The sequence below is a fragment of the Triticum urartu genome, chromosome 2A (genome assembly GCF_056163025.1).
Source record: "Triticum urartu cultivar PI428250 chromosome 2A, HENAU_Tu73, whole genome shotgun sequence".
NCBI classification, from domain to species: Eukaryota; Viridiplantae; Streptophyta; class Magnoliopsida; order Poales; family Poaceae; genus Triticum; species Triticum urartu.
The window spans coordinates 726572915-726645003 of NC_141874.1; the positions used below are offsets into that span (position 1 = coordinate 726572915).

At 43.7% G+C, this 72089-nt stretch overlaps 3 protein-coding genes across 3 annotated transcripts; all 3 read right to left on the reverse strand.

Moving 5' to 3' along the window:
• Positions 1-9881: 9881 nt before the first annotated feature.
• Positions 9882-19660, reverse strand: LOC125540120 (beta-glucosidase 12). Its single transcript, XM_048703710.2, has 13 exons — positions 19495-19660; positions 17549-17618; positions 16727-16785; positions 16233-16308; positions 16022-16099; positions 15806-15893; positions 13919-14174; positions 13719-13834; positions 13408-13625; positions 13204-13235; positions 13009-13111; positions 10418-10526; positions 9882-10348 (listed from the first exon to the last, which is right to left on the reverse strand). The coding sequence occupies exons 1-13, from the start codon at positions 19645-19647 to the stop codon at positions 10006-10008; spliced, it is 1701 nt and encodes a 566-aa protein (XP_048559667.2). The 5' UTR covers positions 19648-19660; the 3' UTR covers positions 9882-10005.
• A 7305-nt stretch (positions 19661-26965) lies between these two features.
• On the reverse strand, positions 26966-40674 carry LOC125540121 (beta-glucosidase 12-like). The gene is made up of 13 exons (XM_087545186.1): positions 40488-40674; positions 39805-39874; positions 38958-39016; positions 38467-38542; positions 38254-38331; positions 29432-29519; positions 28470-28632; positions 28269-28384; positions 27957-28174; positions 27753-27784; positions 27561-27663; positions 27370-27478; positions 26966-27291 (listed from the first exon to the last, which is right to left on the reverse strand). Exons 1-13 carry the CDS (start codon positions 40638-40640, stop codon positions 27090-27092), a joined length of 1467 nt encoding a protein of 488 aa, XP_087401312.1. The 5' UTR covers positions 40641-40674; the 3' UTR covers positions 26966-27089.
• Positions 40675-46033: 5359 nt separating this feature from the next.
• Positions 46034-50112, reverse strand: LOC147987228 (uncharacterized). The gene is made up of 5 exons (XM_087545184.1): positions 49704-50112; positions 48656-48817; positions 48149-48192; positions 48009-48040; positions 46034-46229 (listed from the first exon to the last, which is right to left on the reverse strand). Exons 1-5 carry the CDS (start codon positions 50110-50112, stop codon positions 46034-46036), a joined length of 843 nt encoding a protein of 280 aa, XP_087401310.1.
• Positions 50113-72089: the final 21977 nt, after the last annotated feature.

A 72089-nucleotide genomic window follows, 5' to 3' on the forward strand; every position in this document is an offset into this window, starting at 1 on the left:
CAAGTGACGTGGGCGTTGAAGCCCACGGCACTTGTGGGATGTGGGTGTAGTGTCCGACACCGACGGTACATGTATCTCACACTGACGATACTTTCTATTTAGGGTTTCTCCTCTACCGCTCCTCGACCTCTCGACAACCCTCGTTCCCGATAAAATAAAGAGGAAGAAGAAGAAGAAAAAAGAAGAAAAGAAAGAATAGAGGAGAAGACTTCCTCTTCTTCCTCTCCTCTTCTTCTCCCTCTTCTTCCCCTTCTTCCTCGCCTCTCTCATGAATGTCCGACGTTCTCGACCCCCCCCATGTGTCGAAGAAAAAAAAGAAGAAAAAAAAGAAAAGAAGAAGAAAGGAATAGAGGAGAAAAGAGAAAATAGAATATATATTCTAATTTTCTCTTCTTCTCCTCTATTCCTTTCTTCTTCTCCTCTTCCTTTTCTTCCTCTCCTCGTCTTCTCCTTCTTCTTCTCCTTCTTTCTCTACTTATTTTCCTTTTCCTTATTTTACTTTTTCCTCTCCACTAACATCATCATATATATGAAAAAATGCATATATGAAAAAAAAAAACATCATCATATATATCATCTATCATCTATGAACAAAAATATTCCTAGATACATAAAAAATTTCTACAAATGAAAATAACCTAAAAAAATCATATGATCATCTATGAACAAAAAAAACATCATTTGATCATCTATCATCTATGAACAAAAAAATCATCATTTGATCATCTATCATCTATGAACAAAAATATTCATCATTTGATCATCTATCATCTATAAACAAAAATATTCCTAGATACATAAAAAATTCTACAAATGAAAATAACCTAAAAAAAATCATATGATCATCTATGAACAAAAAAAACATCATTTGATCATCTATCATGCATCTATGAACAAAAAAATCATCATTTGATCTCTATCATCTATGAATAAAAATTTGCGAAGGGATGGCGCCGGCGGCCGGACCAAGCTAAGGAGAGGTCGGCGGCGAGGATGGCGTCGGGGCAGGGGCGCGGGCGACGGCGACGGCGGGCCGGGGCGGCGCGCGGGCGACGGCGACGGGGGCGGGCCGGGGCGGCCGCGTCGGGGCAGGGGCGGGCCGGGGCAGGGGCCCGGGCGACGGCGAGGGCGCGGGCGACGACGGGCACGGGCGAGGCGACGGCGACGGCGGGGCAGCCTGGCGGCGTCGGCGTCGGGGCGGCAACTGCGAGAGACGGGAGTGAAAATTTCCAAAGTCTGAACTTATATAGCAAAGCCTTTAGTCCCGGTTCGTGGCACAACCCGGGACTAAAGGTGGGCATTAGTCCCGGTTGGTGCCACCAACTGAGACCAAAGGCCAATTTTTGGCAGCCCAAAGGGCAGGAAGCAGCGGCCTTTAGTCCAAATGCTACCTGCAAAAAATTAGGTGAAAAGCTTAGAACATTTTGGCCTTCACAAAAGGAAAATAAGTTGAACGCCAAACGTTACCTCCAAATGTTACACCAAACTTTGTTTTTTTCATCGACAAAACACTGCTACTTCGTTTCACATGAAAATTGTCAAGCATACTTGCGACACTAACATGAACATCTACAAAAAAATTAGATCTTTTAAAATGTATTTACTATTTGTTTTAAATTTACTGTTCTTTAGAGGGCAAGTGCACCAGGGAGCCAAAACAACCCTCCCATTAAGAGACCCAATATTGCTTGCTTAATAGCTAGTACAACATATCTTCTAACAAAAGGATTCATCATATATCTGCTAAAAATTCCTGGAAATATATGTAGATAAAAATATATTATTATATATTTCCTCCATTCTAAATTAATTGAAGTTCTATTTTTTTCCTAAGTTAAATATTTTAAATTTGACAAGGACCAGAAAGAAATGCAGGGAGTATATATTTGAATTCAGGCAAATTTAATATGCATTCATAGGTGAGATGGGCCTCCATAGCCCACTTATATTAGGGTTTCGTCTGCAAGTAACAGAGATCCGAATGCCTCAAAAACAGATATTTAGATCTCTGTTTTTAAGGCATTCAGATCTTTTTTTTTCACCTAAAAAAAGATCCGAATGCCTTAAAAACAGAGATCTAAATATCTTCAATTCCTAAATACCTATAACACACTACATATTATTTCCTAGACATGCAACCAGACCACATAAGCAAGTCATGCATGCAAGTCATAATTTTTTTTCCATTACTCTATGCATTCAGTATTGCCACATTAGTGTTCATCCTTACATTTGGTTAGGAACGATATTCTATTAACTGCAACTCATTTTTTTCCTATTTTTCTACGCTTCATATGTTTTTTAAACTTGCATTTGCTTTTCATTAGTTTTAGTTGTTTTATAGCAATTATTTACGTATTTTTTAGCAAGGTTCCACAACAACGCACGGGGCATCGTCTAGTTCTATTAACAAACAGAAATCCAATTCGACTCTTAGGAGCACATGGTCCTGCGTGTGAAAAATGCTTTTTTAAATGTAAAAAAATCAAATAAATAGACGTGTTCATAGTCACATCCAAATGCTAACTGCAAAATTTTAGGTGAAAAGCTTAAAACATTTTAGCCTTCACAAAAAAAAAGTTGAACGCCAAACGTTACCTCCAAATGTTACACCCAACTTTGTTTTTCTCATTGACAAAACACCGCTACTTCGTTTCACATGAAAATTGTCAAGCATGCTTGCGACACTAACATGAACATCTACAAAAAGAATCATAATTTTTAAAATTTATTTACTATTTATTTTAAATTTACTGTTCACTAGAACAAATGCACCCAAGAGCCAAAACTGGCCTACGAGACCCAATATTGCTTGCTTAATAGCTAGTACAACATATCTTCTAACAAAAAGCTACATCATAATATCTGCTAAAAATTCCCGGAAAAATATGTAGATAAAAATATTTCATTATATACTTTCTCCATTCTAAATTAATTGAAGTTCTATACTTTTCGTAAATTCAATATTTTAATGTTTGACAAGGTCTACAGAAATATAAGTTAAACATCGACGATACCAAATATATGCTCCCTCTGTTTCTTTTTAGTCCGCACATAAAATTTGTCTGTATTCAAATTTCGTAAAGTTTGACTAACTTCATATGAAAAAAACATCAATATTCATAGTACATAATTAATATCATTAGATGCATGATGAAATTAATTTTCATACTATATAACTTTAGTATGATAGATGTTGATATTTTTTAATATAAACTTTGGTCAAACTTTGCGTAATTTGACTTCAAACAAATTTTATATGCGGAGTAAAAGGTAACAAAGGGTGTATAATATGTAAATATATTTATGACTAGTGTGATGAAACTAGTTTGGTTTTGTAGATGTTGATCTATTTTTCTACGGTCGTCAAAGTTATTGAAGTTGGAAGAATATCGCATGAAAACCAACATTTGGTGGAAACCATGCAGAAAAGATGATTTGAAATTTTGAAAAAAAAGACCCGGAATAAAGCTAGAACGTCAAATAATTTAAAATTTTCAGAAATAAGTACAAATCTTCCCTATCAGAACATTTCACCACTAACAAAAGGTCCATACCTGCATGCACATTCATATTTACCGAACTACTATTGGTATGTACTTAGGCACAAACACAATATAAGTGATTGCAGCAAACAAAGCGACGCACCCCCAACATTTGCACCCCAGCCGCTCAAATGTTGGCACATCTTCCGGATACAGTGCTGCCATCTATCCATTGAGTCAGCTAAAGGACCGTGCCGTGCCGTGCCGGTGAGGAGGTTGGCAGCACGCCCCGCTGCCAGCAATCCCGCACCACGTCACCAAAACCAGGGTGTTCGAGCCACTGAAGCTCGAAATAGAACCTCGCCCGCCTCTTGGCGCGAGCCTCCTCGGAATCTAAAACCAGCGGACAATGATCCGACCCCAGGCGAGTCATTGCCGCAAGTGAGCAAGATGGGAATGTGTGCTCCCACTCTGGAGACACAAAGACCCGATCTAAGACACATTGGGTCGGGTCCGTTTGTTTATTGGGACTGCCTAGAACTCATTTAGATGAGATATAATTTGGTCTTATTCATCTTGAAAATAAAAACAGATACAACCCACGTCAGCACACACGTATCTTATAGCATCACATCCAATGGCTATAAAAGGTGAATGAGACCAAATTATATCTCATCTAAATGAGTTCTAAAAAAACTTTTGTTTATTCATCCATGTGTAGCTGGCACCGACCTGGTCTAATTCTAGCAGTTCCAGATCCGTGATCCAATTGTTAAACGTGTCAAGCAGTTGAAGGTTAACTAGGTGCGAGTTCTTGTTTTTGTCATCCATGGTTCTCACCAGATTGAAGTCACCGCCGACAACAACCGGATTTTATCGCGAAGTTCAGCCAAAAACCCAACAGATTTAGAGTGGTCTGCTGGGCCGTAGACCATTATAAGTTCCCACTGAAATTGGATGTTCCGTTGGGTTAGTTCTGCACTAACAAAGTATTGGCCAACAGCTAATCTAGAGACCTCAAAAGTGTCCTTTCTGACCCCTAACAGAATTCCTCACTACTCTGTATCGTTCTGTATCGTTCGGCCATGTAACTTGATTGTGTTGCTTTATATATAAAACGGGGCGAAAGCTTGTTTTAAGATATTGGCTCTATCAATAGAGGATTTGGGATTCAACTAATAACAACTAGTGGATCCAATCACAAGGTCTGACGAACTAATTCTTCTATTTGCAGCACATTACTGCTGCAGCCAAAGAAAGGCGCTTGTAATGGGGATATAAGTAAGCTTTGACACAATGACACTCCTGTTTTACACTTCCAGACACACTCTTGTAGATATTGTCAATACATCCAGATTGGGGTAGCTGACTGAAATTCTTCAATATATATGGTTCCAAGTGGAGTGCTAAGGAGTCCGAAGAAAAGATCAATGAAATCTTGTCCAGCTTCAGCATATAGCACTGAATCAGCCTTTGCATGAACAAGGGAAGTGCTGTTCTGAGCTCGGTCTCATATGTGCTCGTTATCTGAATCGCCCGTTGGCATCTAGATCCCCATCAGCCCACCGTATGTGTCAGGGTATTCCATATGGTATATGCGCACAAATTCAAGGCCATGGTCCACCCATCTATCGCAATCAATGCGACAGTTGCCGTCTAACGCAAGAAGGCTCAGGCGCGGGACACCGTTCTGGGCCACGGCTTAAATGTAATAACGGACGCCGTGTACACCGGCCCCTTTATTTTTCTCCATCCCCTCTCCCCCCACCATTTTTCCACAACACCGCTACCCTAGATCTGAATAACCAGAGCATTCAACAGAACGAACCAAACTTCAAGAATAAGCAAAATCACCCCAAGCCAAGGATTCAACACTACAAACTGCAAGAATCAGTAACATCAAGCATGCAACTATGACTACAGCCATCATCGCACCATGGGCAATTAATTAACTGAAACAACGCCAGATTTTTTAACTACAGCTCAGCCCGCCAACGAGTGCAACACCAAATCAGAAATAGTCCACGACAACACAACATCACAGGTTACAAATAACCAGGAACAGCCCCTTAGACCTAGCACTACACTCGAGCATCACACATTTTCTAACCTCATCTCCATTGCCTTGGTGCAGGTGTTCCTCTTATGGCCTTCATACCCACAATTCTCACACCTTGCAGGCTTCCGGGGTTGCTTCGGGGACATCACCCCTGCCCAGCCATGTTCTTTTATGCAATTCTTCGTTCGATTCTAGTCTGCAATCATGACATAAGCAAGTTAATCAGTTCATCCTAGAAGAACCATAAGGTGATGATCGTACATCATCAAACAAGCCATATTACCAATGAGTATTGTCTTCGGCACCACGCCTCTCATCATCCGTACAAAGTCTGGAAAAACACACTCAAAACTCTCGCCAGTCTAGTGGCATACCAGTACACCAGGCAGTATAATACTCTGAAAATTGTTGTTAACCCCAACAAAAAGTCTGAATATGTGTCGTAAAGGTTCGTCTGGTACGTTGCACCAAACGTCACTACGTCGCCAAAGAAACTGTATTGCAGACTGCTGCTGCCATTCGCTCACAACACGTTTTTTATCCGACCTTCTTTGTCTGCCTGCACATGGTATGTAAAGTGTAGATCCTTTGCCCCCAATTCAGCAAACACTTCCATTTGTCTTCCTCACATCGTCATCCGCCTGCTCCTTGCTATCTTTCCACGCAGATTTTTCATAGACTTCTTCATAAACGGCACACTCACACCGGCAGGACCTAGACCTAGTGTTCTCCACGCCGGCCTTTCCCCTGCAAAAAAATATCACAGCATGTGCATAAATTACCCACAAGCAAAAAATAGAAAATAATTTATATTGTCTGCCGACGGCACATACCAAGCACCCGCACATGACCTCCTGCATGCCCTTCATCCTCTCGACATTCACTCTACTCTTCTTGTACCTTGTTCCAAATCCCCTCTCCCAGGAATAAAAGTTGTAGAAATCATAAGCTTCTCCGAGCGAATCGAAGCTTGAGCCCAGCATCAGCACAATGACGTTCTCTGAAGGGTTCTCTGCATACCCCCTTACAACTTTCTCAAATGCAGTTACACACGACGGGCATGGTTTCCTGCAATGAGTGCCTGTGCCTATCCTTACCCTGCAATTGCAGTGACCATGCCTTAGGAGTTGTGCTACACTTTCAAACCCAACATCCTCATGAAACAGGGATTAAATCTAAGAGATGCAGACATTTCCCAACCCAACAGCCTCATCAACATAGCTATTAAAATTTAAATCTAACAACTGGCCACATTTTCCGAACCAAACAACCACAACGAACAGCAATTACACTCAGCTCATCTCGGGAAACATGAAAAGAACTAAAACCGTCCCACAACAATGAGCTTTCATATGCATTTTCTGCCGCTCACAAGCACCAACAATGGAATGCTTCGATGTTCATTGTCTTGTACCTGGAAACCCATGAAAACCACACCCAAAGTGGGCTGACTGTGCCTCTAGAATTTCCATTTTAACTGTCCATTCATGCCCAGAGCACACACTAATCCAGTTTTTCTAATCCTACATCACTTTGATGCCACCCCCATCTAATCCAGTGTCACACTCTGCTTGCAATTGTAAACTTTCCAACTATATCAATTTCCAAAGTGCAGTAAATGGAAAACTACAAAAGGGATTCGAGCTGACGGACCTCTTAGCCCATCCAGGTGGCTGCGGGGTCATCTTCCCCATGGACATTTCTGACGCCTGCGATGACGACTCGTGTCAATCCTCCCCTCCCCTTCCCTCCTCGCAGATCTGTGTGTCCGCACTCATGGTCGGCGCCGGCGCTGCCAGCCCCCTTGCGTGTCGCTGTCACTTGGACGGTGCCCGGTAACGAAACCAGCAACCGGAGCCGCCGGATCCACTGGAACTGCGCTCTCATCCACCTCCTCAACAAATGAGAACCTGCGTGCAGCAATGGCCATAAGAAAAAGAGATGAGTCAACAAATTGGAGACTAGATCAGCACCTTGGATTCACCATCTACCACGGCCAAGATAGATATACCTGCAAAATACGAATGCACTATACACACTACATGTGTCCATGATCATGGTTAACTTCTCTCTAAAAAAATTAAATGCTGCATCCATACCAGTTTAGACTATGGATTTACATCTGACAATCCATTGCTAATTATCATCACACTATAATTCCACAGGCCATGTACACAGAATTCTAGCCACATATATTAAAACTTGCTAACGTAAGTCATTCAGGGAGAGCAGTATTTAGAATCAGCTGCACGCAGTTTTTATCCAGCACTTCCGAATTTTGCACACTCTCCATATGCTCTAGACCTTTTTCATGACAACATAGAACCATACAACCCGGTGCCGGAAATCATCTGAATTTTGCACACTCTCCATATGCTCTAGACCTTTTTCATGACAACATAGAACCACATACAACCCGGTGCCGGCAATCATCCATTTGAAACCACTTTGCATTGTTTCTCATTTATGCTATATTTTTCCATCACCTTCTGCACTCACTTCATTCATCTTGTATGCAACAGGACGGAACATAGACCAAACTAAATAGCATCTACAACATTTTCCATTTGCAACTGCAGATTCCACATTTTGCACCATCTTAGATGAATGTTTAATTAACACCCTGACGACTGCTGTCATGGATCTACAAAGTTTTATTATGTAGATAGTAATACTTAATGTGCTCTCAAAATCCATATAAATGGCTCCACTGCTCAGTACTAGAGCTTAGTACGACCTCCCCAAGCTGTATTATAATTGCAATGATGTGTCTACCAATCTTAAATCGACAAGATGCATCGGCTATCTACTGTCACAAAAAATTCAATCAACACAGCACAACCATACACGGCTGAAAAAATACGTTAATGAAATTATTCATAGCACTGCTCAATTAAATTTCGGTGCGATTACAAATGATTGTGTCAACCAATTTGATCCACTGACAACCAAATTGCAATTGAAATTACATAGCTGATAGATTAAATTAACCGTTGAAAACAACAAGCTTTAACACTAGTTCATATCACACCATGGATTACAGTCGCAAAAAAAATTCAATCAACACTGCACGACTATACACAGCTTGAAAATACATTGCTGAAATTCTTCAAATCACTGCTCAATTTAAATTCAGTTTCCCTCACCTCTTATTCCAACCAAGAGCCTGGGGATTCATCTTCTCCATCGATTGCCGCCGCGCTACAGACGCCCGCAGATCCGCCGCGAACACCCGTGGTCTCCTGCAGCGCCACCTCCACGGACGTCCCCCTGGTACCATCCGCCGACGAACCTTCCAACACCATACTCTCCCCGGCCTCCTCAATCAGAGTGGATCTGTGGCGGAGAAAGCATAGAAAACCTAGCCGCCTGAGCTCCACTCTTCAAATCGCACGCTACGGTGGACAAAAAAAATGCATCGGACCGACATACCTCTTGCTACATGAGGAGCTCCGTTTGCGCGTCGAGCCCCTGTTCTCCCTCTCACTTCCTCTCATGGCGGCCGAGTTGGGGAAGAAGAGACTAGTCTTTTTTTTTTTAGGCAAAGGAAGAGACTAGTCGACTTATCGGAGCCACGGATCAGATAGACGTAGGCAAAACTGGGCCAGGGCTCAGCCCGTTACCGGTTGACGGCCGTTCCTGAACTGGCCCACTTCCCAGGTCTGGCATACACGTATTCTCACACAATGCCCATTTACCTGCAATTCTTAGCCCACCGTATAAAGAATTGGCCCAGATCCCCTTGCAGCAGCGAACGCATAGGATATCGAGCACATCTGTGCTCGTGATCAATTACTCCACGTCCCATGAACAAGCCTTACCTTGATGGCTTTGAACTAGGGATCGTCCCCAAGTGCCAGGTTTACCAACATATTTTCAGGGAGCACACAAATGTCTGTAGCGTTGGGCAGGATAGCAACATCAAAATAAAGTCCAGTTAAGACTTGCTGGAGCACCTTGGCAAAACTAAGCTGGAGCACCTTCTCCTGGATATAAGCAGAAGTGATTCTCCTTTTCCGGTATCCCATATTTTACAATCAACGGAAACAGAATCCTTGTGGAAGCAGGAGCAACTTGGAGACCATCAGTTACGATAAACTTGGGGACAGTGGTGACAAAAACTCCACACCCCTTACTATCACAAACAACACAAGCAGGACAATTTTTGATAATTCTCCTCGTGAATGTCAGGCACATGTGGTGGTTGACTCGGACACCATATTTACAAAATTTGTGATAATTCTCTTAGACCATGAGAAAAATCGATCCTACTCAATTTTACTACAAAATGACTGGTACCTTTTTCCAATATATTGAAAGATATGTAAAATATAATATAATGCAACAAATATTTATTTATTCCCTTTGTTGAATTCAAATTTAAGGTCATTTGACATTCATACCACCATACCACTCTGATGCAGAGGCCGCGGAGCCACCCCTTTTCGAAAAAAATACCATCTATACTTTGGTATCACTAGATATGTTCGCGCACGAGCCTCTTGTTACATTGATCTTTAAATCGCGAAGTATTTTATTGTTCCAACAAACTGCATAATCAGTCAAGCATCTATCGCAATCTGCAACACGTACAATGCCTCCATCTTTGTCGCTGGTTTCCAGTTGATCAGTGAGATCATCCTTGAGGAACTTCTTGAACCAGCCAGCAGAGCGCTTGGGGTACCGCTTCAGACCATGGTCGTAGTCCACAAAGTGTAACCCGAACCGCACCGTGTACCCGCTCGTCCACTCGAAGTCATCGAGCAGTGACCACACGAAGTACCCCTTCACGTTTGCCCCATCCCTGCAGCAGTTGATGTCTTAGAGGCTTGTCGACAGATTTTGACTGTAAAATTAAACTGCTAGTTCTGACCTGATCGCACTCAACAGGGCATCAAGGTGCCTGCGGTGGAAGTCTATCCTAGCGTCGTCCTTGAGGGCTTCCTTGAGTGGTAGGCTCTTGTTGTTGGCTTCGTCAATTCCTAAAATACACAGAGAGACAAATAATTGTTCAGATAAGTTATTGGGTCTGTTTAGAAATCAGTCGACTGAGACTTCGCGAAGTCTCAATCAGGTGACGTCATATATGTTAAATTAGGCCTGTTTTATCTTGTGGGCCGCTGGCTTGTATTTTTCCTCCTGTGGGCTTATGTTCCGGGTCATAAAAGGCATGGTGGGCTTCACCCACGTGGTCACGGTCAACATCTTCCTCCTCAACTACAGCTTACAAACGAATGTCGTTCAACCAAGGCCTGTATAATATGATCGATACACACAAAGACTGCTGTATAATATAGATCGATCAGCTGCTCAATCAATTAACTCTAAATACCGCAACAAAAAAACCAGTTACCCCTAAAAAAAGCTGCTCACTCAATTGCACTGGCTTGGGGGTACAATGTCGCTCATCGTCCATTCCTCCTCTTCGTGTCATCTTTCTTCTCTTTTTATTTTTCCTTTTTATCATTTCATTCAAATAAAATTTTATACTTTAAAAGACAAAAATCAATCTTTAAAATAACAAAGAAATAGAAACAAACAAATGAAATTATTAAGTTGATATGCATGAGAGGAAACTTGATCTTCATTTGATTTGAATAGCCAAAATAAATAATAAAATAATAAAAATTTCCGTTTTTCCGAAAAAATAAATGAAGGTCTCCATGAGGAAAAAAGCTCGTAAATCTTATTTTGTTGCCACCCCTGTCTCCATAAGAAATGAAGTTATTGTACACATGCAACTATCCCCCGTCTCCCACCACCCTCTGACAAAAACAAAGTCCAATTGCAAGCATGTTGCAAGACGTTTAGTTCTAGTCGGAGGACGACACTTGCAGTTGAATGCCTAGTGTACATATACAACCCCCGACCCACTTCTCCCACCGCCCTCCAAAAAAACAAAGTCCAGTTGCAGGCATGTTGGAAGACATGCAGTTGCGGTCAGGGGTGACACATGCAGTTGCATGCCTAGTATACACATGCAACTGTCTCCCTCTCTCGTCGTCCTTCGACAAATAAAGTCTAGTTGCATGCGTGTTGGAAGACATGCAATTGCAGTCCGGGCCGATGCTTGCAATTGCATGTGTAGTGTACGCATGCAACGGCCCCCACCTCTCGCACCCCCTCTAACAAAGCAAGTTCAGTTGCATTCGTGTTGGGAGACATGCAACTGCAGTCAAGGGTTACACTTGCAGTTGCATGCCTAGTGTACACATGCAACTCTCCCCTCTCCCGTCTCCCTTCGGCAAAACAAAGCCCAATTACACCCGTGTTGGAATACATGCAATTGCAGTCTGTGCTGATGCTTGCAATTGCATGTGTAGTGTACACATGCAAATGCCCTCCCCCGCCTCTCCCACCTCTCCAACAAAACAAAGTTCAGTTGCATTCGTTTTGGGAGATATGCAATTGTAGTCGGGGCGACACTTGTCGTTGCATGCCTAGTATACACACGCAATGCCCCCCCCTCTCCTGCCGCCCTCCTACAAAACAAAGTCTAGTTGCGTCCGCGTTGGAAGACATGCAATTGCAGTCTGGGTTGATGGTTGCAAATGCATGCCTAATATACACATGCAACAATTCCCCCTCCCGCCACCCCTCCGACAAAACAAAGTCAAGTTGCATCCGTGTTAGAAGACATGCAATTGCATGTGTAGTGTACACATGCAATTGCCCCCACCTCTCCCAGCCCCTCTAACAAAAACAAAGTTCAGTTGCATTCGTGTTGGGAGGCATGCAATTTTGCGAGCAGGATATGGTTGCAATTCGTGTTGGAAGACAATTGCAACCATGCAACGTGCAAAGATATGTCCAAAAAATGCTAAAAAACAAAAAAATGTAACCCCCTACTTTTTTTGCGAGCTAAATTAAAGAGCTAGTTGAATAAGAACACAAAAGAACAAAAAAAACACCTAGATCTAAACTACGAAGAATTTCTGCTAGTTATATCTGCTACTGGAAAACTCTATTTGATCCATACTACTGGAATTGAAAAAATACTCCCATATCTATGGGTATCAGTGAATGAATGAAAATATATAAAAGAGAAAAAAAGACCAAACAAAAGGGGTGAAGGAGATAACTTAATTCATCGCTCATGGAAAAGGAGCACATGCATCTGCCGGCCCCTCTCCGTCTTCCGATCCGTGTAAACAATGTCGCAGCCCAACAAAAAAAATAACGACAAAAAATGGCAGCTAAACACCTGCCACAGCCCACCGCCCAAGCTAAGCACCCGACACCAGAAAAAGGCCCAAAACAGACAAACAAATGAAAGCAGGCCGGCCGCACGCCCTACACAGGCCAATCGAGACAAAACAAACCCCATGCGCGAATCCTGACGCAAGAAACGATCCAACGGTTAACATGTTGACTTAGACTTCGCGAAGTCTAAGTTGACTAAGATTTAGCAGCACCGTAAGTTATTATCTCATTGTTCCTATCTGGGGGAGGAAATACACTTACCATTTTCAGTGATGTAGATGGTTGGATTGTGGTAATTATCCTTGATATAAAGTAGCAGATCACGAAAGCCTTGAGGATAGACGTAGAGCCAAGGCGAAGCGGCCTACATGCAGGTCATTTACTCTATCCAAAAAAGAAAGTTGGGAGAAAACTTGAGGAAGATTAGTCTCTGTATGGGGATAAGCTGCTAGTTACCTGAGGACCTATGGGAACACCATTTCGAACACCTGACATAATTGGGTAATTTTTAGCATGCAGTATTAACATATATAATCTGCGGCGAAGTCTCCATTATTCACTTAATATTTATTTCTAAAAGGGATAATTTCCTTGATATTATTAGTCTGGCAGACGAAGAACGAAGACAAATTGATTATTGATTTAGCATGATCGACTCACCGGTACGAATAGCTTGAGCGTCAGTAGAGTAGCTGTTCCTCGTGCCTTTTGATGGAGGAAGGCTACCAACGTAGTTTGTAGTATAGTAGTTGAGTCCAACGAAGTCAAATGCACCCTTCACCAATTTAGATTGTTTTTTGGTGAACTGCGGCAGGCGGTTTCCAACCAATACTTTCATGCTCCGGGGGTAGTCTCCTCTGCAGAGCGGGTCCAAAAACCTACAGTCGTTTTATTCCTAGCATAAGATCAATCTGCATTCTATTCTAGACTCATACAACAAACTGTGTCAGCATGAAACGTAAAGAATTTACCATCCAAGCATGAATTCCATAGAGCGTTTCGTCGCGGCAATGCTTGATTTTGAACGGGATAAGGGAATAACCCAGTTTGCGACCAAAGTTATTCCGATCTTGCCCTTCTGCATGCCCTGCATTTTCTTATGTACACCATATCAATCACGTTCGTGGATGAATTGCAGCTGCATGATACGATGAATAGCTGTACCAGTCACCTTATATTTCTGTTTATACAATCTCGCAGCTGCTGCATGAGCGAGTATCTGATGGTGGCCGACAGTGTACGGCTCCCTCCCTGAATCCCCGGCGCTGCAGTTTGCCTTCTCCCACGGAGAACACCGACCTGGTGCAGATACGCCCTCTGCATAACCCCAAACGCAAAAGGACCATGGCTCATTCAATGTGATCCAATGCTTCACGCGATCTCCAAATTCTTTGAAGCAGACTTCAGCAAAGTCTTTATAGTCATTTCTGCACCATTGTGAGTTGGTTATTTTGAAAGTTAAGGTATACATGTTTGCACATGATACTACCTTCATCATAAATGAAATAGTTTTACAAAGCGTGTCATCGTAAATGAAATAGTTTTATGAAGCGCGTAGCCACACCTTTTCAATCTTCAACAGCTAATGTGTAAAACCTACATAGTATTAAGGTACATTAGGAACAAATGCTTCCATTTGACTTACCATAAAAAAATATACAATATATTTTGTAATTATTTTGTAACTTATTCAAAAGTTACTATGGAGTTGAAATCCCGGATCGGTTTGAGGGCCTCGGAAAAATAGGATCACCCCCGCATCGCTCCGAGGAGGGGTGACTCGGGCAGATCCCAAGAGCGTAGCCGCCGCCCCTTCCTCCTCCATCCCACTCCCCTCCCCGCCGCTGAAGCCCGCCTCCGGTCTAAGGCCGCGAGGCTGATGTAGGTGGCGGGTCCTCATCCTTCTCGCACGACTAATGGCGGCGGGGGTCCCATCCTCTCTCGCGTTGCGGGATCTCCGGCTGGAGCTCCATGACGGCCCTGGATGGCATGGTTCTTATGGCGGAGATGTGTGTCGGGGCGGCGGCCCCAGATTTCTGCAGCGACCACGACTGCCATTGTGGCCACGAGGGCGGCACGACGTCTGGTTCAAGGGGCTCGGTGCGGCTTAGCTTCTCATCTCCGCGTGGTGCGGGTGGTGGTGCCCGCTGAGATCTTCGGCCTGATGTTGGGAGTCGGCGGGTGGTGCAGTCCTTTGGTTCTTTTTGCTCTAAGATGTTCTTCTGCCAGTTGCCAGCCCTCATGGATCTAGCCATTGACGAGTTCCGGAATGCCCCGCTAGAGATCTTCATTGGGTGCTGGACGCCTGCAGATTTCTGGATCGGATGGGATTCGGTCGTGTGCGCTCCGATTTCAGCCCGACTAGCTTCAGGAGGGTGTGATGCGAAGCTTCGTTGTCTGTTTACAGTATAGGACACATCGCTATTTCGATTTCCATGGTGAAGATAGTGACCGAGAATGTCATGGTGGCTGAGGTCCGAGGCCTTGTCATGGCGGATCGAGTCTTCGTGGAAATGATGACTTTTCTTGGTGATTCGTGACTCATGGCAACGGCATCGGCAAGTCAGGGCAGCAACACAGGCGGAGTATAGAGTCTTAGCTTTTAGGGTGAAAGTCCAAGCTCTGGCCTTAATTGGTTGTGCCTGGCAGTGACCTTGTTGAAGGCATTGTTTTGAGAGCGTGAATCTTCTCGAGGGTGAAAACCTAAGATTTAGGATCAGGAGATGATGGTTTTTCTGCAATGTTTTCTTCTTGGAGGCATCACTTTTAGAGAATTGGGACTTCAGGTGTTGTTTAGGTGGTGGTTCGTGTTGCATCTACAAGAAATTGATCGCTGTTGCGGGATCTTTCTTTCTTTTTTTCTCCTTCTTATTGTCTTTAGTTGTGTGCATCCATAATGCCTTTACGACATTGCATTGTTGCAGAGGCTGGGTGTAATTGGTATCACCGCGATATTAATATATTCCCTTTGTCGAAAAAGACAGAGTTGCATTGGGCTCATGTCTAAAACACCACTCAAGGGGGTTATGTTCTTAGAAAATAAAAGTGGTTAGCTTACATGATATTAGGGCTAAGAAATCCTCCGTATTTATCTTCCAATCCCTGTGGAGAGTCCCAGTGAAAAAGTGTCACAAATGGCTGCACCCCTGCAGATATACAGAAGATCTCAAATCTTCAGAATAGTCTGATGAAATAAAGAAACAACCTAATGTTCCGTGCACTTTAATTGATTAGGTAATAAATCAAATTACATACTGACGGTTTGACAGCATACCTTTGGACAACAACTCATCGATCAAGTTGTTGTAATACTTGATGCCTTCTTGGTTGACTCCACCTCTCAGAGTTCCATCTATTATGCATTAAGACATTAAGATGGATATGAACATTCTATATCGACTAGTAAATGTGAAGATCATGCAAAATAGATTATTCTACTTGGGACAAAAAATGGGAGTGGAGGTAGCCAGTCTGAAATATCATACCTGGAAGAATTCTTGTCCATGAGATGGAGAACCTGTATGCATCCATTCCCATATCCTTCATAAGGCGCACATCTTCCTGTGTTATTAGCAAATTAGGATCAGTACTACTCCCTTCTTTCCAAGATAATTGAACTTATATGTTTGTCTTAAGTCAAACATCATTAAGATTGACCAAATCTATACAAGGTTACATCAACATCTACAACACCAAATTTGCTTTGTTAGATGCATTATGAAATATATTTTCATATAATATAAATTCCATATTGTATATCCTTGCAGATTTTTCTATATATTTAGTCAAACTTTATATTTTTACTTAGGGCAATATATTATTTTTTTAACGGAGGGAGCACCCAGTTTCTTTTTGTTGGACTGGAACTAAAATTCAAAGATCTTGTTACAATGTGATCTTGATCAACAACTTTGACCATATAATCTGTGAACAAACTTAAAGATCTGGTTAAAAAGCAAGATAGATACACTATCACTACCTTGTAAAGATGGTAGGAGTCCAGTGCCACATCCCCATTGCTTTTGTCGGCGATTTTATCTGCCAAAGTTATTTACTAAGTAGACTGTTATGAGAAAAAGGCTATTATGCTCATGTATATTAATTTTGTTGAAAGGAAAATCATGCTTTAACCTTAGTTCTAAATTCAAATTACTTTATTGGTAATCACAACATAGGTGGATATGAATGCCTAGTTTTCCATATAACTACAAATATTGGCTAATCGTAAAACAAAAAAAAATACAAATATAGGCATTGAAACTTGGTAAGATACTCAGACGTACGGTCCCTAAGATAGTATTACCATAATCCTACTCCCTTTGTTAATATGTGCAATAACCAACACTTAACTTTGACTCTATGTTTCATACAATTGTGTTTGTAAAAGTTATGATACTATCCAAATATTTTTGCAATAAATATCATTTTCTATTTTCAACTCACTATTTTAAACAACTTTTTTACCAGTCGAAGTTGGAGAATTTTAAATTTACGCTTTGTAGGTGTGAGTGGTATATATAGTGTATATCATTACTACCATGTTTCTTATTCTAAGTTGCCTAATATATACGCTGTTAAATCATAATTGGTTTCCCAAGCGTTGGATTAGCTTTGAGGTGTGCGCGTGTAATTCTTCCATCCAGTGGTTAAACACTATGAAGGCTTCATGCAGTAAAAAAAAGGTGATTTTCTATAGCTCTTGACCTCTCAAATTGATAATGTTCTAATATTAACAAGATATGTACAAACAATTTGCTAATAAAAATGATATACACTGTGCATAGAAGATGTATATACATGCCTGGGTGTTGGTGAGTGAAGTTGTCCCAGATGCTTGATCCTCTGCCCCCCTCCATTGCAGCACCCTCATACTGCAGCATGTGAATATCCAGCAGATTTGTAATTAGACGATGCTAGAACCAAAGCTTACATAATGATAGATATCATTAATTAAGAGTGAAATATGGCGTTAGTACATGAACTCAACCGATTGCACGTTTTAGGCCAACAACTTGCAAAGAGGTCAAATTTAGGTCATAAACTCGTTTAGTTTATCAAATAAGACAAAAACCTATTTAGAGCATCTACAGCCGGGCGGGCCGCCCGGTAACGATTTTTTTTATCCAGACAGGCCCCTCAAACGGCCCTCGAACACCTGGGCTGACCGACACCCCCCATATTCATCCCAAATATGGGGCAGATATGGGGGCGCCCGTGCGTGCTTGGGCATGCCCGCCACGTCGGACCTGGCCCATGTTGGCCCACCTGACCCCACATAAATTTCTCCTCATCCGCTCACCGGACCAAACCCTAGCCACTTCACTCCCCTCCGCCACCCAAGTTCGTCTCCGGCTCCTTCCAGTCGTCTCCGGCATGGCAGCCAGCAGATCCGAGTCCTTCACCTTGAGATCCGTCGACCCCGAGCTCATACCACACAGCCCCGAGGAGGAGATGGCCGTCCGGCTTGTGCTCCGCCACGCCCGGGAGGAGGCCCGTGCATGACTGCGCTCGAACTCCATCCGTTAGGAATCCATTGTGTCCGGCCAAATGGCGCATGGATCTGGCGCTAGGCCAGCCGTAGCTGCCTTGCCGGAGGCCGTGCGGTCCGTTTGGCGTCCAATCGCGCAGGCGGACGCGCAACCCCTCCGTTGGCGTGCCGATATTCGGGACGCACCATCGCCCCATGCAAGGCACCAGGCGCGGGAGGCGGCGGTAGCCCTCACGGTGGCGTACGCCGGTGAGGCGGAGGCGCATTCTCCGGCACCCCATATGAGGCATCAGTCCGGGCGACACAACCGCATCATGGTGGATGTCGGCGGCTCCTCCCCGGACGGATCCGTCATCGATCTGACGTCCACCTACTCTACCTTGCATGGGAGAAGGCGGCGCCTTGAGTCCCATGAGCCGACTCGTGTTCCATGCCCTACTCTACCTTGCCAGCGACTAGACCAACACTCTGAGGAGCGCATCCGGCCACCGGACATGGCCAGGCGAAGCCGGGTGAGCGAGGAGTGCAACCGGACGAGCTCCGCTTAGATTAGGTTTCACGTTGCATGTAATAATATTTTTCGATAAATGGTGGATTTTATTGACTCAAAATGAAGCATCAAGTAGATAGTTGCATGTAATAATATGGATTTGAGGTTTCTAATTTGAGGTATCCAGATGTGAAATGCATTTTTTGAGGCGTGACCGATCACTGTCCGCGATTCGCCCGGGCTCGTCCTCAGACGTTTGAGGGGTTGGATATGCCAAGTCCGGCTGTAGATGCTCTTAGGGCGGAAAAAAGGCTACATGGCTACCACATCAGCATTTTCTTTAATTGCTCAATAACATACTAATATTTATTGGGCTCTTTTTTGCAAAACAGCGCCAGCTTGATCCAATTAGCAAATCGCTCTAATTCAGTTGGAAAATCGTATCGAGGAAAAAAAAAGATACATTGTGTGGGCCTGGAACCTAATCTAGAAAGCAGTTTGGTGTGACCACTAGAACATCAAGTTGTTAGTGAATGAAATGCATCGTATATGGTATCACACAACATCAGCTTAAAACATGCAATCAGTTTGCCTAAAACATGCAATCAGTTTGAGTTCGGCAGGTGAATGACTATCACACAACATTAGCTTATGCTACAGCTTTCATACTTGTTTAACAGATTTTAATTTTTTGCGGGGTTTGTTCAACAGATTGTTACTGAACTAAGACAGGAGACCATGGATCAATGAAGGAAAAACGAGTGAAAACCTGGTAGGACGAGGAGGCCGTCCCAAAGATGAAGCCCTTGGGGAAGCTCCTCCGGCTTATCGGTTGCAGGCCATAGGCACCGTCGCCGGCGCTGGAAGCGACAACCATAAGGAGATATGGGAAGATAACCGCCAGCAATGCTCTTGCAGCCATATGGTGTGATAACAACCAGCTATGTTTCAGCGTCAAAGGCTTCCCTTGGCACCACCTATATATAGGCAACATGTTTCTGTATGCATATGTTGTAGAAAAATCAATCTGCACTTCAGATTTCTTCTTCTGAAATGACCGGGACCGAAGACACATGCCATGTGTTTTTTACGTGACATATGCTTGCATGTCTTGATTGGACGACACAGGCGTCTTGCCTGAAGGAAGATGTGCGCGCTGACTGACTCTATCTGTAGCATGCAGCGAGCTAACTTTTTTTAGACACACAGGGCTAGCTAAGGACAACTTCAACGCCGATCATCAAACCGTCTGGAAATGTTTGGATTGGACAGTTCAGACACTTTTAGCCATTCAACTATGGTTACCAAAATTGTCCGGACCGATCTCGACGTTTGAAATTCCGCAAACCGGTGTCAATCTAAGGGGAGGTTTGGGGGATCTCCACGTCGGCCACGTCGGACTTCAACAACACGCACCCACCCAAAACAAAGCCGGAACCTGCACATTCGCACAATCCTTGCCGTCTTCCCACACGAAAGCCGAACCCTATCACCCCAACCCCCCATTCCGTCGTCCGTCGCCACGATGGAGCCGTCGTAGGAGCTGAAGACGATGTTCGTCGTCACATAGCAGAAGAGCAGGGGATCCGCGTACTCGAACAAGGAGGATGAGTTGATTTGTGACTGTGAGGCGTGTTTGGTCACTAATGTGGATCCGTTTCATGGCTCGGAACAAAATGGCATGACATTTTCGCAAAGTATGCATGCCTGGTTTTATGAGCAGAAGTGTTATGATCCCTACCACACGAAAATGATCCATAATCATCCATAATACATCATTTAAAAGGCCATCAACAAGTTTATGACACGTACGAATAAGTGCAGAACCGGTGGCCAAATGGCGCGACACTCAAATAGCTCGTAAGTTTTGTGACTTGTTGCTCTATTTGTTGGTCATTTCATCGATTCGCTAGATTGCATGCGGCTAGCTACTGCATCAGCCCACGCTCACGCGCGCATCCGATTTGATTAAAAACTGGGCCGGTAGTTCCACCCAAAATCTCAGTCTTCTAGTGCAAGGTCAGGTGAATAATCCACAACTTGTTGTATGCTTTTCCTTGCTATATACTGAGTCGTACAAAGCTCGAAGAGCATATTTGTGAGGCAGATCCCTAAATGCAGAGTTTAATGTGCCAACCAAAGTCCATAGAGAAAGACAGATTGTACACTTATGCTTCGTTACTTCCAATGTGGACGTGGACAGCTTTCAAGCGGGCGCCGTAGCAGATTACGAGCATCGCTGGTGATCAATGAATTTGGCAGCTCATCTGTCAACATTCAAAAAAATGATTACGAGCATCTTGTGGATGGCGAAATTTGTGTACCGCATGGTCTATTAACCCACTTTCACTGTTGACTATCGTACAGTATATGTGTAGGCCGATGGAGACTTTGCTGAAGTTGCGCATTCTGTGTTGAGCTAGCACAATCGTGACTGATGCGTGTGGGTGCAGCTGTCGTTTTAGTTGTGTTAGAATAAATCTGAGGCATACAGTCGATCATCCAAGGACCAAGCAACCACACAAAGCACGGCACCGAGATTTGTTAACGAGGTTCACCGATATGGCTACATCTCCGGGGCTTGACTACGGGCGCTCCTCCCCGTGACACCGTCACAATACCGCACCCGGTCGCCCTGGACACCGGCACATGCCGCCGGCTTCCCCTGCGTTCCGGTGCTATTATGTTGGCATAGGTTATATCGTGTGTCTACCCCGCTATATAAGAGAGGCCTAGGATACAAGTGTCCTACTAGGACACGACTACATATCCTATCTAAACACAATACAACTCAGAGTTCAACTGTAACCTAACTTGTACACTATATTCGACACAACTCCAACAAACTCCACCTTGACGAATATTCTCCACCACCTTGAATTCGTCGATGCGTCAAACTTCCATGTACATTGAACTTGAGCTTATCCCATGAGCACCGCTGCTACTCCAAAGACTCCATATGACTCCACCTGCAACTTGTAGTCCCTTCTTTTCTTGACCACAGTCAACACTCGAGCAAAATTAAGTTCCACATTACTCTAGTTTGCGCTCCCAACTTCCAGAGCACCAGTCCAACACCATCACACACTGATCACTGACCTGCGTGAAAGTGAACAACTCACATATTGGGTGTCACACGTAAGAGTTACCTGAACTCAACATCACCGCTCCTTTCTTGACCGTCTGTCTGAAACTTGAAAGAATTTCACAATTGCTTGTAATCATCCGGAGTCAAATTCGCAGTTGTCTCACCACATGTATGACCACCAGAGCCCTGGCACGTCTCCATGTCCCGTGCTACCGCACGCCTCGCCGCTATTACCGCGTCGAGCCTCCGCTGTCCCGGTCGAGTCTCAAGGGTCATGAACCCACACCACTCAACCCCCGTTGCAGAGTACCACCGATCATCACCGATCAATGACGAGTTTCATGCTTCTATCAGACCACTGGGCTCCAGTCCAAACTGCATGTCACTCGCTTTTCCCTTGCTGAATAGGCTTCGACTCTCTGTCGACTTACGTCGTAGCCTCTCAATCCAGCTCCACCTTCAACATGACTCCATGGTGGGTGTACGTGCCACCCCGCGCCTCGTCGACATCAAGCTCCGTGTATATACCACCTTGACTCAACCTCGCGCCATAGTCTTGTCGAAGCCACACAAGCCCTCGAGCCTGCCCCACGTGTTTCCACGCCCCAGAAGTCGGTCACTATCAGCATCGCGCACCTATGTCGTCGTCGCTGATTCCACCACCGTCTTCTGTACCAACCGACTTGCGTCGATCCGTCAGACTGACAAGTCTGACCCAGCCGAACTATCCCGACTGCAATCATCTGCAACTCCTCACAGTCCTCATCGTCCGTCTGGCTTGACATCCCGCAACACCTTCAAGCATCCCTGTTGTGCCAACAATTTTTACACTTATCTGTCATAACCCAAGGTTTTCGGTTCTGTCGAACTTCTCCACCTCAAACCTAGTACCCGTTGGCTCCATGGTTCTTTGTATAACTGACCTGTGAAAAATATCGAGCACTCTTTTCGTGATCCCAAGTACACCGAGTATACTAGTTGCAAATCCAACAAGATTGCTTCTGGTCTTCACGTAGAGTGGCTCCCGTGGCTCAACTCCGATGCTAGCTTTGCCTTGCCAATCCTTTTCCTTTACGGTGTAGTACTTTCCATTGATGTTTGCACGTCCGTGTCTCGGCCTCCAAGAGAACGCGTCTCCTCCAGGGACTCGGTCCCTTTTTTCCAATAACAAATCTCGTACGTACTCCTCGCACCGTATGCATCTGGCCTCTACACGGCTGCTCAGCCATCCACGCCAGGGCCTTGGGCCACCATCTGCCACGTGCCACGTTGCTGCTGCCGCAACTCGCGTTCGTCGCTTGACGCACGCCCGATCGATTAGCGGGTCGATCACCGCACGTCCTGCCTACCGACCGCAGTTCGTAGCCATGCAACCGTAGCAGTTTCCGCGGCTACCCGCTTCCAGATCGATCTCGTCCAAGGTTTCGTGCCTGCGTGCCACGAGTCGCCGACCTGCTGCGTCCGATTGCTTCTTGAAGATAAAAACACGACCAACTCTACATCTTTGATCACAACTCGCCGAGGATCACTCCCGTATCGCGATCGCTCATGCAGATTTCTGTCGATGCTTCCCTCCTCCTCTAGATCAACCTCAATCGCCTCCCGGACCTCTTCAACCTCGCTCATGATACCACTTGTTAGAATAAATCCGAGGCATACAGTCGATCATTCGAGGACCAAGCAATCACACAAGGCACGGCACCGAGATTTGTTAACGAGGTTCACCGATATGGCTACATCCCCGAGGCTTGACTACGGGCGCTCCTCCCCGTGACACCGTCACAATACCGCACCCGGTCGCCCTGGACACCGGCACATGCCGCCGGCTTCCCCTGCGTTCCGGTGCTATTATGTTGGCATAGGTTACATCGTGTGTCTACCCCCGCTATATAAGAGAGGCCTAGGATACAAGTGTCCTACTAGGACACGACTACATATCCTATCTAAACACAATACAACTCAGAGTCCAACTGTAATCTAACTTGTACACTATATTCGACACAACTCCAACAAGTTGTACTAATGAACTGTAGTACGTGATAATGGGGACTGTATGCCAGACAGGAAAAAAAGAGCGCGAAGGGCGTCACGAGATCATGGTGAAATAAAATCGTGCACATACTGATCTGATCTTTAGGTCGCACATGTCCTATCCTGGCATGCCCAAAGAGTCATTTAATCCAAACCTCCCAACTACTTTCAACTGTTAGCTTGAAGGTACAACAGGGATAGCTTCTCTTTTCCTTTGAAACTCTTGACTTAGTTAGACTGTACTTTGTTAAGAGTTTTATGATCAGGACGCAGGTTCATTTTAACTTATCCCGTAAAAAAAGTTCATTTTAACAACAACATGTTTTTAAATACGTCAACATATTCTTACCGTAGGAACTTCTTTTAGTACGAGATGCATATGTATTACAAAATTTTTGTACGCTCCAAAAGAAGTTTGTTGCTTGTAAAAAAAGTTCATACATTCTGGAAACATGTTCATCCCATGTTAAAAAAATGTGCATACATTCCAAAAAATGTTTGTGCCTTGTTAACATGCAGTATATATTTTCCCGAATGGGAGTACATTATTTTAGAACTGTATGAACATTTGTATAGCCTTAATTTTTTTTAGAAAATATTTTAGTGTCAAGTATATCTTGAAGAAAACATACAAGAGAACATTTGGAAATTTGACTTGGGAATGTAAATGCAGTGCATATTAAATTGGATTATTTTCTGAACAACTTATTTCCAAAATATTAATGCAAGTTAACATGGAGCTTTTCTTATTGTGGTAATTGCTTTGATTGATCTAGAGATCGTTATAAAAAAATTGGTGTACAGAATATTTTGTAGAAAACATCCGATTGTGATATTTGTCTTGGATTTTTTTCTTTTTTTCTAAAGTGCACTTTTTCAAGAAAAAATATACAGTTAGTGTTAAGAATATTTTGAAGGAACATATAAGCGTACACTGGAAAAATTGATTTTCAAATATAAATGCAGTACATAATCAATTGGATTTGTTGTCCTAAACATTTTGTTTGGGAGAACATGATTGTTGTTGTAAAGAATATCTTGAACATAGCATGGAGCTTCCTCGATAGTAGAACTTACTTTGATTGATCTAGAGTTATTTAAAAAAGATGCATGTAGGTGTAAAGAATATTTGAAAGAAAAAAAACCAGTCACTCTATCACTACAAATCATTAACATGTACTCTATGGCGAACCAACCTGTGGTTGGATGGTTAGAGGGACAGTTGTATCCCCAGCCCACCAGGGTTCAAGTGCTGGTGTTCGCATTATTCCTGGATTTATTTCAGGATTTCCGGCAATGCGCTTTCAGTGGGAGCAGACGCTCCCGTCGACGACGAGGCGCCTACGGTGACTTCGTAAATTTCAAGATGATATGCCGGCTCAGTCTCTCGAAGGTGCTCACAGGGGTAGGGTGTGCATGTGTGCGTCCATAGGGGTGAGTGTATGCGTGTATGTATGAGCGCTTGCGTCTGTACCGATGTTAAAAAAATTTAACATGTACTCTATAATAACAAAACATGATCCATCCTTATCATCTACCACTCTGACATGCTCATCTAATAGCTTAATGATACAACCCTCCCTCCCTCTGCTGGTAAAGTACTTGCGAGTCCTAACTTTAGCATTGATGAGATAGGGAAAAAAGATTTGTGACACACTGGAGTGGGGGCACACAAATTGTCAACCGCTAGTCTACGCTAAGATTGGGAAACTCGTTTATGCATATCATCTATTTTCCCGCATATAGCAGTACCCAAATTTGTTAATCTGAGCGTAAATGGAAAGCAACATACATGTTTCTATGGGACCAGTTTCGAGGGTACACATATTTCGATAAATTATCTGTACAACAACTTTTGTAGTGAAACCGTACCATTGTGGAAAAATCATTCACTCTGTCTTCTTCTTCCTGGTTGTCTGTTCTTCTAGTGCCTCTTCTCTCCCTAGAATTCTTGTGTTCGAGTAGCAATGGTGTATTGGAAAGGGACCAAAGCGATTCCATTCTCAGTGACTTTTAGAGACGTCAATGATAGTAACAACAATAGCAGAGGTATATCCGAACCTTTTGTGGCTGAGGTTAGTTGTTCTTGTATGTTTGATCTGGATTGAAGATTCATGTTCGTACAACGGTTGCTTATGCTTGCTATGTGTTCAATCTTATTTTTGTCGTTTGTACTTCTACTGGCTTGTTTTCTTCCAAGTACTCGCATATTTGACTTATTGAGTCTTTGTAGTAAAGAAAAAAAAGTCAAATTTTAAGTCGCAAATAATAATGGAAGTACTTAGTTTAGGAATGTAAAATGTGTTTGTCCGAAAAAACAAACTTACACAATTTCAACGACCATGTTAGTTACAGAAATAGATAATTAATTAGTACATTAGTGTTGAGTTAAGTTACAGTGCTTGTACTGGCTTGTTCTCTTCCAAGAAGTCGCAAATTGGAATTATTAAATATTTGCACTGAGAAACTTTGGATGTCAAATGTTATAACGTTATAACGCAAATAATAATCGATGGTAAGTTTACGTATGTAAAATGTGTTATAAGTTAGGAAACGGAAACTTGGACAATTTTAATGAGGATGTTAGTTATAGACATAGACACTTAATCACAAATTAGTGTTAACTTAACTTATAGGGAACGAAACTTAAGCTGGTATTATTACATTATAGACTTGACTTCTGTGACTTAATGGATACACCATTTTTTATAGATATGGTGTATAAGCTTTCAGAGACTTGCCCAGAACCTTTAGCTTGAGTGTAAGGGGAGGAAACCGGCTATTCGAACTAGCGGAAATGATTAATATGAGATTGTGAATTCAAATGTAGGCACTAGTTATGAAACTTATCCAGTTAAGTTAATTAGGGTGCCACATAGTAGTACATGAATGTCTTTGTCAAGTTAGTTGGTTGACTTAACGAAAATATTTTTTTATTTTGTTTACTGTTGTTACTTCAATCTATAATCGTAAGTTTTCTGATATAAACATGAAGCTGAAGAGCAGTATGTTGAAGTAAACATTTTATTGTACTGCATTTTGTATCATATTAGTTGTTAATATTTTATAGTATTATAATTTAATTTTTAAGGTTCAAGTATTGATAAACTTTGGTATCACTAGATACGTTCTTGCACAAGCCTCCTGTTACATTGATCTTTACACTGCAGAGTATTTTCTTGTTCCATCAAACTGCACAATCAGGCAAGCATCTATTGCAATCTGCAATACGTACAACGCCTCCATTATTTGTCGCTGGTTTCCAGGTTATCTGTGGGATCATCATTGAGAAAATTCTTGAACCAGCCAGCAGAGCGCTTGGGGTACCGTTTCAGACCATGGTTGTAGTCCACAAAGTGTAACCCAAACCGCACTGTGTACCCGCTCTCCCACTCGAAGTTGTCGAGCAGCGACCACACGAAATACCCCTTCACGTTTGCCCCTTCCCTACAGAAAATTAGTTGATGTAAGATCTCGAGGCTTGTTGATAGAGTCGGATTGTAAAATTAAGCTGCTACCACCGACCTGATCGCACTCAGCAAGGCATCAAGGTGCCTGCGGTGGTAGTCTATCCTGGCATCGTCCTTGAGGGCTTCATTTAGTGGTAGGCTCTTGTTGTTGGCTTCATCGAATCCTAAAATACACAAAGAGAAAAATAATACTTCAGATAAGTTTTGAACTCATTGTTCCTATCTAGCGGAGGAGAATGCACTTGCCATTTTCAGTGATGTAGATGGTTGGATTGTGGTACTTCTCCTTGAGAAAAAGTAGCAGATCATGGAGGCCTTGAGGGTAGACGTAGAGCCAAGGCGAAGCAGCCTACATGCAGGTCATTTACTCGACCCAAAAAAAGTTGGGAGAAAACTGAAGGAAGATTTATCTGTTTATGTGGGTAAGTTGCAAGTTACCTGAGGACCTATGGGGACACCATTTCGAACACCTAAGATAATTGGGCAATGTTAGCATGCAATATTAACATATGTAATCAGTGGCAATGTCTCTATTATTCAATTAATATTTATTTCTAAAAGGGAATAATTTCCTTGATATTATTAGGCTGGCAAATGAAGAACAGAGACAGATTGATCGTTGATTTAGCATGATCGGCTCACCCGTAAGATTAGCTTGAGCATCAGTAGAGTAGCTGTTCCTCAAGCAATTGGACGGAGGAAGGCTATACGCGTAGTTTGTACTATAGTAGTTGATTCCAATGAAGTCAAATGCACCCTTCACCAATTTAGACTGTTGTCTGGTGAACTGTGGCAGGCGGTTTCCAACCAATACTTTCATGCTCTGGGGGTAGTCTCCTCTGCTGAGCGGGTCCAAAAACCTACAGGGGTTTTTATTCCTAGCATAAGATCAATTTGCATCTCTTCTAAACACATAGGACGAAATTATGCCAGCGTGAAACGTAAAGAGTTTACCATCCAAGCATGAATTCTATAGCACGTTTCGTCGCAACAACACTAGATTTTGTACCGGATAAGGGAGTAGCCCAATATGAGACCAAAGCTATTCCGATCTTGCCCTTTTGCATGCCCTGCATTTTGTTGATGTACACCATATCAATCGCGTTCATGGACGAACTGCGGCTGCATGATATGATAAAGGGCTGGGTCGGTCACCTTATATTTCTGTTTATACAATCTCACAGCTTCTGCATGAGCGAGTATCTGATGGTGGCTGACAATGTATGGCTCCCTCCCTGAATCCCCAGCGCTACAGTTTGCCTCCTCCCAGGGAGAACACCGGCCAGGTGCAGCTACGCCCCCTGCATAACCTGAAACACTGAAGGACCAGGGCTCGTTCAATGTGATCCAATGCTTCACCCGATCTCCGAATTCTCTGAAGCATACTTCAGCAAAGTCTTTATAGTCATTTCTGCACCAGTGTCACTTGGTTATCTTCTATATCTAGATAGCTAGACCCCACTAACATATTTCTCTCAACATGCAAGCATGCCACCTCATCACACAACATGCATGGAAAAGGCTCACTCCCACTAACCTATTTCTTTCAACATGCAAACATGCCACAACATCATGCAACATGTATGGGAAAAGACTCACCTCATCATGCAAAAATACATGAAAATTTTCATTTCATTATGTTATTTATATTTAATAAATACCTTACAACTACACAATAATCAAAGAAAAAATAATATGTATTATCAGTTTTAGCTCTTATATTACTACTCAAAATATTCATACTTCATGCGGTGAATCTCATTGTTGAAAAATGTTGCAAAATATTCTTGCAACAATGTGCGGGGCATCATCTAGTTTGGAAAGTTAATGTATACATTTTTACACATGATACTACCTTCATCAGAAATGAAATAGTTTTACAAAGTGTGTAGCCACACTTTTTCAATCTTCAACCACTAATGTGTAAAACCTATAGAGTATTAAGGTACATTAGGAGAAATGCTTCCGTTTGACTTCTCATAAAAAATATACACTATATTTTGTAATCATTTTCCTTACTTATTCATAAGTTAACCTGATAGTGTTGCATTGTGCTCATGTCTAAAACGTCAAGCAAGGGAGTTATGTTCTTAGAAAATAGATAGTGGTTGACTTACATGATATTAGGGCTAAGAAATCCTCCATATTTATCTTCCAATCCCTGTGGAGAATCCCAGTGAAAAAGGGTCACAAATGGTTGCACCCCTGTAGATATAGAAAAGTTCTCAAATCTTAAGAATAGTCTAATGAAATAAAGAAAATACCTGATGTTCCATGTGTTGGAAATATGCCCTAGAGGCAATAATAAATTGATTATTATTATATTTCCTTGTTAATGATAATCGTTTATTATCCATGCTATAATTGTATTGATAGGAAACTCAGATACATGTGTGGATACATAGACAACACCATGTCCCTAGTAAGCCTCTGATTGACTAGCTCGTTGATCAATAGATGGTTACGGTTTCCTAACCATGGACATTGGATGTCATTGATAACGGGATAACATCATTAGGAGAATGATGTGATGGACAAGACCCAATCCTAAGCATAGCACTAGATCGTGTAGTTCGTATGCTATAGCTTTTCTAATGTCAAGTATCATTTCCTTAGACCATGAGATTGTGCAACTCCCGGATACCGTAGGAGTGCTTTGGGTGTGCCAAACGTCACAACGTAACTAGGTGGCTATAAAGGTACACTACAGGTATCTCCGAAAGTGTCTGTTGGGTTGGCATGAATCGAGACTGGGATTTGTCACTCCGTGTAAGCGGAGAGGTATCTCTGGGCCCACTCGGTAGGACATCATCATAATGTGCACAATGTGATCAAGGAGTTGATCACGGGATGATGTGTTATGGAACGAGTAAAGAGACTTGCCGGTAACGAGATTGAACAAGGTATCGGGATACCGACGATCGAATCTCGGGCAAGTATCGTACCGCTAGACAAAGGGAATTGTATACGGTATTGATTAAGTCCTTGACATCGTGGTTCATCCGATGAGATCATCGTGGAACATGTGGGAGCCAACATGGGTATCCAGATCCCGCTGTTGGTTATTGAGCGGAGAGTCATCTCGGTCATGTCGGCATGTCTCCCGAACCCGTAGGGTCTACACACTTAAGGTTCGGTGACGCTAGGGTTATAGAGATATTAGTATGCGGTAACCCGAAAGTTGTTCGGAGTCCCGGATGAGATCCCGGACGTCACGAGGAGTTCCGGAATGGTCCGGAGGTAAAGAATTATATATAGGAAGTGCTATTTCGGCCATCAGGACAAGTTTCGGGGTCACCGGTATTGTACCGGGAGCACCGGAAGGGTCCCGGGGGTCCACCGGGTGGGGCCACTTGCCCCGGGGGGCCACATGGGCTGTAGGGGGTGCGCCTTGGCCTATATGGGCCAAGGGCACCAGCCCCAAGAGGCCCATGCGCCAAGAGAAGAGGAAAAGGGGAGAGTCCTAAAAGGGGAAGGCACCTCCGAGGTGCCTTGGGGAGGATGGACTCCTCCCCCGCCTTGGCCGCACCCTTCCTTGGAGGAAGGGGCAAGGCTGCGCCCTCCCCCTCTCCCTTGGCCCTATATATAGTGGGGGAAAGGGAGGGCAACCATACCTAAGGCCTGGCGCCTCCCTCTCCCTCTCATGACACATCTATCTCCTCCCGCAGCGCTTGGCGAAGCCCTGTTGGAATCCCGCTGCTTCCACCACCACGCCGTCGTGCTGTTGGATCTCCATCAACCTCTCCTCCCCCCTTGCTGGATCAAGAAGGAGGAGACGTCGCTGCTCCGTACGTGTGTTGAACGCGGAGGTGCCGTCCGTTTGGCGCTAGGATCATCGGTGATTTGGATCACGACGAGTACGACTCCATCAACCCCGTTCTCTTGAACGCTTCCGCGCGCGATCCACAAGGGTATGTAGATCCACTCCTCCCTCGTTGCTAGATGACTCCATAGATAGATCTTGGTGACACGTAGGAAAATTTCGAATTATTGCTACGTTCCCCAACAGTGGCATCATGAGCTAGGTCTATGCGTAGTTTCTATGCACGAGTAGAACACAAAGTAGTTGTGGGCGTTGATTTTGTTCAATATGCTTGCCGTTACTAGTTTTATCTTGATTCGGCGGCATCGTGGGATGAAGCGGCCCGGACCGACCTTACACGTACTCTTACGTGAGACTGGTTCCACCGACTGACATGCACTAGTTGCATAAGGTGGCTAGCGGGTGTCTGTCTCTCCCACTTTAGTCGGATCGGATTCGATGAAAAGGGTCCTTATGAAGGGTAAATAGCAACTGGCATATCACGTTGTGGTTTTTGCGTAGGTAAGAAACGTTCTTGCTAGAAACCCATAGCAGCCACGTAAAACATGCAAACAACAATTAGAGGACGTCTAACTTGTTTTTGCAGGGTGTGCTATGTGATGTGATATGGCCAAAAGGATGTGATGAATGATATATGTGATGTATGAGATTGATCATGTTCTTGTAATAGGTATCACGACTTGCATGTCGATGAGTATGACAACCGGCATGAGCCATAGGAGTTGTCTTTATTTATTTATGACCTGCGTGTCAACTTAAACGTCATGTAATTACTTTACTTTATTGCTAAAGCGTTAGCCATAGTAGTAGAAGTAATAGATGACGAGACAACTTCAAGAAGACACGATGATGGAGATCATGATGATGGAGATCATGGTGTCATGCCGGTGACAAGATGATCATGGAGCCCCAAGATGGAGATCAAAGGAGCTATATGATATTGGCCATATCATGTCACTATTATTTGATTGCATGTGATGTTTATCATGTTTTTGCATCTTGTTTACTTAGAACGACGGTAGTAAATAAGATGATCCCTCACTAAAATTTCAAGAAGTGTTCTCCCCTAACTGTGCACCGTTGCTAAAGTTCGTCGTTTCGAAGCACCACGTGATGATCGGGTGTGATAGATCCTTACGTTCACATACAACGGGTGTAAGACAGTTTTACACATGCAAAACACTTAGGGTTAACTTGACGAGCCTAGCATGTGCAAACACATGGCCTCGGAACACACAAGACCGAAAGGTCGAGCATGAGTCGTATAGAAGATACGATCGACATGAAGATGTTCACCGACGTTGGCTAGTCCGTCTCACGTGATGATCGGACACGGCCTAGTTGACTCGGATCATGTAATCACTTAGATGACTAGAGGGATGTCTATCTGAGTGGGAGTTCATAAGATGAACTTAATTATCCTGAACATAGTCAAAAGGTCTTCGCAAATTATGTCGTAGCTCGCGCTTCAGTTCTACTGTTTAGATATGTTCCTAGAGAAAATTTAGTTGAAAGTTGATAGCAGCAATTATGCGGACTAGGTCCGTAAACTGAGGATTGTCCTCATTGCTTCATAGAAGGCTTATGTCTTTAATGCACCGCTCAGTGTGCTGAACCTCGAACGTCGTCTGTGGATGTTGCGAACATCTGACATACACATTTTGATAACTACGTGATAGTTCAGTTAAACGGTTTAGAATTGAGGCACCGAAGACGGTTTTGAAACGTCGCGAAACATATGAGATGTTTCGAGGGCTGAAATTGGGATTTCAGGCTCGTGCCCACGTCAAGAGGTATAAGACCTCCGATGATTTTCTTAGCCTACAAACTAAGGAGAAAAGCTCAATTGTTGTGCTTGTGCTCAGATTGTCTGAGTACAACAATCGCTTGAATCGAGTGGGAGTTGATCTTCCAGATGAAATAGTGATGGTTCTCCGAAGTCATTACCACCAAGCTGCTTGAGCTTCGTGATGAACTATAATATATCAGGGACATATATGATGATCCTTGAGATATCCGTGATGTTTGACACCACAAAAGTAGAGATCAAGAAGGAGCATCAATTGTTGATGGTTGGTGAAACCACTAGTTTCAAGAAGGGCAAGGGCAAAAAGGGATGCTTCATGAAACGGTAAATCAGCTGCTGCTCTAGTGAAGAAACCCAAGGTTGAACCCAAACCCGAGACTAAGTGCTTCTGTAATAAGGGGAACAGCCACTGGAGCAGAATTACCCTAGATACTTGGTAGATGAGAAGGCTGGCAAGGTCGATAGAAGTATATTGGATATACATTGTGTTGATGTGTACTTTACTAGTACTCCTAGTAGCACCAGGGTATTAGATACCGATTCGGTTGCTAAGTGTTAGTAACTCGAAATAAAAGCTACGGAATAAACGGAGACTAGCTAAAGGTGAGCTGACGATATGTGTTGGAAGTGTTTCCAATGTTGATATGATCAAGCATCGCACGCTCCCTCTACCATCGAGATTGGTGTTTGCGTTGAGCATATACATGATTGGATTATGTCTATCGCAATACGGTTATTCATTTAAAGAGAATAATGGTTACTCTGTTTATTTGAATAATACCTTCAATGGTCTTGCACCTAAAATGAATGGTTTATTGAATCTCGATCGTAGTGATACACATGTTCATGCCAAAAGATAGTAATGATAGTACCATCTACTTGTGGCACTGCCACGTAAGTCATATCGGTATAAAACGCATGAAGAAGCTCCATGTTGATGGATCTTTGGGCTCACTCGTTTTTGAAAAGTTTGAGGCATGCGAACCATGTCTATTGGTGTATATGCATGACGAAACTCCATGCAAATGGACCGTTTGGACTCACTTGATTTTGAATCACTTGAGACATGCAAATCATACCACATGGGCAAGATGACTGAAAGCCTCGTTTTCAGTAAAATGGAACTAGAAAGCAACTTGTTGGAAGTAATACATTTTGATGTGTGCAGTCCAATGAGTGCTGAGGCATGTAGTGGATATCGTTATGTTCTTACTTCACAGATGATTTGAGTAGATGTTGAGTACATTTACTTGATGAATCACGAGTCTGAATTATTGAAAGGTTCAAGTAATTTCAGGGTGAAGTTGAAAGATCATCGTGGCAAGAGGATAAAATATCTATGATATGATCATAGAGATGAATATCTGAATTACGAGTTTGGCACAGAATTAAGACATTGTGGAAATTGTTTCACAACTAATACAGCCTGGAACACCATAGTGTGATGGTGTGTCCGAACATCATAACTGCACCCTATTGGATATGATGCATACCATGATGTCTCTTATCGAATTACCACGATAGATTATGGGTTAGGCATTAAAGACAACCACATTCACTTTAAATAGGGCACCACGTAATTCCGATGAGATGACACCGTATGAACTATGGTTTAGAGAAACCTAAGCTGTCATTTCTTAAAAGTTTGGGGCTGCTTATGTGAAAAAGTTTCAGGCTGATAAGCTCGAACCCAAAGCAGATAAATGCATCTTCATAGGACACCCAAAACAGTTGGGTATACCTCCTGTCTCAGATTCGAAAGCAATGAGGGATTGTTTCTAGAATCAGGGTCCTTTCTCGAGGAAAAGTTTCTCTCGAAAGAATTGAGTGGGAGGGTGGTGGAGACTTGATGAGGTTATTGAACTGTCTCTTCAACTAGTGTGTGGTAGGGCACAGGAAGTTGTTCCTGTGGCACCTACACCAATTGAAGTGGAAGCTTATGATAGTGATCATGAAACTTCAGATCAAGTCACTACCAAACCTCTTGGGATGACAAGGATGCATACTACTTCAGAGTGGTACGTGATCCTGTCTTGGAAGTCATGTTGCTAGACAACAATGAACCTACGAGCTATGGAGAAGCGATGGTGGGTCCGGATTCCGATAAATGGCTCAAGGCCATAAAATCCGAGAGAGGATCCATGTATGAAAACAAAGTGTAGACTTTGGCAGAACGGCTCGATGGTCGTAAGGCTATTGAGTGCAGATGGATTTTAAAAGGAAGACGGACAATGATGGTAAATGTCACCATTAAGAAAGCTCGACTTGTCATTAAGAAGTTTCTCGACAAGTTCAAGAAGTTGACTACGGTGAGACTTTCTCACTCGTAGCGATGCTAAGAGTCTGTTGGAATTATATTAGCAATTACTGCATTATTTATGAAATCTTACAGATGGGATGTCAAAACATTGTTTCCTCGACGATTTTCTTGAGGAAAGGTTGTATGTGATACAACCGGAAGGTTTTATCAATCCTGAAAGATGCTAATAAGTATGCAAAGCTCCAGCTATCCTTCTAAGGACTGGAGTAAGCATCTCGGAGTTGGAATATACGCTTTGATGAGATGATCAAAGATTTTGGGTTTATACAAAGTTTATAAGAAACTTGTATTTCCAAAGAAGTGAGTGGGAGCACTATAGAATTTCTGATGAGTATATATTGTTGACATATTGTTGATCAGAAATGACGTAGAATTTCTGGAAAGCATATAGGGTTATTTGGAAAGTGTTTTTCAATGGAAAGCCTGGATTAAGCTACTTGAACATTAAGCATCAAGATCTATAAGGATAGATCAAAACGCTTAATGGTACTTTCAAATGAGCACATACCTTGACATGATCTTGAAGGTGTTCAAGATGGATCAGTCAAAGAAGGAGTTCTTGCCTGAGTTGTAAGGTACAAAGTTAAGACTTAAAGCTCGACCACGGCAGAAGAGAGAGAAAGGACGAAGGTCGTCCCCTATGCTTAAGACATAGGCTCTACAGTATGCTATGCTGTGTACCGCACCTGAAATGTGCCTTGCCATGAGTCAGTCAAGGGGTACAAGAGTGATCTAAGAATGGATCACAGGACAGCGGTCAAAGTTATCCTTAGTAACTAGTGGACTAAGGAATTTTCTCGATTATGGAGGTGGTAAAAGAGTTCGTCGTAAAGGGTTACGCCGATGCAAACTTTGACACTAATCCAGATTATTCTGAGTAGTAGACTGGATTCGTATAGTAGAACAGTTGTTTGGAATAGCTCCAAATGTAGCGTAGTAGTTGCATCTACAAGATGACATAGAAATTTGCGAAGTACATACGGATCTGAATGTTGCAGATCCGTTGACTAAAACCTCTCTCACAAGCAAAACATGATCAAACCCAGAACTCATTGAGTCTTAATCACATGATGATGTGAACTAGTTTAGTGACACTAGTAAACTCTTTGGATGTTGTTCACATGGCGATGTGACCTGTGAGTGTTAATCACATGACGATGTGAACTAGATTATTGACTCTAGTGCAAGTGGGAGACTGTTGGAAATATGCCCTAGAGGCAATAATAAATTGATTATTATTATATTTCCTTGTTCATGGTAATCGTTTATTATCCATGCTATAATTGTATTGATAGGAAACTCAGATACATGTGTGGATACATAGACAACACCATGTCCCTAGTAAGCCTCTGGTTGACTAGCTCGTTGATCAATAGATGGTTACGGTTTCCTAACCATGGACATTGGATGTCATTGATAACGGGATCACATCATTAGGAGAATGATGTGATGGACAAGACCCAATCCTAAGCATAGCACTAGATCGTGTAGTTCGTATGCTATAGCTTTTCTAATGTCAAGTATCATTTCCTTAAACCATGAGATTGTGCAACTCCCGGATACCGTAGGAGTGCTTTGGGTGTGCCAAACGTCACAACGTAACTGGGTAGCTATAAAGGTACACTACAGGTATCTCCGAAAGTGTCTGTTGGGTTGGCACGAATCGAGACTGGGATTTGTCACTCCGTGTAAGCGGAGAGGTATCTCTGGGCCCACTCGGTAGGACATCATCATAATGTGCACAATGTGATCAAGGAGTTGATCACGGGATGATGTGTTATGGAACGAGTAAAGAGACTTGCCGGTAACGAGATTGAACAAGGTATCGGGATACCGACGATCGAATCTCGGGCAAGTATCGTACCGCTAGACAAAGGGAATTGTATACGGGATTGATTAAGTCCTTGACATCATGGTTCATCCGATGAGATCATCGTGGAACATGTGGGAGCCAACATGGGTATCCAGATCCCGCTGTTGGTTATTGAGCGGAGAGTCATCTCGGTCATGTCTGCATGTCTCCCGAACCCGTAGGGTCTACACACTTAAGGTTCGGTGACGCTAGGGTTATAGAGATATTAGTATGCGGTAACCCGAAAGTTGTTCGGAGTCCCAGATGAGATCCCGGACGTCACGAGGAGTTCCGGAATGGTCCGGAGGTAAAGAATTATATATAGGAAGTGCTATTTCGGCCATCGGGACAAGTTTCGGGGTCACCGGTATTGTACCGGGAGCACCGGAAGGGTCCCGGGGGTCCACCGGGTGGGGCCACCTGCCCCGGGGGGCCACATGGGCTGTAGGGGGTGCGCCTTGGCCTATATGGGCCAAGGGCACCAGCCCCAAGAGGCCCATGCGCCAAGAGAAGAGGAAAAGGGGAGAGTCCTAAAAGGGGAAGGCACCTCCGAGGTGCCTTGGGGAGGATGGACTCCTCCCCCCCCCTTGGCCGCACCCTTCCTTGGAGGAAGGGGCAAGGCTGCGCCCTCCCCCTCTCCCTTGGCCCTATATATAGTGGGGGAAAGGGAGGGCAACCATACCTAAGGCCTGGCGCCTCCCTCTCCCTCCCATGACACATCTATCTCCTCCCACAGCGCTTGGTGAAGCCCTGTTGGAATCCCGCTGCTTCCACCACCACGCCGTCGTGCTGTTGGATCTCCATCAACCTCTCCTCCCCCCTTGCTGGATCAAGAAGGAGGAGACGTCGCTGCTCCGTACGTGTGTTGAACGCGGAGGTGCCCTCCGTTCGGCGCTAGGATCATCGGTGATTTGGATCACGACGAGTACGACTCCATCAACCCCGTTCTCTTGAACGCTTCCGCGCGCGATCTACAAGGGTATGTAGATCCACTCCTCCCTCGTTGCTAGATGACTCCATAGATAGATCTTGGTGACACGTAGGAAAATTTCAAATTATTGCTACGTTCCCCAACACCATGCAGTTTAATAGATTACATAATAAATCTAATTAAATATTGACGGTTCAGCATCATACCTTTGGACAACAGCTCATCGATCAAGTTATTGTAGAACTTAATGCCTTCTCGGTTGACTCCACCTCTCAAAGTTCCATCTGTCATGCATTAAACATTAATTAAGATCAATTGAACATTCTATATCGACTAGGAAATGGGAAGATGATGCAAAATAGAGTATTCTACTTGGAACAAAAAAGAGAGTGGAGGTATCCAGTTTGAAAATATCATACCTGGAAGAATTCTCGTCCATGAGATGGAGAACCTGTATGCGTCCATTCCCATATCCTTCATGAGGCGCACATCTTCCTGTCTTTTTGGAAAATTAGGATCGGTACAATTCCCTTTGTACGAAGATAATTGAACTTCTATGTTTGTCCTAAGTCAAACTTCATTAAGATTGACCAAATCTATACAAGGATACATCAACATCTACAACGCCAAATTTGCTTCATTAGATGCATTATGAAATAGATTTTCATATAATATATATTTCATGTTGTAGATCCATGCTGATTTTCCTGTAGATTTTATCAAACTTCTAAAAGTTTTAAACAATCTATTATTTTTTTAAGGGAGGGAGTACCTAGTTTCTTTTTGTAGGATTGGATCAAAATTCAAAGATCTTGTGAGAGTGTGATCTTGATCAGCAACTTTGACCATATAATTTGTAAAAAAATCCTAAAGATCTAGTTGAAAAGCAAGACTTATAAATTATCCCTACCTTGTAAAGATGGTAGGAGTCCACTGCCACATCCCCATTGCTCCTGTCGGTGATTTTTTCTGCAAAAAATTATTTAGTCAGTAGAGCTTTATTGAAAAAGGGCTATTCTGCTCATTTATATTCATTTCGTTGAAAGTAACAACCTCAATTCTAAATTTAAATTACTTTGTTGGCGATCACACCATTGGTGGATAGAATGGCCTAGTTGTCCATATAACTACAAATATTGGATAATCACAAAAAAACAAATAGAAATATTGGCATTGAAAGTTCGTAAGATACTCCGACATACGTCCCTTGAGATAATATTACCATAATGTTACTCCTTTTTTTAATATTTACAGTCTCCAACACAAAACTTTGACTCTATTTTTCTTACAATTATGTTTGTAAAAAAAACTGGTACTATGCAAATATTTTCGCAAATAGATCTCATGTTTCTGTTTTTAACCTCACTGTACTAAACAACTTTTTTAATAGTTGAAGTTGTATAAGTTTGAATTTAAGCTTTGTACGTGAGTAGTATATAGTATATCATTACTACCATGTTTCTTATTCTAAGTTGCCTAATACTTTGTTAAATAAGAATTGATTTCCCAACCGTTGGATTAGCTTTGAGGTGTGCGTGTGTGATTTTTCCATCCAGTGGTTAAACACTATGAGTGCTTCACACGCTAAAATTTGCCTAAATAAAGAGGTGATTTCTTGACCTCTCAAAACATCTTTGATAATGTTCTTATTAACAAGATTGTACAAACATTTTGCTAACAAAAAAAAGATAGATACACTGCATTTTTTTTTGAGAATTAGATACACTGCATTTAAAAGATGTATATACTGTACATGCCTGGGTGCTGGTGAGTGAAGTTGTCCCAGATGCTTGATCCCCTACCCCCCTCCATTGCACCACCCTCATACTGCAGCATGTGAATATCCACCATATTTGTAATAAGACGCTAGACCAAAAAGAATTCATAATGTAGATATAACTAATTAAGAGAGAAAAATGTCATTAGTCCACGTATTCAAACTGATTTCACGCTTTAAGTCAACAACTCGAAAAGTGATCAGACTTAGGTCATAAACTCGTTTATTTGAGCAAATAACACCAACACCTACTCGAGGCGGAGAAAACGGACACGTGGCTACCACATCAGCATTCCTTTGATCGCTCAAGAGCGGACTAATATTTACAAGGGGCTTTTCGCAAAACAGCGCCAGTCTGATCCGTTTACCAAATTGCTTTGATTCTGATGAAAATCTGTATTGATTGTTTTTTTTAAATGCCATGCAGGCTTGCCCACCATTAGAACATGAAGTCGTTTGTATATGAAATGCAGCGTACAGTGTAGTATATTACAGCATTTCTTTTCACGAGTTGTTGGCCTAAAACATGCAATCAATTTGAGTCCGGTCGGTGAATGACTATCACGCAGCATCAGCTTATGCTACAGCATGAATACTTGTCAACAGATTTTGCTGAACTAAGAAAGGAAACCATAGATTAATGAAGGAAAAACGAGTGGAAACCTGGTAGGACGAGGAGGCCGTCCCAAAGACGAAGCCCTTGGGGAAGCTCCTCCGGCTTATCGGCTGCAGACCATAGGCACCGTCGTCGGCGCTGGATGCGACAACCAGAAGGAGAAATGGGAAGATAACCGCCAGCAATGCTCTTGCAGCCATATGGTGTGATTAACACCGGCTATGTTTCAGCGTCCAAGGCTTACCTTGGCACCACCTATATAGGCAAGTGTCTGTATGTATATGTAGTGGAAAAACAATCTGGATTTCTAATATATTCTTCTGAAATTATGTGTTGATTGGATCGCAGTAACAGGGACGGCACAACTGTCGTGCCCGAAGGAAAATGCTCGTGCTGACTGAGGGGGTTTTGTTTTCAGGGACTTTTTGGTGTAGGAACTAGAAAAAATCCCTTTTAGAGACTTTTTAACCAAACAAAGGACTAAAAGTTGTTTTTTGAGACTAAATGAAGAAGACCCTCAAGGAGAATCTTTTTTAAGACTTTTCCAACAATGCCCCTCCCTGCACCCATTGCCCCGCCGCCCCATGGTGTTGTTATTTTTCTGTATACTAGGGATAACATGGTCTTTTACATGTCATTTATTAATATCTAGGAAGGGACTTTTTAGGGACTACAACGTGTTTGGTAATAACAGGGAAGGGAATGGGAGTTTGCCAAGGGATTAGACATGGGAAATTGATTTTAAGTCCCATTTCTCTGTTTGGCATGTGAAGGCAATTAGAAGTGGGATTTTAAGAGGGAGTTAACTGCCCCTGTTTGATTGGTGGGATTAGGCAGGAGAATGACTTCCTCACGTACGTACTCAGCTAACCAAAGGTCCCTCACGAACGTGCACAATCAACAAAACGTTTTTCTTTTTGCTAATTCCCAATCCCCAGTTCAATTACCAGGGGTCCCCTAGGGAAGAGATCTGAGGGAGTTGGCCCTCTTAATTCCCCTTCCCCCTCCTTTCTTAATTCCCATGTCCCTGAGCCAATCAAAGGATTTTAAGTCTCACTTACCTTAAACTCCATTCCTAATCAACAACTCCCCCCAACCAAACAAGCTGGGGACTAGAAAAAGTCTTAGGACTTATGAATCAAACAGGGTCTGACTCTAGCTGTAGCACATGGATAGCAAACTTTTTTTTAGATACATGTGGCTAGCTAAGGGCGACTCCCAAGGCGAATCATTAATAACCGCCTACAAATATCTTTTTTTAGACATTCAACAATGGTTATCAAAATTGTTAGGCCCAGCCTTGATGCCCGAAATTCCACAAACCGGCACCAAATTAAGGGGAGGTTTGAGAGAGTATGGAAGTCCCCACATCGGCTTCGACAACATGGACCCATCCAAAACTGAGCCAAAGCTTGCGCATTCTCACAATCCTTCTAATCCTCCCGCGTGAAAGCCCGATCTAGTTCTCTGCCGTCCATTGCCAGATGGAGCCACCAGAGGAGCGAAAGGCGATGTTCGTCTTCCCGAAGGACCCAGAGGAGGTTGCCCGCGCTACGCCAAAGTCAACGTGTCAAGGCGAAGGAGAAGGCAATGGCGGCATGTCAGGCCGTAGCTCCTCATCAAAAGGCGAAGGCGGCGGTAGAGAAGCCAATGCAGCTCGGTCAATCACAGCCCTGGCCATATATGGAGCTCTTGTCCGCCGTTGTCTGGTCACTATTTTTCAGAAGACTCAACCATGCGCAGCGGCGGCAAACGACAAGGCGATGATGGACATCATCCTCGACGAAGATGGCTATGAAGACAAGCAAGTCTATGACTTTCAACCGGAACAAGAGCCACAGCCAGACACCCAACAAGCGTACACCAAGGGGTCGGAGTTTAAGCCGGATGACCACTAGCCGCTGGGTGCCGACCCAAAGAAGAAGAGTAGGGGAACCGCATACTCGAACAAGGATGAGTTCATCTATGTGACATGGTTGACCCTAGTGTGGATACGTTTCATGGCACGGAGCAAAAGGGCATATGACATTTTAGCAAAGTATGCATGATTGGTTCTATGAGTAAAAGTGTTACGATCTCTGCCGTATGAAAGTGATCCATAATCACAATCCAAAGTCATTAGGCCATCGATGATACATTATTCAAGAGGCCGTCAACAAGTTTTGTGACTTGTACAAACAAGTACAAAACCAGTGGCGAAATGGCACAACACTCGAAGAGCCCATAAGGTTTGTGACTTGTTACTCTACTATGGATTGATCATCTGATTGATTTGACTTTTTTATGGGATCTGATTGATTTGCTGCAATGCATGCCGCTAGCTAACTGCATCAGCCCACGCTAACGCGCGCATCCGATCTTATTAAAAAGTCGGTTGGTAGTTCCATCCAAAATCTCAATCTTGTAGCGAAAGGTCTTGCTTTATTCGTTTCCTTTGCATCCGTACAAAGCTCGAAGAGCATATTTGTGAGGCTGATCCCTAAGTGCAAAGTTTAATGTGCCAACCAATGTCCATAGAGAAAGACAAAGTATACACTTATATGCTCGTGGACGTGCTGTGTACTTCTGCTGCATGGTACCAGCGATTCAGAGTCTTGTATATCTTGTGCTGAACTCGAAAAGGTGCCCCAACACCAGCACGATAACTTTCAAGCGGGCGCAGTATGCAGATCACGAGCATCGCTGGTAATCAATGAACTTGGCAGCTCTTCTGTCACCATTCAAGAAAATGATTACAATCGCGTGGATGGCGAAATCGTACACGTTAGGCACCACTGCTATGCGCTAGTATATGTGTAGGCCGATGGAGACTTTGCTGAAGTTGCGTTCTGTGTTCAGCTAGCACAATCACGACTGATGGGTGTGGGCGCATCTGTCGCTGTAGTTGTAGTAATGTACTGTACGCGATAATGGGAACCGTATGCCACAAGGGAAAATAAGCCGAAAGACGGCACGATATCAGTGTGAAACAAACGCATGCACGTACTGATTTGATGAGTCACAAATCTTCCAACTACCAACTTTCAACTGCTAGCTTGAATGTACAACAGTGAAAGATTATTTTTGCTCTGAAACTATTGACTTCGTTAGATTATTTTTGCTCTGAAACTATTGACTTCGTTAGACTGTTAGAGTTTTATGATTAACACACAGGTTCATCTAACATGCGCCGTAGAAAAGGTTCATTTTAACATGGACATGTTTTTTGCAAGGAAAACTTCCGATCTATAGACCCGTCAATTTTTTTTGTGTTTGACTTAGATGAAACTAGAACGTTATTAATTTAGAATGGAGAAAGTACTCTACTCTTTTTATGCGGGAGAAAGTATTCTATGACTAGTAGAGATCAAAGTACGCAAGGACCAGCCAATCTAGAGATGATGGGTATTTAAACTAGAAAAAAGTTCATTTTACTATCTAAATAAAGTTGATGGTTCATATAATCCTCTAATCTTTATTTTTGCTCCATTCACCCAAAATCAGTCCCTGAGTGGTTTGCCACGTCTCGGTGCTGACGTGGCAATGGTCAACGGTGGTTTTGACCTGCGGGTGGGTCTCCCTTGTACTGGGCTAACAACATCTCCAACAGCCGTGCCAAACAAGCGCCGCGCCGCAAAAGTGGCAAAACTTTGTGAAGCCGTTGAAAAAGCCGGAAGGTAAGAAAAATCTTGATTTTAACAATGCTCAAGCGGCGGTTAGAAAAGATGTGGAGAGAGCTTTTGGGATTTTACAAGCCCAATTTGCTATTGTGAGAGGACCGACTAGATTTTGAGATAAAAAAAATGCTTTGGTACATCATGCACGCTTGTGTGATCATGCATAACATGATCATCGAGAATGAGCGTGGTCAAGATGTAGACTACTCCCAGTATGAGTTCTTGGGACATCCCATGCGAGTGCGACGGAGGGCTGAAAGGGTGGCCCGTTTTGTTGCCTCCTATCATGCCATTCGACGTCCCGCAGCGCATGATGATCTTCAGAAGGATCTCATTGAGGAGTGGTGGGCATGGAATGGACGACAAAGAGCATCATGATTTGTGCGTTCGATATTATATTGTTGAACTATTTGTTGTGTTTATAGCACTAATTGTTGTATTGAACGATAAACTGTTTGTTTGAGTTGTAATAATGAAATTGAACTAATTATTTTAATTTATTTTGTTTGTGTTTGATCTTTTGCTTCTGTTTTGGAATGCATATGTTGTTTGTGCGAGAGTTGCGCGCTGCATTTTTGCGCGCTGCTGAAACTGCGCGCATTGCATTTTAGCGCGGCTGCTGAAGCTAGCGCTACCCGCCGCACCAAACCAAACGATGGACATGCGGCAAAATAGTTTTTAGCGCGCGATGCGTTCGGCGGCTATTGGAGATGCTCTGAGACAGAGGATAGAGCTCCCAAGCAGGGCGAGGCGACGGACGTGCGCGCGGCTGCGGGCCACCATGCTCCTCGTCAGGGCCTCCATGACTCCATGACCCGCACCCGGAGCGCCCAGTTTGTATCCGAGCATGTTGGGGCCTGCCGGCCATGACCACGGCGGCGCTCGCTGGGAGCGAGTGCGGGCAAGCATGGGAGGACCTGCCTGCCGTGGAGGCAGCAGCCTGTTGTGACAGGGCCGAAGCTTCCTGGAGTAGCTGGAAGCGCAGGAAACCGCGGCGAGCGCACTCACTGGTGACATACTCCACGGTGCAAACGCGCTCCTCGACGTTCGCTCCAAATGCTCACCCTGCCTTTACCAAGCACAACGCACGCACACACTAGCTCTCAACAAAACGCATGCATGCAGTCGCTTGGGGAATATGGCGAGCTGTGCCGAGCGAGGAACATGCAACATGGCCGTCGATAGAGAAGATTGACGCCCCGGTCCAATTCTTTTGGCCATGACCATGCGGGGCATATCCGAAGTTCCACAACGCCATACGCCGCAGGGCACGGCTACGACGGCCAAACCTTGCGTGCGAACGGGACAGAGGAGGGGAAGCAGAGCAACGCACCTCACCGACAATGGGAGGCCCCTCCTACGGCAGAGAACACTCCTGGTTACACCCGCATCCCTGCCGCACCACGCGCACAAGCGCATGTTCGGCAAGGGACAGCAGCAGCGCCGCGCCTTTCATGGACGGAGGACGGCTGCCGACGCCATAGCTCGCAAAGCTTTGCTTCGTGGACAGCTCGCATTCCTCTCATGTCATTCGCTCTACTGGCCAGATCAATTGGAGAAATCCACACGAGATAGCTTGGAGTCGACTGAGGATCGCCGGATACTTCCGTCGCCTGGAGCGACGATTCTGATGGTCTCCAAGTGATTCAATGATGGGTAGCTGCGCTAGGGGATCAGTGGAAGAGAGCAGAAAAAATGATCAGGTGGTTATATGAACCATCCACTTTATTGAGGGTAGTAAAATAGACTTTTTTCTTTAAATTACAAATCTCCCATAGCAGAACATTTCACCAGTAACAGAGGTCCATACCTACATGCACATTTTATTATTGCCAAACATATCTACTTAGGCATAAATACAGTATAAGTCATTGCAGCAAACAAAGCTAACAACAAAATGACTAAATGAGTGACCACTCCATTTGGGTCATCCGTTTTCACCCATCATTTGCATCATCCTGGTAGCGCTCTTTGATCCATCCAAACGTATCACGGATGGTAAGCTTCACCACCTTCGTTAGGCCACCTTTGGTTCGCAAAGTTCTGTAAATCCCAAGCCAATAGATCCTGAGGTGCTTTATGCTGACGAATTCATAGTACACCGTTATGATGTATAGATATATATTAAGCGTCCTGAGATAGAAAAAACATAGTATTATACAATTATTTCCAACACAAAAGGTAAGCATGGTAAAAAAATAAACACAATTATAGGTTGGAAGCGAAAATATTAGAGAATAAAGTTAGATTTCTTTGTGGAAAATCAAGTCTTTGTCCATATTCAACAGCCTACTACATTCCAGCTTCAATAAAAAAGACACTACTTGCCATAGTTGAGTATCATTACCTTACAGAAAATAAACACAATAGTTCAGAATTGTAGTAGTACAAGAATCTGGTGACTACACCCGTGTTTTTCTTTTCAAACACAGATCTTATTTTGTATCAGAAGAACCCCAAGAAGTCACAAAGGTAGAAAATCCAACCGAGACAAACTACAAACCTAGCAAAAAAGAAAGAAGCAACAGAAAAACGGCTTAAGCCTAAACCAGAAGGGCTAGCAAGGCGTTAACGCTGTCAGGCTGATGATGACCTGTCAGGGAGGCTCAAATTGGTAAAAGAAGAACTCAGTCAAGAGGGAGGTAGCAACTGTGGCTTTTCATTTAGCAGGGAGCTCAAGACTCAAACCTAGCCCACTGAGCAGGTTGAGTGAGCGCAAAAGCTGCTAGCCCACTGCGCAACACTCAGACTTCAATGTATTTGCTAATCGAGGCAGGTTTTCAACGGTATTTGCCCAATATACACTGCCCTTCAACTGCACACCTACATTCCTCAATAAAACCGAGCTGGTAATGAAGGAACTTCATCCACATACTGAATGAATAGAGTCAGGTGCCGCCTAATTTTAAAACCCAAACATGCCACTAATTTTGAAACCAAGCCTGGTTTTCTCACAAAATAAGAAGCAACAAGCACCATCATCCTTATGGAACTAGATATCATCAATTTTAAGTAAATCAGGGATCTGTAGCTATATTTGCAATCAGCATGAAACGTTAGCAACTCATAGGACAATGCCTATTTATATCTGAAGAACTAAAATACGATGATCATGAATTGGTTCATGAAATTGAGGTGGAAATATGTGCAGTTGTTAGGTGTTTAGCTTGATTCCATTTTACATAAACTGTGGAAGAGTAGCTGCCTACCTAAGCAAATGGTTTACTTGGCTTCTTCTCAAGGATCAGTTAAACAGAAGAGACATGATGCGGAGAAGGCACTAGCAACTAAACCCTGTTTCAACTTGTGTGTTGTGCCTACAAAATTTACATTTGTCCTAAGATCACGCTATTTTTTTAATGCAGTTTCGCACAAAAATGTTGGATTTTTGCCAAGGTCAGTTGGGCCTCTGTCCCCTTGGTACTTCGACCTCAGACTCTTTCAATAAGACCAAGGTTCTATTCTAGGGACAGTGCTTCATTGAGCTGGTAGCATGCGCAGCTTGGAATATTTGGAAACAGAAAATGGATTTATCATTGAGCATAAGCCACCTAGCTTTGGCAGATGGTAGGTTCAATTCAAGACAGGCTTGCATCTCATCACTCATCATATCAAGGACAGCAAAAGACCACTTTTAAAAGCCTGGAAAGAATCTCTCTGTTTCTCATTAACACCAAATCCCTCTTAACTCGCTTTTTCCCCATAAAAAACACCAAATTCCTCTAACTCCCTTTCCCTCTGTCCATGTAGTCCTAGCTTTGTAAAGTCTCTGTAGTTTCTTTCCCTTTTACTATTAACAAACCCTGACAGTTTCTCAGGTCAAAAAAGAGAGTAAAAGAATCACTAGTTGTAACAATGATGCATTGTAACCATATATAGCAGATAATGTAAGTATTATGCTGAAATACTAACCAAATCCAATCCACAAGAACACCGTAGAAACCCTAGCACAAGCATAAAACAATGAATTAATTAGTTATGCATGTAATTGCATAGCCTTCCTAGAAAAGTGTGTAGAGCATTGTAACAGTTTGCTAGGAGAAATATCGCACCTGATAAGCACTGTTGTCCTTGAAAGACAATATAAGTAGAAGAACTGCAGGGAAAACAAACCTTGTGATATCAGCAAAGGTTCAACACTACAACAGTAAATAGAGCAAAACACCTAGGCTCTAGGCAATAGCAAAACGCCTAGCACTTAACTGCGCTTAAGCGTGCACTTTGTCAGAAAAGCAGAAAGGTGGTGGCTAAACGCACAATTAACGCCTAGCGTTTCTTTTAAAAACTTTGGTAGAGACTAATCAGCAAATATATAGGTGAAGTATAGTAAATGATTACATAACCATTGATATCGCTGGTGTCGCAGATGATGAATATTCTAAGAAAACTTTAAAGTATCATGAAACAATTAACTAGAGCACAATTTCAGTTATTAAACAACCTTATAGTCGAGTTCTTCAGAATAATGCCTTTTTCATGTACATGCTTATATCTTAATAATAAATACATTAAATTCGTGAAAACAAAAAAGTATGTAAACTGAAGTGTTTTGAACTCACCTAGTTGTATTCGTGCACAAATATCATTTGCCCTCCCATTCCTTTTCAACTCTGCTGCTAAGGCACTCAACTTGTAGAACATAAACCCAAGAACAACGTCGACAAAAAGGGTGGGTGCCACCTGCCAGAGCTGGCAGACACCAGCGAGTACTAACAATGCACCTGCCCAAAGACAAACAATTTACTCAAACATGCCGGCTGCTTGTAAGGACTTCAGAATTGTATTTACTTGTTCACAGAAAAGGCATAACGAAGTTGAGATATGTGTTTCTCTTGTCCAAAACGCTTATGTGACAATCTGGATCACACATCCTTGTGCTAGCCTAGTACTTGTTGGGCAATAAGCCATGGCGAGCCCAGGGCGTGGTGTGCGCGTGCGTGCGTGCAGTGGCCGTGTCGGGTTCGGCCCGTGGCAGGACTTGGGTGCGTGCGTGCGTGCCCAAGTGTAGGTGTGCGTGTGTGCGTGAGTTAGCGCGTGTGCGTGGGTTCTGTTAGCGAAGGACCAGGGCATGGGCAGCGTAGGGCGCGCGGAGTGGCCGCGGAGATCGCGTCAGAGCGCGATGGGCGGGCGCGAGCCAGAGCGTGCAGGGCGCGGCGAATGGGAGGTGGGTGAGTAGTGGAGCAGCTCGGGCATGTCCATGCGCTCAGGTATAAAACCCTCTTCCCACCTGTGTAATCGCTGAGGAAAACGCGTTCGTGCTCGTGGTGAAAAACAAGAAAACCCGTACGTGGGGGGGGGGGGGGGGGGGGGCGTTCGTGCGCCGGCAAAACTTGTGTGTTCTTCCTCCTTCTCTCCGAGCTTGTCTCTGGTGATCACCGTCGTTTGCCGCAGCCGCTACACCAACAGTACTAGTCCTAATTTTGAAGTGCCAGAAAAAAATATAGTGCTGAAACTATAGTATCAGATCATATCCAATATCAGTGAACGACTAAGTAAAATTTAGAGCCAAATCCTTCGGTACTCCGGTGGAGTTGACAATCACACTCAAATTGATTACCAATCACGTAGTTTGACAAGGAAAATAACAAAGAGTGTTCCTCTCTTTACCAGAGAGGACGCCGGCGTGGAAGCTGCGGCAGCGGAAGACGTTGCCAGCGGCCATGATTTCGCGCAGCGCGAGGGAAGTAGTTTTGAGCGGGGAGGCGACGAGCGCACCCCATATAGCACTAAGCTCTTCCCGTCCCTGTCCGGCCGGATCCACGTCCGTGAGGGGGAAGTAATCGTCGTCCTCCGCAAGCATGTCCTCCGCCCACCACGGCAAAGGCGGCAACGCCGGCAATGGTTCCGAGGCGGATGCGGCAGGGTAAACGCGAGCCATCTTCAGGCTTATTGTGCCACTCCTATAATTGTGGCCTCCGAGGAAGCTGCCGGCGCGCGTCCATGACGATCGACGGATCGTAGCCCCGGCTGGGCAGCACCGGAGAGAATGCGCCATTGTAGCTGAATTCAGTGCCATGTTTGGGGATTTTGGAGTTGGAGTTTGGCGGATACGGCCGGAGATAGGACGTGAGGGCTTGGTGGTGGCGGCCGCGCGGTGGACAGGCGGAGGATTAAAACGGCGAAGAGTCCGGTGCACTCCAATTACCCGAAAAATATTCTATAAGACCAGGTCTCATAAGATAGAGCGTGAGACCCACCTCGATAGAACTTTTTGTATGTTTAGCATTATTGCGCGTCACGACGTCAATCTCAAAGCATGTCATCCCAGTTTGCCCGATTACCCGATCCTCATTCCAATTCCCGATTTTAATCACGTATGTATCCAAGATATCTACGTAACTTTCAACTGACGAGCTAGGGTACGCGTGCTGCTCTTATCCATGGCGACGCGAGATACTCGTCGCCGGTGGCCGCACGGTACCACACGACTAAGAACTGTCAGCCATGGCCACGCCGAATGACCTTGTTGCTCGTGGCTGCGTGGCTTCATACTACCACGACTCCCCATCCATGGTCGTGCCGAACCATCTCGCCGCCGATGGCCGTGTGGCACGACGTGATGACTCTTCGTGCATGGACATGCCGAACGACCTCATCACCGGTAGATGTGCAATGGTGACCATGCGGCCAGATGCATCCAGCTGTTACGTGACGCCGGACTTGTCCATGACGGCGGACTCCCGGTCGGTAGAACGCGCCATGTCCGTCTAGCTAGGACTCTTCCACTCCCGTGAGTGATCCATGCAAAGCTAGGCTGGTTGAACGATCACAATAGCCCGTTGATTCAACCAATCTTCATCAGAAGGTTATGCAAGTCCAAAGGCAAGAAGAACATATCGATGGTGGCCGCGCGCCAAGACATCTACGGCGGCCACGCGCTAGGACGCGTCAAACTGCTCTGTGCTGCTGCATTCCCTCACGCCCAGCCAGCAACAAAGACTCGTCATTCAGATATCGGTTGTTGTCGCCCTTGCAGCACGAAAGGAACATGTTCATGACGAGCAGCTGCATGTGTCTTGCGCCCGGCCGGCGACGCGGAGGATTTTTTGTCCGATAGCAGGCGAGGACGTCTTGACGCATGACATCAACAAGGAATCGAAGCCGCCATCAACGAGGAGTCCAGCCAGCCACCGGCATCTTGGCGCATGACCACGACGAAAGTAAAGTCCACCCTGCCAGCAACTCCGGCGCGGCCACTGGCATACAAGAAGTTGCCACATGGTCGTCTCACGCGGATGCCAGTTTTGTGAGACCTGGTTCAATAGATTTTTGGACGCGTCTAGTGGGCGGCCGGCTGCTCACTAGTGCGATCCAGTGGCCGGCTAAATAAGATAAATACCTGTCCTTTTCACGTTCAGGAAAATAAAACGAAAAAAACAGCCACCCGATCTCTGGGTGCCCGAGTGGGCCGTTTTTTGCCCGCCGGCACCCAAAAAGTGGCTTGGGGGGGGGGGGGGGGGGGGGCTTCTTGGGAAGGCAGCTGGAGATGCTCTTATAATTTCCCGCCAAACCTTTTTGATGCCCATCCACAAGATGTTGTAATAAATCATGCCATTCCTATATTTCCAGATACACCACAACACAGCTGCACTAACTAGGTTAAGCACTAGATGTTTCTTGTTAGCAATCCAGAACAACCACCACCGTAGGGGAGTCGCAGCTTAGCCACACGCGTTGCGGCCAGCGTCGACGTCTTGACCTTCTTTGCCGGTGTTGAATCTGTTGCCGGCCACCAGCAACCTGTCTGCAGACGACAGAACAGGCGTCGGGCTCAGGAACAAGTGCTTCTCGCCAGGTTTACCGCTTCTGGGTGGGGAGGGTGGTTCCTCACCACCAGTACCTTGAGCGTCTTCAGGATACCATCAGAGATGCTTGGGTATTGGCAGGAGTAGAGGGCACCAACTTCAGCTGATTAACTGAATCCAAGCTCAGCAACCCCTGAGAGTCTGGTTTGCACAGGGCAGAAAATAGCCCAATTTTTTGTTATAGCCTTTAGAATTTCCCACCAGCTTGTTTGATGTCCATCGACAGGATGTTGTAACAAATCATGCCATTTATGTATTTCCGGACACTCCACATCATTGCTACACTAACTAGTAGATGTTTCTTACTCCCTCCATTCTACAATGTAGTGCTTCAACTTTGACCGTAAATTTAACTACCAAGACCGATTGCGGCGGGAGCAAAAATTATATCAGTGAATTCGTATTCGAAAGAAGTTTTCAATTATATAATTTTTTTCTTCCGCCGCAGTTGGTCTCGTTGGTTAAATTTATGGTTAAAGTTGGACCTCGGGAAGCGCAGGCGCACTATATTTTGAAAGAGATGGAGTACTAGCAATCCTGAACCTAGCAAGATAGGCAATCTAGTGCAATCATTAATCTAGCTGGTTACTAGCAATCCAGATTTCTAAGATTTTTTTTTTTTGAAATAAGATTCATAAGAATTTGCCTATAGTAACTTTGAAATAACAGGCATTGACTGACAGTAGCTACAACATAGCCAAAGAAAAATACTGGATAGACTCTTGCTCGGAACAAAATAGGCAATCTTCTGTTTAGTCGTGTTTCTCTTTTTCAAGTGGTCTTTAGCCATAAGTTCGTTATTAGTTAAAAGCTAGAGGAAAATGTGTATCCTGGGGGAACGCACAGTATGTATACAACATGAATATAAACAGGTTGGACCACTCTAAAAATAATAATCCTATACAGAGAGCCAGTTGAATACTAACCCTTACTATCAAGTTGCCATCAAAGTAGAAAAGGAATTACTAGCACACAAAGCAGCAAAAGAACGAAAGAGCCATCAAAATTCAACATGGTAGCAAATCTCTGGGTTTGGGGGATAGGATGAGAAGCTATCAAAAAAGAATTTAAGTAGTACAGTGCATTTCTTCACATAAAAAAATCAGAAAACTATGGCGCACTGACGCCCATAAAGCATTGGTGATTCTCAGTAGCACGAAATGCAGGAAAAGAAGTAAAGAGATGTCAAAAATCAATGTAGTACCAAATCTCTGGGGATTGGGGACAGGATGAGAAGTTATCCATGAACATGCATCATAACTAGCCACGTGTTCTTACATCTTAGGAAAAATTGTCTTTCGATAAGCCGTGCCACAACAGAAGACAGTTGCAGGCGACTGGCCATGAGCAGTTCCCCATGCCAAGTATCATTTTCTACTAATTTACACATTACGAGCTACTCAGATTGATAGTAGGAGAACCACAAAATTCTCCACCAAAGGTTTTGGCACTTCCCGTGGCACTTGTCACTCCGCTTCATCGAGAACATGCCTGGTGACCTGGTGATTATTTCATTAACCTCGGGTAATGATGAATCCTTTGCATCAGCCGCATAAAGTATCTTCCTTATCCCTTTAGTCACCTGTCAAGAAAAATGTCCATGTTAATAGTAAAACCAAAATGAAAAAAAGCATGAATTTCCATAACCAATTTAGAGAAGTATCAATAAAAAAAGTCACTACAACTCAGGTGAACTACCAAGTAGTTCATGCCCAAAAGTTCAGTTTCGATATCAGATGTGAAAAACAAATCAGCTAATAGTTTATCCACATACAGACATGAATCACACGATAACATCTAACTGTTGTCCAAATTATTAGTTTGTTGCTTAAGTTGTGAGAAATACTCTAAAGATCAGCATAGTAGAGGACAATCTTTGGATTGAAGTGCCAATGAATGGTGCAATACAAGGGCATGTGTTGCTTTTGATGAGGAGATACTGTTATGTGGCAATGTGATAACCCCTAGCTGGGTTGGCTAGAGCTTACGGGTGTAAGCTCGCCCACCTGCATTTGATTTGCAGGGAAGCTCATTTCTATCTTACTAACGGACAGTTAAAGGAGGGACTCTCCCCGCTTTAGCTAACCTTAATTATGTGGCATTCATTAGGAATTAACAACCCCACATTGACTTGGGGGTCCCTGAGAAGCTTCTTTGTCAAACTAACTGAAATTCAGACACTAAGGCCCTTGAATGCAGATGAGGACAGTAAAAATAAAAAATGCAGACTCTAAGATTTCCAAAAGATATTTGTTTTACCGGTAGATGCTCCAACTCAGGTCTTTGACATAATATCTCGATGTCACGCAACTTTGAGAAGTAGAAGTCTCTTTCTTTCTCAGTGTTGTCCACAGAAACCTTCAGATCTGCAATCTGCAATCCAGTAGAGATATTAACATCACCAACTAGATGAATTTATCATACACAAGAATAAGGCTTGCCCAGATTTATAGCTGCCAAAGGTGAACTCTGTTAGACATGCATGTATGTATAAGTGGCATTGTCATGTTTAAGTAAATACTAGGAGATATTGTTAGGAGGTTAGAGGTTTCATTTATCTTTTCCTATCTCTCTAAACCTCCCTGTAAATCTCCTCTGTTCGGTTAGCCCTGTGCTGCCGCATCTTGTACCAACCACGCCTATCAATATATATCATGCGGGTCTCCTGTATGGAGATTGAGACGCTTCTATAATTCTCCACATGGTATACAGAGCAGGCTCTTCCGATTGCATCTAGCTCGTGCCTCCTACCTCTCGAGACCTACCCATCTCCTTGGTCCCCAACCCAAGCTTCTCCTCTCGCCGCCACCCATCCCCTCCACCATGTCTTCCTCCAGCACCGTAGTCTCCTCCATCCTCAATTACAACACCTCTGAACCGCTTACCCGGACGAACTACGTTCTCTGGAAAGCTCAAACTCGATCCCAAATACTGGGCGCTGGCCTCTATGGCTACATTGATGGTACCATCGTCGAGCCTCCCAAACTCCAAACCACCAAAGACAAAGATGGCAAAGATCAGGTCATCCCCAACCCTGCCCATACCCCCTGGCTAGTCCAGGATCAACAGATCGTGGCGTATCTCTTGCGCAATCTGTCCAAGGAAGTCCTCATCCAAGTCGCCTCGCTTGAGTCCTCTCAAGCCATCTGGACTGCCTTGGCCACCATGTTCTCCGCCGTTTCGCTGTCTCGCGCCAACAACCTTCGCTCTGCACTCACCAACGATCAGAAGGGCTCCATGTCCGCCTCTGCCTACTTTGGCTAGATGCGCTCCCTCTCCGACGAGCTCACCGCGGCGGGCAAACCCCTTGGAGACGGGGAACTCATCTCTTTCATCATCGCCGGGCTTGACATGGACTATCAACCCATCATCTCTGCTCTCGACCTCCGCACCGAGCCCATCACCATCGATGGCCTCTTCTCCCTCGTGGCAAACTTCGGTCAGCGCATGGACATGTTTCAAGTCCTCTGCCAACATCGCCTCGCGGGGCCGTTCTGGTGGTGGAAACGGCGGCTACCGCAAAGGCGGGGGTGGTGGTTCTTGCGGCGGCGGCTACAACGTTGTTGCTGGTGGATCCGACAGCGGCGCTTCTGGTGGCTACCACATGGCGGGCGGGCGGCGGCTACCCTAACCCTAATTCTGGTGGCGGCTATGGCTTCCACCAGAACAGTGGGGGTCATCAGGGGGGCTCTGGTGGTGGCGGTGGTCACTTTCATCAGAACTAGAACCCCTCTGGTGGTGGCGGCTACAACCGGCGCAACAACAACAACAATCGGCGCCCCTTTCAAGGGTATGAAGGGTACGGAAACAAATGTCAAATATGCAAAAAAAACAAACCATATTGCAAAAGACTGTGATTGGCGCTACACCGATGACAAAAACTCCCAAAAAAGAAAGTTGCAGCTGCAGCTGACGTGTCTTATGGCGTTGATACCAACTGGTACATGGACGCAGGTGCCACCAACCACATCACAGGCGAGCTGGACAGGCTGACTATGCATGAGAAGTATCGTGGCCATGATCAAGTCTACACTGCAGCAAACGGTGCAGGTATGGAGATAACTCATGTTGGTCAATCTTTTATCAAAGCCCCACACAAAAATCTTGAAATCAATGACATCCTATATGCTCCTAATGCTTCCAAGAGTTTGCTATCTGTTCATCGTATTGCTCTTGACAATAATGTGTTTCTAGAATTTCACCCATTCTTCTTTTTGATCAAGGATCAGGTCACGAAGAAAATTCTCCATAGGGGTGTCTGTGTTGAAGGCCTTGTTGGGGAACGTAGTAATTTCAAAAAAATTCCTACGCACACGCAAGATCATGGTGATGCATAGCAAAGAGAGAGGAGAGTGTTGTCCACGTACCCTCGTAGACCGAAAGTGGAAGCGTTAGCACAACGCGGTTGATGTATTCGTACGTCTTCACGATCCGACCGATCAAGTACCGAACGTACGGCACCTCCGAGTTCAGCACACGTTCAGCCCGATGACGTCCCTCAAACTCCGATCCAGCCGAGTGTTGAGGGAGAGTTTCATCAGCACGATGGCGTGGTGACGATGATGATGTTCTACCGACGCAGGGCTTCGCCTAAGCACCGCTACAGTATTATCGAGGTGGACTATGGTGGAGGGGGGCACCGCACACGGCTAAAAGATCAAACGATGAATTGTTGTGTCTATGGGGTGCCCCCTGCCCCTGTATATAAAGGAGCAAGGGGGTGAGGCCGGCCTAGAGAGGGGCGCGCCAGGAGGAGACCTACTCCTACCGGGAGTAGGACTCCCCCCTTTCCTTGTTGGACTAGGAGAGAGAGGGGAAAGAGGTGGAGGAGAAGAAGGAAGGGGGGGCGCCGCCCCCTTCTCCTTGTCCTATTCGGACTAGGGGGGAGGGGCGCGGCCCATGCCCTGGCCGCCTCTCCTCTCTTTCCACCAAGGCCCACTAAGGCCCCGGGGGGTTCCGGTAACCTCCCGGTACTCCGGTAAAATCCCGATTTCACCCGGAACACTTCCGATATCGAAACATAGGCTTCCAATATATCAATCTTCATGTCTCGACCATTTTCAGACTCCTCATCATGTCCGTGATCACATCTGGGACTCCGAACAACCTTCGGTACATCAAAACATATAAACTCATAAAATAACTGTCATCAAAACGTTAAGCGTGCGGACCCTACGGGTTCGAGAACTATGTAGACATGACCGAGACACGTCTCCGGTCAATAACCATTAGCGGAACCTGAATGTTCATATTGGCTCCCACATATTCTACGAAGATCTTTATCGGTCAGACCGCATAACAACATACGTTGTTCCCTTTATCATCGGTATGTTACTTTCCCGAGATTCGATCGTCGGTATCTTAATACCTAGTTCAATCTCGTTACCGGCAAGTCTCTTTACTCGTTCCGTAATACATCATCCCGCAACTAACTCATTAGTTGCAATGCTTGCAAGGCTTAAGTGATGCTCCGACAATCGGAGTGACAAATCCTAATCTCGAAATACGCCAACCCAACAAGTACCTTCGGAAACACCTGTAGAGCACCTTTATAATCACCCAGTTTCGTTGTGACGTTTGGTAGCACACAAAGTGTTCCTCCGGTAAACGGGAGTTGCATAATCTCATAGTCATAGGAACATGTATAAGTCATGAAGAAAGCAATAGCAACATACTAAACGATCAAGTGCTAAGCTAACGAAATGGGTCAAGTCAATAACATCATTCTCCTAATGATGTGACCCCGTTAATCAAATGACAACTCATGTCTATGGTTAGGAAACATAACCATCTTTGATCAACGAGCTAGTCAAGTAGCGACATACTAGTGACATACTGTTTTCTATGTATTCACACATGTATTATGTTTCTGGTTAATACAATTCTAGCATGAATAATAAACATTTATCATGATATAAGGAAATAAATAATAACTTTATTATTGCCTCTAGGGCATATTTCCTTCAGTCTCCCACTTGCACTAGAGTCAATAATCTAGTTCACATCGCCATGTGATTTAACACCAATAGTTCACATCACCATGTGATTGACACCCATAGTTCACATCGACATGTGACCAACACCCAAAGGGTTTACTAGAGACAATAATCTAGTTCACATCGCTATGTGATTAACACCCAAAGAGTACTGAGGTGTGATCATGTTTTGCTTGTGAGAGAAGTTTAGTCAACGGGTCTGCCACATTCAGATCCGTAAGTATTTGCAAATTTCTATGTCAACAATGCTCTGCACGGAGCTACTCTAGCTAATTGCTCCCACTTTCAATATGTATCCAGATTGAGATTTAGAGTCATCTGGATCAGTGTCAAAATTTGCATCGACATAACCCTTTACGACGAACCTTTTTGTCACCTCCATAATCGAGAAACATATCCTTATTCCACTAAGGATAATTTTGACAGCTGTCCAGTGATCTACTCCTAAATCACTATTGTACTCCCTTGCCAAAATCAGTGTAGGGTATACAATAGATCTGGTACACAGCATGCCATATTTTATAAAACCTATGGCCAAGGCATAGGGAATGACTTTCATTCTCTTTCTATCTTCTGTCGTGGTCAGGCTTTGAGTCTTACTCAGTTTCACACCTTGTAACACAGGCAAGAACTATTTCTTTGACTGTTCCATTTTGAACTACTTCAAAATCTTATCAAGGTATGTACTCATTGAAAAACTTATCAAGCATCTTGATCTATCTCTATAGATCTTGATGCTCAATATGTAAGCAGCTTCACTGAGGTCTTTCTTTGAAAAACTCCTTTCAAACATTTCTTTATGCTTTGCAGAATAATTCTACATTATCTCCGATCAACAATATGTCATTCACATATACTTATCAGAAATGATGTAGTGCTCCCACTCACTTTCATGTAAATACAGGCTTCACCGCAAGTCTGTATAAAACTATATGCTTTGATCAACTTATCAAAGCGTATATTCCAACTCCGAGATGCTTGCACCAGTCCATAGATGGATCGCTGGAGCTTGCATATTTTGTTAGTACCTTTAGGATTGACAAAACCTTCTGGTTGCATCATATACAACTCTTCTTAAATCCATTAAGGAATGCAGTTTTGTTTATCCATTTGCCAGATTTCATAAAATGCGGCAATTGCTAACATGATTCAGACAGACTTAAGCATAGATACGAGTGAGAAACTCTCATCGTAGTCAACACCTTGAACTTGTCGAAAACCTTTTTGCGACAATTCTAGCTTTGTAGATAGTAACACTATAATCAGCGGCCGTATTCCTCTTGAAGATCCATTTAATCTCAATGGCCCGCCGATCTTTGGGCAAGTCAATCAAAGTCCATACTTTGTTCTTATACATGGATCTCATCTCAGATTTCATGGCCTCAAGCCATTTCGCGGAATCTGGGCTCATCATCACTTCCTCATATTTCGTAGGTTCGTCATGGTCAATTAACATGACCTCCAGAACAGGATTACCATACCACTCTGGTGCGGATCTCACTCTGGTTTACCTACGAGGTTTCGGTAGTAACTTGATCTGAAGTTACATGATAATCATCATTAGCTTCCTCACTAATTGGTGTAGTAGTCACAGGAACAGATTTCTGTGATGAACTACTTTCCAATAAGGGAGCAGGTACAGTTACCTCATCAAGTTCTACTTTCCTCCCACTCACTTCTTTCGAGAGAAACTCCTTCTCTAGAAAGGATCCATTCTCAGCAATGAATATCTTGCCTTCGGAACTATGATAGAAGGTGTACCCAACATTTTCTTTTGGGTATCCTATGATGAGGCACTTCTCCGGTTTGGGTTTGAGCTTATCAGGTTGAAACTTTTTCACATAAGCATTGCAACCTCAAACTTTAAGAAACGACATCTTAGGTTTCTTGCCAAATCATAGTTCATACGGTGTCGTCTCAGCGGATTTAGTGGTGCCCTATTTAATGTGAATGTAGTTGTCTCTAATGCATAACCCCAAAACGATAGTGGTAAATCGGTAAGAGACATCATAGATCGCACCATATCTAATAAAGTACGGTTACGACGTTCGGACACACCATTACACTATGGTGTTCTAGGTGGCGTGAGTAGTGAAACTATTTCACATTGCTTTAACTGAAGGCCAAACTCATAACTCAAATATTTTACTTCTGCGATCATATCGTAGAAACTTTTATTTTTGTTACGATGATTCTCCACTTCACTCTGAAATTCTTTGAACTTTTCAAATGTTTCAGACTTGTGTTTCATCAAGTAGATATACTCATATCTTGCTCAAATCATCTGTGAAGATCAGAAAATAATGATACCTGCCGCGAGCCTCAATATTCATCGGACCACATACATCAGTATGTATGATTTCCAACAAATCTGTTGCTTGCTCCATTGTTTCGGAGAACGGAGTCTTAGTCATCTTGCCCATGAGGCATGGTTTACAAGCATCAACTGATTCATAATCAAGTGATTCCAAAGGCCCATCAGCATGGATTTTCTTCATGCGCTTTACACCAATATGACCTAAACGGTAGTGCCACAAATAAGTTGCACTATCATTATTAACTTTGCATCTTTTGGCTTCAATATTATGAAAATGTGTATCACCACGATCGAGATCCAACAAACCATTTTCATTGGGTGTATGACCATAAAAGGTTTTATTCATGTAAACAGAACAACAATTATTCTCTAACTTACATGAATAACCGTATTGCAATAAACATGATCCAATCATATTCATGCTCAACGCAAACACTAAATAATATTTATTTTAGGTTTAACACTAATCCTGAAAGTATAGGGAGTGTGTGATGATGATCATATCAATCTTGGAACCATTTCCAATACGCATCGTCACTTCACCCTTAACTAGTCTCTGTTCATTCTGCAACTCCTGTTTCGAGTTACTATTCTTAGCAACTGAACTAGTATCAAATACTGAGGGGTTGCTATAAACACTAGTAAAGTACACATCAATAACATGTATATCAAATATACCAATGTTCACTTTGTCATCCTTCTTATCCGCCAATTACTTGGGGTAGTTCCGCTTCCAATGACCAGTCCCTTTGCAGTAGAAGCACTCAGTTTCAGGCTTAGGTCTAGACTTGGGTTTTTCACTTGAGCAACAACTTTCTTGCCGTTCTTCTTGAAGTTCCCCTTTCTTCCCTTTGTCCCTTTACTTGAAACTAGTGGTTTTCTTTACCATCAACACTTGATGCTTTTCTTGATTTCTACCTTCGTCGATTTCAGCATCACAAAGAGCTTGGGAATCGTTTCCCTTATCCCTTGCATATTATAGTTCATCACGAATTTCTACTAACTTGGTGATGGTGACTAGAGAATTCTGTTAATCACTATTTTATCTGGAAGATTAACTCCCATTTGATTCAAGCGATTGTAGTACCCAGACAATCTGAGCACATGCTCACTGCTTGAGCTATTCTCCTCCATCTTTTAGCTATAGAACTTGTTGGAGACTTCATATCTCTCAACTCGGGTATTTGCTTGAAATATTAACTTCAACTCCTGGAACATCTCATATGGTCCATGACGTTCAAAACGTCTTTGAAGTCCCGATTCTAAGCCGTTTAAGCATGGTGCACTAAACTATCAAGTGGTCATCATATTGAGCTAGCCAAACATTCATAACATCTGCATCTGCTCCTGCAATAGGTTTGTCACCTAGTGGTGCATCAAGGACATAATTCTTCTGTGCAGCAATGAGGATAAACCTCATATCACGGATCCAATCCACATCATTGCTACTAACATCTTTCAACTTAGTTTTCTCTAGGAACATATCAAAAATAAAACAGGGGAGCTAAACGCGAGCTATTGATCTACAACATAGATATGCTAATACTACCAGGACTAAGTTCATGATAAACTTAAGTTCAATTAATAATATTACTTAAGAACTCCCACTTAGATAGACATCCCTCTAAATCTCTAAGTGATCACGTGATCCATATCAACTAAACCATGTCCGATCATCACGTGAGATGGAGTAGTTTCAATGGTGAACATCACTATGTTGATCATATCTACTATATGATTCACGCTCAACCTTTTGGTCTCAGTGTTCCGAGGCCATATCTGTTATATGCTAGGCTCGTCAAGTTTAACCTGAGTATTCTGCGTGTGCAACTGTTTTGCACCCGTTGTATTTGAACGTAGAGCCTATCACACCCGATCATCACGTGGTGTCTCAGCACGGAGAACCTTCGCAACGGTGCATACTCAGGGAGAACACTTGTACCTTGATAATTAGTGAGAGATCATCTTATAAAGCTACCGCTGAACTAAGAAAAATAAGATGTATAAAAGATAAACATCACATGCAATCAAAATATGTGACATGATATGGCCATCATCATCTTGTGCCTTTGATCTCCATCTCCAAAGCATCGTCATGATTTCCATCGTCACCGGCATGACACCATGATCTCCATCATCTTGATCTATATCAATGTGTCGTCACATGGTCGTCTCACCAACTATAGCTCTTGCAACTATTGCTATCGCATAGCGATAAAGTAAAGCAATTATTTGGCGCTTGCATCTTATGCAATAAAGAGATAACCATAAGGCTTCTGCCAGTTGCCGATAACTTCAAAAAAACATGATCATCTTATACAACAACTTATATCTCATCACATCTTGACCATATCACATCACAATATGCCCTGCAAAAACAAGTTAGACATCCTCTACTTTGTTGTTGCAAATTTTACGTGGCTGCTACGGGCTTAGCAAGAACCGTTCTTACCTACGCATCAAAACCACAACGATAGTTTGTCAAGTTGGTACTGTTTTAACCTTTGCAAGGACCGGGCGTAGCCACACTCGGTTCAACTAAAGTTGGAGAAACTGACGCCCGCCAGCCACCTGTGTGCAAAGCACGTCGGTAGAACCAGTCTCGCATAAGCGTACGCGTAATGTCGGTCCAGGCTGCTTCATCCAACAATACCGCCAAACCAAAGTGTGACATGCTGGTAAGCAGTATGACTTATACCGCCCACAACTCACTTGTGTTCTACTCGTGCATATTACATCAACGCATAAAACCTGGCTCTGATACCACTGTTGGGGAACGTAGTAATTTCAAAAAATTTCCTATGCACACGCAAGATCATGGTGATGCATAGCAACGAGAGGGGAGAGTGTTGTCCATGTACACTCGTAGACCGAAAGCGGAAGCGTTAGCACAACGCCGTTGATGTAGTCGTACGTCTTCACGATCCGACCGATCAAGTACCGAACGTACGACACCTCCGAGTTCAGCACACGTTCAGCCCGATGACGTCCCTCGAACTCCGATCCAGCCGAGGGTTGCGGGAGAGTTTGGTCAGTATGATGGCGTGGTGACGATGATGATGTTCTACCGACGCAGGGCTTCGCCTAAGCACCGCTACAGTATTATCAAGGTGGACTATGGTGGAGGGGGGCACCGCACACGGCTAAAAGATCAAACGATCAATTGTTGTGTCTATGGGGTGCCCCCTGCCCCTGTATATAAAGGAGCAAGGGGGGTGCGGCCGGCCTAGAGAGGGGCGCGCCAGGAGGAGTCCTACTCCTACCGGGAGTAGGACTCCCCCCTTTTCCTTGTTGGACTAGGAGAGAGAGGGGAAAGAGGTGGAGGAGGAGAAGGAAGGGGGGCGCCGCCCCCTTCTCCTTGTCCTATTCGGACTAGGGGGGAGGGGCGCGGCCCATGCCCTGGCCGCCTCTCCTCTCTTTCCACCAAGGCCCACTAAGGCCCATTAAGTCCCCGGGGGGTTCCGGTAACCTCTCGGTACTCCGGTAAAATCCTGATTTCACCCGGAACACTTCCGATATCGAAACATAGGCTTCCAATATATCAATCTTCATGTCTCGACCATTTTAGAGGCTCCTCGTCATGTCCGTGATCACATCCGGGACTCTGAACAACCTTCAGTACATCAAAACATATAAACTCATAATATAACTGTCATCGAAACGTTAATCGTGCGGACCCTACGGTTCGAGAACTATGTAGACATGACTGAGACACGTATCCGGTCAATAACCAATAGCGGAACCTGGATGTTCATATTGGCTCCCACATATTCTATGAAGATCTTTATCGGTCAGACCGCATAACAACATACATTGTTCCCTTTGTCATTGGTATGTTACTTGCCCGAGATTCGATCGTTGGTATCTCAATACCTAGTTCAATCTCGTTACCGGCAAGTCTCTTTACTCGTTCCGTAATACATCATCCCGCAACTAACTCATTAGTTGCAATGCTTGCAAGGCTTAAGTGATGTGCATTACCGAGAGGGCCCAGAGATACCTCTCCGACAATCGGAGTGACAAATCCCAATCTCGAAATACGCCAACCCAACAAGTACCTTCGGAGACACCTGTAGAGCACCTTTATAATCACCCAGTTATGTTGTGACGTTTGGTAGCACACAAAGTGTTCCTCCGGTAAATGGGAGTTGCATAATCTCATAGTCATAGGAACATGTATAAGTCATGAAGAAAGCAATAGCAACATAATAAACGATCAAGTGCTAAGCTAACGAAATGGGTCAAGTCAATCACATCATTCTCCTAATGATGTGACCCTGTTAATCCAATGAAAACTCATGTCTATGGTTAGGAAACATAACCATCTTTGATCAACGAGCTAGTCAAGTAGAAGCATACTAGTGACATACTGTTTGTCTATGTATTCACACATGTATTATGTTTCCGTTTAATACAATTCTAGCATGAATAATAAACATTTATCATGATATAAGGAAATAAATAATAACTTTATTATTGCCTCTAGGGCATATTTCCTTCAGGCCTCTATGCTTTGCTTCCCAAGTATTGCCAGTACAATAAACAAGTGTATGGTGCCATCAAGCTTTCTGCTGAAAGATGGCACAATCGCTTAGGTCATCCTTCATTTTCTCAGATTCTTAGTAGAAATAAACTCCCAGTTGTTGGTGAGAGAAACTTAGAAACCATTTGTGATTCATGTCAACGAGCAAAAATTCATCAATTGCCATACCCTGTGTCCACTAGTGTTTCCACTAAGCCTTTGCAGCTTATTTTTCTGATGTGTGGGGTCCTGCCCCCACCTCTGTTGGTAGACATTCTTACTATGTGAGCTTTATTGATTATTACAACAAGTATACATGGATATGTCTCCTTTAGAAATGTGCTGATGTGTTCCAAGTTTTCCACAATTTTCAAGCTCTCATTGAACGAAAACTTGACAGCAAAATTATTTCTGTACAGTCGGACTGGGGTGTGAGTATGAGAAACTGAACTCTTTTTTTCAGAAGATAGGTATCTCGCATCACGTCTCTTGCCCACATGCGCACCAATAGAATGGCTCTGCTGAACGCAAGCATCGGCACATCGTTGAAGTAGGTCTTGCTATCTTAGCTTCTGCTTCAATGCCACTAAAATTTTGGGACGAGGCCTTTCTCACTGTTGTGCATCTCATTAACATGTGGCCCAGTCACACTATTTCTAATGAAACACCCATTGAACGTCTCTTTCATGTCACACCAGATTACACCACACTTCGTGTTTTTGGGTGTGCATGTTGGCCAAACCTTCGTCCATACAACACTCGTAAGCTTAGTTTCCGGTCTAAGCAATGTGTTTTTCTTGGGTATAGTGCTCAGCATAAGGGGGTCAAGTGCTTAGATGTTTCCACCGGACATGTGTATTTCTCACGTGATGTTGTGTTCGATGAAACTCAATTCCCCTTTGCAAAACTCCATCCAAACGCCGGCGCCCTTCTCCAACAGGAAATTCTTCTCCTTCCTACTCATCTCTCCGGTGTTCCGTGTGAGGGTGATGATAATTGTACTGACCCAATTTTGACTAATCCATCACCTATTGCACCTGAGTTTTGTATTTCAGCAGAAAACGACGCAGAAAACACTGTTTCAGCAGCAACAGAAGAAGAAACAAGCAATCCAGGGGAATCCACATCGGGATCGGTGCCCCTTACTGCGTCAGCCCCGACCGGATCTTTCCTAGGATCGCTGCTGGGCTCGGGCAGGCCGCCGAGCCAGTCCCACCCTGCCATGTTGCGCCTCCCCACGCGCGGCGCACCAATCGGCTGCAGGGGCAGCCCGACCAGGCGGCACGCACCAGACGAGGCGCGCCAATCAGCTGCAGCGGGCAGCCCGACCAGGCGGCACGCACCAGACGAGGCGCGCCAATCAGCTGCAGCGGGCAGCCCGACCAGGCGGTACGTGCCGGACCCGCAGGTCTATTCCAGGAGGGCCCCTGTGGCAGCCTAGGGTGGGCGCGGTGCTAGTCCCGTGATTGATCCGACCGGATCTTCTGCGGCAGCCCCCGATGACCCGTCCACAACAGCTGCCACAGAAGATCACGCTCTACCAAGCGGATCTGCAGCCTCGGGATCGCCAGGATCTCGTCCGTCGCTGTCTCTATCTTCGCCCGGATTGTCTGCGGCACCTCCGCCGCTGCCTCGTACGCGTCTGCAGGCAGGCACTATTCATCCAGTTAATTACAAAACAAAGTATGGTTTAGCTGCTTCATCTGACCCCGCAGGTGAACCTCGTACTGTCACCGATGCTCTTGCTGATCCCCGGTGGAAGCATGCTATGGATGAAGAATTTCGTGCTTTGCAGAATAATAATACATGGCACCTTGTTCCTTATCATCCACGTCACAACATCATTCATTGTAAGTGGGTGTATCGCATCAAACGTCGATCAGATGGCACCATTGATGCTATAAAGCCAGACTCGTTGCCAAGGGGTTTAAGCAGAGGTATGGACTCGACTATGAGGACACCTTTAGTCCGGTTGTTAAAGCTGCCACCATTCGCCTTGTATTGTCTATTGCTATGTCTAGAGGTTGGAGCCTTCATCAGCTAGACGTACAGAACGCGTTTCTGCATGGTGTTCTAGAAGAGGAAGTTTACATGAAACAGTGATACGTCTCCAACATATCTATAATTTTTGATTGCTCCATGCTATTATATTATCTATTTTGGATGTTAATGGGCTTTATTTTACACTTTTATATCATTTTTAGGACTAACCTACTAACCGGAGGCCCGGCCCAAATTGCTATTTTTTTTGCCTATTTTAGAGTTTCGCCGAAAAGGAATATCAAATGGAGTCCAAACGGAATGAAACCTTCGGGAACGTGATTTTCTCAACAAACGTGATCCAGGAGACTTGGAGTGTGCGTCAAGAAACAACCGAGGAAGCCATGAGGCAGGGGCGCGCCTACCCCCCTGGGCGCGCCCTCCACCCTCGTGGGCCCCTCGTTGCTCACCGACGTACTTCATCCTCCTATATATATATATCCACGTACCCCCCAAACATCCAGGAGCACCACGAAAACCTAATTCCACCACCGCAACCTTCTATACCCGAGAGATCCCATCTTGGGGCCTTTTCTGGAGCTCCACCAGAGGGGGCATTGATCACGGAGGGCCTCTACATCAACTCCATGGCCTCTCCGGTGATGTGTGAATAGTTTACTTCAGACCTTCGGGTCCATAGTTATTAGCTAGATGGCTTGTTCTCTCTCTTTGGATCTCAATACAAAGTTCTCCTCGATCTTCTTGGAGATCTATTCGATGTAATCTTCTTTTGCGGTGTGTTTGTCGAGATCCGATGAATTTTGGGTTTATGATCAAGTTTATCTATGAACAATATTTGATTCTCCTCTGAATTCTTTTATGTATGATTGGTTTATCGCAAGTCTCTTCGAATTATCAGTTTGGTTTGGCCTACTAGATTGATCTTTCTTGCAATGGGAGAAGTGCTTAGCTTTGGGTTCAATCTTGCGGTGCTCGATCCCAGTGACAGAAAGGGAAACGACACGTATTGTATTGTTGCCATCGAGGATAAAAAGATGGGGTTTATATCATGTTGCATGATTTTATCCCTCTACATCATGTCATCTTACTTAAAGCATTACTCTGTTCTTATGAACTTAATACTCTAGATGCATGCTGGATAGCGGTCGATGTGTGGAGTAATAGTAGTAGATGCAGAATCGTTTCGATCTACTTGTCACGGACGTGATGCCTATATACATGATCATACCTAGATATTCTCATAACTATGCTCAATTCTATCAATTGCTCGACAGTAATTCGTTTACCCATCATAATACTTATGCTCTTGAGAGAAGTCACTAGTGAAACCTATGGCCCCCGGGTCTATCTTCCATCATATTAATCTTCCAATACTTAGTTATTTCTATTGCCATTTATTTTACTTTACATCTTTATTTCTCTTTACCATAAAAATACCAAAAATATTATCTTATCATATCTATCAGATCTCACTCTCTTAAGTGACCGTGAAGGGATTGACAACCCCTTTATCGCGTTGGTTGCGAGGTTCTTATTTGTTTGTGTAGGTGCGTGGGACTCGAGCGTGAGCTCCTACTGGATTGATACCTTGGTTCTCAAAAACTGAGGGAAATACTTATGCTACTTTACTGCATCACCCTTTCCTCTTTAAGGGAAAACCAACGCAATGCTCAAGAGGTAGCAAACAACCTCCTGGGTATGAAGATAAACACAAACCGTTTCATATTTGCAAACTTGATAAGTCCCTCTATGGTCTCAAGCAAGCCCCTAGAGCATGGTATTCACGTCTGAGTTCCAAACTTCAAGCACTTGGTTGTATTGCTTCCAAGCCCGATACATCCCTGTTTATTTACAAGAAGTCACATACTACCATTTTTGTGCTTATTTATGTCGACGATATTATTGTCACCAGTTCCTCTGATAAGGCAGTCACAGCTTTGTTGTAATATTTGCACTCAGATTTTGCTCTTAAGGATCTGGGAGATCTTCACTTCTTCCTTGGTATTGAGGTGAAGCGGAACAGTGAAGGTGGTCTTCATCTCTCTCAGGAAAAGTATGCGACTGATCTGTTGATCAAGGCTGGGATGCGAGATTGTAAACCATCCCCAACTTCACTTTCCAGTGCAGAAAGATTATCTCTTGCCAAGAGTGTACTCTTGGATCAAGAGGATGGCACCAAGTACAGAAGTTTGGTTGGAGCGCTTTAGTACTTAACACTTACACGGCCTGACATTTCTTTTGCAGTTAACAAAGTATGTCAGTTTCTACATGCACCTAACTCAGCCCACTGGACTGCTGCTAAGCGGATTCTACTATATGTGAAAAATACCTTGAGTGTTGGACTCACCTTCAGCAAGTCATCTTCTACTCTTGTTAGTGCTTTTTCCGACTCTGACTGGGATGACAGACGGTCCACTGGTGGCTTTGCAATTTTCTTTGGGCCAAATCTTATTTCTTGGTGTGCCAAGAAGCAAGCAACAGTGTCACGATCTAGTACTGAGGTAGAGTATAAAGCACTAGCCAATGCAACAACTGAGATCATCTGGGTTAAGGCCATGCTCAAGGAACTTGGAATACATGCTCAAACACCATGTCTTTGGTGTGACAATCTCGGTGCCACATATCTTTCTGCTAACCCTATGTTTCATGCAAGGACAAAACACATTGAAATCGACTATCACTTTGTGAGAGAAAGGGTTGCAAGCAAGGAGTTGGATATTCGATTCATTCCTTCAAAAGATCAAGTTGCAGATGGGTCTACAAAAGCTTTGGCTACAAGACCATTCGAAGAGCTTAAACGTAATCTCAACTTGAGAAGTTCAAATTAAGGGGGCGTGTTAGACATGTGATGTATGTATAAGTGGCATTTTCATGTTTAAGTAAATACTAGGAGATATTGTTAGGAGGTTAGAGGTTTCATTTATCTTTTCCTATCTATTTATCTCTCTAAACCTCCCTGTAAATCTCCTCTGTTCGGTTAGCCCTGTGCTGCCGCATCTTGTACCAACCATGCCTATCAATATATATCATGCGGGTCTCCTGTATGGAGATTGAGACGCTTCTATCATTCTCCACAAACTCTACAAGTTTCACCGGAATAATGATCAGAGGCTAGACTAAGGTTTTACAGCTATAATAATAATAACTTTAAAACAATATATTTTAGAATAAAACTGGAGTCACATACTCATATAACAGTCTACAGTATAGATACCCGGGTTTTTCCACAGTATAAAAATGAAATAGCACCTGAAGTTACACACTACTTACCTTCTCAGATAACCGTTGAATCTGCTCCATGTAATGCTCTTCGTTAACAACTTTTCTGATTGGAGAAGCTGCATCATTGAGTTAGTCATTTAAGTATTTAACGAAGTCACACAAAGCCTCTATGCTATTTCAAATAAAAATGAGCATAAACTGTTAACTGATGACCAGCTTCAGTTAATGCCTTGTGTCGGTCATTTATGAAGGAACATCACCAATTCATTAAGAATAGCATGGAACTGATCTTGCATACTAAAAAAGAAACAAAAACATATACTAAAAGAAAGATTTGTGACAAGTAGCAAGATCAGTATTAGAATTCAGGGCACCTCCATCTGCTGAGTTAGCACTAGATAATCTGTTGGCTTGAAGTGATTTGGATGACTTGTTGTGACCCTTGTGGCTGCGCTCTTTGCAACCCTTGGACCTCCTTTCTACAGGATTGTACTTTCTAAAACAAGAAAATAATCTTGTCAATTCAATAGTTACTGGCAAATTGCAGTCTCTTTGCATCTAACACAACCACGGCACATACTCATTCATGATTCCACCATTCACAGAATCACAATATCTTTTAAACCATTGCAGAAACTTCAAGTTGTCCAATGGCCGTCCTTTAACAAGTTTGTTGACCTCGATATTCTGCAGAAGCATCCATCAACTAATTAGCACAACAAAGAACTTTTTATGCTACAGATTACCTCATCTTTATCTTTAGGGAAAACTTTGTTTTTGCCATTCTAGCTTTTGCCTACTTTGGTTATGCCACTCTAGAATTTGACATATCACTTTTGCCACTCTTAGTTGTTGACAATACATCACAAATGCCATTCTGTGGCAAAAGCAATAACTTTTCATTTCACTTTTGCCACTCTTAGATTTTGACAAGTATCACAATTGCCACTATAAAATTATTGCTTTTGCCATGGAATGGCAATTGTGATGTATTGTCAAAAACTAAGAGTGGTAAAAGTGAAATGTCAAATTTTAGCGTGGCATAAGCAAAGTGGTCAAAAGCTAAAGTGGCAAAAACAAAGTTTTCCCTTATCTTTATCTTTATTTTTATCTTTACCTAATATTAAAGGATGGAGACTTTCATAGTTCTCCATACGTCATCTATTTATATCCGTTGATTTTATGATAAACAATAAAGATTGACCGCTGATTTAAAATCAGATTTATAAACGTGTATATAGGAAAGAAAAGGCCGCGAGACGAAGTCCCAGGCCGATTTCACGACTTCACCTCAAAGGATATCATTTGTGATCCCAAGTTCTCTGAGTCCGATCGAGCCAAACTGGTGACGATCATGTGGGCTATTTGGACGTCTAGAAATAATATAACTCATGATAAAGGTGGCCTCGACCCAATACAGTCCATGAAAATGACCAGAGATACTTTAGCTTTGCTTGATCTACCAAAGGCTCAGGCCCGGCTGCTTCCGGGCCATGGATGGAGGCCACCTGAGGAGGGGGAGGTCAAGATAAACACTGATGGCAGTGTTGCATTGGAAGCTCGAAGAGGAGGGGTGGGAGGAGTTGCTCGATCCCATTCCACTTTCAGAGCTGCATGGTGTAAACCTTATCAGGGGATTACCGACTCCCTTATCTCTGAAACCCTAGCAATCCGGGACGGTGTCATATTTGCTAAGCTCATGGGTTATGAGAAAGTCGTGATAGAATCCGACTGCCTGGAGGTCGTTAATCTCTGGAACTCGCGTCATGATGATAGGACTGTTGTGGCGTCCATCCTGTCCGAAATTTTGGAGCATTCTTCTAGTTTTAAGTCTTTCTATATTCAATATATTTTGAGAATAGCCAACTACCCTGCTCACCTATGTGCTAGACATGCAAGCACACTGGATGTAACAGAATGTTGGTTTGACTCTGCCCCTGGCATCATTGTAACTAGCCTCTTTGCAGATTCTGCAGGGGCTTCGATTGTTGAATAAAAGCTCCAAATATTTCCCCGTAAAAAATAACCATCCCGTATTTTCTTCGATCTCATCTTCCTTAGAGATTAAAAAACAGTTTTGTTAAAGCACATCTAGATGTGCCATAAGTATTGCACATCTAAGTCATATGT

Excerpts from the sequence above, each read along its gene's own strand:
- LOC125540120 (XM_048703710.2), bottom strand. The coding sequence starts at position 19,647 with ATGGCTGCAAGAGCATTGCTGGCGGTTATCTTCCCATATCTCCTTATG. Across the intron at positions 13,835-13,918 it reads TGTATAAACAGAAATATAAG|GGCATGCAGAAGGGCAAGAT; the intron begins GTGACTGGTACA and ends AAGAAAATGCAG. Across the intron at positions 10,527-13,008 it reads CATCTACATCACTGAAAATG|GAATTGACGAAGCCAACAAC; the intron begins GTAAGTGTATTT and ends TGTGTATTTTAG.
- LOC125540121 (XM_087545186.1), bottom strand. The coding sequence starts at position 40,640 with ATGGCTGCAAGAGCATTGCTGGCGGTTATCTTCCCATTTCTCCTTCTG. Across the intron at positions 38,332-38,466 it reads ATGGACGAGAATTCTTCCAG|ATGGAACTTTGAGAGGTGGA; the intron begins GTATGATATTTT and ends AATGCATGACAG. Across the intron at positions 27,292-27,369 it reads GCCTTGCTGAGTGCGATCAG|GGAAGGGGCAAACGTGAAGG; the intron begins GTCGGTGGTAGC and ends AATTTTCTGTAG.
- LOC147987228 (XM_087545184.1), bottom strand. The coding sequence starts at position 50,112 with ATGGCACTGAATTCAGCTACAATGGCGCATTCTCTCCGGTGCTGCCCA. Across the intron at positions 48,041-48,148 it reads AGGACAACAGTGCTTATCAG|GGTTTCTACGGTGTTCTTGT; the intron begins GTGCGATATTTC and ends TGCTTGTGCTAG. Across the intron at positions 46,230-48,008 it reads GTTCTTGTGGATTGGATTTG|GACGCTTAATATATATCTAT; the intron begins GTTAGTATTTCA and ends TTTCTATCTCAG.